This window comes from Neopelma chrysocephalum, unplaced genomic scaffold (assembly GCF_003984885.1).
Source record: "Neopelma chrysocephalum unplaced genomic scaffold, ASM398488v2 Primary Assembly neopelma1_139, whole genome shotgun sequence".
In the NCBI taxonomy this organism is placed as follows: domain Eukaryota; kingdom Metazoa; phylum Chordata; class Aves; order Passeriformes; family Pipridae; genus Neopelma; species Neopelma chrysocephalum.
The window spans coordinates 3,076,872-3,140,646 of NW_020897801.1; the positions used below are offsets into that span (position 1 = coordinate 3,076,872).

Here is a 63,775-nt window from a genome sequence, read left to right on the forward strand (position 1 = left end):
TTCTTCTAGTCCATTCCCCCTTGAAGTCTTTTGTTTCCTGGCACTGAGCAATTAAGAAGATCAAGGTTTTGGGCTTTTTCATCTCCACAAAGCTTTGTCACGTGCCCCATCAAACTTACAGCAACTTGCAAAGAAAAATACCCCCTGGGAGCCATTTAGATACTCTTTATGATTTCCATCTAGGGCACCCGGTGTGCCCCGAGTCCTGGAATTCATAGGAGGGGATAGAGGAAGAAAAAAGTGAGGAGGTGGGGGAGGAGGATGGGGGGTAGGCAAACAGCGAATGCTCAGGCAAAACAAGAGACAAAACAAGTTCCCCCACCCTTATGCTTTTTCCTTTCTCTACCTCCAGTATAAGATGTACATCCCCAGACAGGGTAAATTCTAAGAGGTGGTTTTCCCCTGCAATTTTGCCCCCTTCTAAGCTGGGAACAGTGCCCATGCATGCATGTATGTGTATGCATAAGCTATACAAGAAGCTTACCTATGAAAACTAGTAGGCACCACCTCTGGGGATCCCTGCTGCCAGGTAAGATTTGGCTTTTCTTCTTCTCTTTGCTGATTCACCTTTCAGAGAGAATGTCCTTTAGCTGGGTTCATGGGTGAACAGTCTCTGTACCAGCCTTCTGTGTCCACCCATTGTAGCCAGTGCAGCTCCTGTGCCTGCGGGCTGAAACGCAGTAAAGGCATGTCTAAGGAGGCTTACTGCAAATGGGGGAGTTTCCAAAGGGGGGGAAGGACATTTTTCCATTGCCTGGAGTTTGAATGAGTGAAGGGAGACTCTTCAGGAACCACCTAGAGGTGTCTCAGCCCGCTGCATGCATGTTCAGGGATGAGTCCGTCCTTGGACCCGACCATGAGGCACAGCTCCGCATGCCAGCTCCCGGGAGGGTGAGCGCCGCTGCCGCCGGAGCTGTGTCACAGGTGAGTGACTGTGAGTGCTTTCCGTGGGATAGAAAGCACAGCCACCAGAGAGGGCTCCCACACCCCATCCAGCTGGAGCCAGGGATGCAAGGAGGGGTCAGAGCCCCAGCTGTGGGCCCAGGTGACAGCCAGGGATAAGGTGTGAGCATGTCCTTCAGGCAGAGTGTCACCCACCTGAACAGGTGCTGTAGATGTGATGAAGCACAACTGGAGCGCTGCAATGGATGGCTCTAAACTTTTCAGAAGGGGCAGGCAAGGAGGTAGAGGCAATGGGGTAGTCCTGTATGTTACAGTGTGTTTTGATTACTAGATCTTAATGATGGTGGTGATAAGGCTGAGTGTTCATGGGTAAGAGTCAGTGGGAAGGGCAACCAGGTAGATGTCACAGTGGAAGTCTGCTAGAAATACAACACAGCAGAGAGGAAGGGAGTTCTAGGAGGTCCAGACAAACTAGGAGGTTTCTGGAGTGTGTGGAAGATAACTTCCTGACACATCTGATGAGGGAGCCAATGAGGGGAGGTGTTCCATTGAACCTGTTGTTTATGAACAGAGAAGGACTTGTGGATGATGTGGTGGTTGGAGGCAGTCTTGGGCACAGTGATCATGAAATGAGAGAACTTTTGATTCTTGGAGTAATACAGAGGTGGGTCAGCAGAATTGCCACTTTGGGTTTCTGGAGGGCAGAGTTTGGCCTGTTTAGGAGACTGGTCGACAGAGTTCCTTGGGAGGTAGTTGCAAGGGGCAAAAGGGTCAAGGAAGGCTGGATTCTCTTCAAGAAAGAAATCTTAAAGGTGCAGGAGCAGGCCAATGGCATCATGGCCTGTATTGGAAATAGAGTGGCCAGCAGGACTAGGCAAGTGATCACCCCCCTGAACTCTGCACTGGTGAGGCTGTACCTCGAGTCCTGTGTTCAGTTTTGGACCCCTCACTGTGAGAAGGACACTGAGGTGTTGGACTGTGTCCAGAGAAGGGCAGGGAAGTTGGTGAAGGGTCTGGGGTACAAGTCAGATGAGGAGCTGCTGCGGGAGCTGGGGCTATGTACTTTGGAGAAAAGGAGGCTCAGGGGACACCTTATCACCCTCTAAAACTACCTGAAAGGAGGTAGTAACCAGGGGGGAGTGGGTCTCTTCTCCTGAGTAACAAGGTATAGGACAAGAGAAAACAGGTTCAAGTTGCATCAGGGGAGGTTTAGATTGGATATTAGGAAAAATTTCTTTCCTGAAAGAATTGTCAAGTCCTGGAACGGGCTGCCAGTGAAGTGGTTGAGTCACCACCCCAGAGGTATTTAAAAGACATGTGGATGTGGCACTTAGAGACATAGTTTAGTGGTGGACTTGCCAGGTCAACAGTTGGACTTGATGATCTTAGAGGTCTTTTCCAACCCAAATGCTTCTATGATTACATTCTTCTGGCACATCGGCCATGTTTGGAAAGGAAATGCTGATATGGGCTCTGTCCTCATGTTTCATGTCACTGGAGAAATATGGTATCCAAGGGACGGCAAAAACTTAAGGCTGTCACTATACCCAGAACAGTAAGAGACCATCCTTACCAGCCAGGTGTCTTCTTGTTTAAAACCAGAGCTGTCTTTGACCTCTCACTGCAGTTGGCAGTGTATTATGAATACTCCCACCAAAAAGTATTTGAGCGGCATAGGGCAAATTCGTGATTACAGTGTAACACTCCTATGTATTCTGGTTGCAGAAAAGAGGAAGGATCCAAGCCACTAGTGTGGCCAGCTGTAGTACCACTGGGCACAGTTCTGTGCTCTCTGTCTTGTGTTAAGGGCTTCCATCAGAGGCATTGTCAGGGCAACCAAACTGATGCTCTGGGATGTTGTTGCAGGTGGCTCTGGGCCTGAAAACTACCCACCTCCTTGAAGCCGTACCACAAGAGCAACTGGGGATACATTAAAGCCGTAAAACCTGTATGGCTACCAGTCTTTCCTTGCACTCTTCCATTTGGAAGATAATAAATGCCAATGATATTTATGCTGTAATGTTTTTATGCTGCTGGACATAAGTTTTGTTTAACCTCTGCTGTCCATTTGAGATTTGTACCAACTCAGCAGGGCACAAACTTGCATGCAGCTGTCAAACATCAGTGTGTCATATTCCACCCCCACACCTCCATGGCATTTTTTTTTTTGTTCTGACCAATCCTGCATACAAGGTGCAGTGCAGGAGACTGTGCAGGCCCTCTGCACCTCTGCTGAACTTCGTCTAGCTGGATATTGCTCTGCTCAGAGACAAGGACAATTCACATAGCTGTGGTACATATGTTTTCCTTTTCCAGGTTTTGTGCTTTTTTTTATTCTGAAATTGCTGTAGATGGACAGAGCATTTCAAACCTTAACCTAAAGGCTATTTGATGTGTGTATGTAGCAGCACACCTTATGTGATTGTCATGCCCATGCTCAAAAGTTTAAGGAATTTATCCTCACACGAGTGCTATGAGGTACATTTGAGGTAAATGCTCTCATTGGCCATTGGACAAGTTCAGAAGTGAGGTAGAGAGAGACAATGTGTGACTTTTCCCAAGATCACAAGAAAGTCAGAAGCAGAGCAGCAATAGGTGCAATAGGTGTGCAGCAAGCACAAACCATTTTGATTTTGTTATTGTTGTTAAAAAAAAAAATCTATATACTCATTAGTGTTGACAGGGAAATTTATTAGTGTCCCTGTCAGGGCAGTATCAAATGAAAATGTGTCTCTTATGTGTAGTCAGGAACTCTTATTCCATGTGATGAAGAGATTTCAGCAAAAATGTTGGTGCCACAGTCATATATGAACAGAGCCCAGGAAAGTATTTGCATGAGTAAATCCTAGCATCTAGATATACTTATGGTTTTTTACATTTCTGGTAACACAAGTAGCTATTGCACAGACCCTTGGAAAGCCATGAAAACACATGTATCCAGAGTATTTATACATATACATGAAACCATATATATATTTAACTTATGTAAGATCTATGTCTTTAGACAAACATAGAAGAATAAGAACTTCTCTTATTCATACTTTCAGGCAGCAGTTCTGTAAAATATAGTACTTCTTAAAAGTGAACACAGAAGCTGATTTCATAAATATTTTCAGATCTGATTTAGAGATTGAAATTAAGAACAAAGTACTGCTGTATGTAACCAGAGATTTAAGAATTACTGATATCTTTTGTTCTCAAAGTTCAGCATTTAGGTTTTCTTTACTTCTTTGTATTTACCTGCAAAGAAGTAAATTCACATTTTTCCTGAAACAATTGACCACTGAGCCCTAAGACTCTATGTAAAATGGTAAAGGGAACTAAACCTCTTTATTCTTGTGTAACTCATTAGCTAACGTCACACGATTAGAGCTAATGTTTCCATCTAAAACAATTCAAGTCCCTCATTAACGGGGATAGATTTCCTTTGATCTAATTACTTAATGTCCCAGATATATGGGAAATTCAGAGATCAGCTCTGAGAAATCTCTGCAGACATGGTCACATCTAGAAACATGAACTTACATGTAGACTCCCGAAATGTTGTTTAAAACGTTAACAAGCCTTGCTTAGTCTGCTGTTAATGCTTGGTTAAATGTCAAATGAAATCATGTTGATGATAGCTAGAGAGTGAAGATAATGGCTGTTTGCTGAGAATGATTTAATCTCCATTGTTATAGGCAAGTGGATTGCAAATTTCCATAATTAAACATCCAGTGCACTGGTCAGATTCTGTTGTAAAGTTTGATAATTGCTGTTGTAGGGAAAACAGTACAGCGGGGTGTTGCTGTCACATGACAAGCTTTTGAGGCTGAGCTAATAGGATGCCCTTTTAAAATGTTCTCCATATTTTGTGCTTTAGAGACAGAGGATACCATCATGGAGATTTCATCAAAAGAAAATGCTCGCTTTTTCTCAAACAACACCATCCTGCCCGTGGACCGATCTTCGTTCAAATCTGAATCTTCTGCATCCAGGGAAAAACACTCGTGTTGTGGAGGTATAAAGGTAGAGTAAGAGTTTTTGAATATTCCAGTAGGAATGTAGAAAATCTCTTTTTTTTTTTCTTTTTGGTGAAAAATCGCTTTTTCATTTCTGATTATGTCTTGCTGAGTCAGTATGAAACTACTGAAGATATTTTCAAGTCACAAAGAAAGTCTTCAGATCTGTGTTTGCCTAACATTTGGCAATATTCAGGTATAACTTGTTGATTGAGGCTTGCCTGTTAGGAGATCTTCAAGGGTCATCTTGAAAAGTCACTCAATACTCCTTATTGCACCACCTGAAGTAAAGAGCAGAGCTTTGGAAGACAGGTACCACAGGCAACTGTTAGTACAAATTTCTCTTTTAAGATTGTAGCCTCAGTTGTTCTCTGGGCTTTCAAAAATAATATTTGTATTACGGTCCATGTGTTTTCAGTGCGATATTATTAAAGTATTATTGTAATATTCCTTGTTCAAGAGAACTCTGCATGAGATGACTCTGAAATGAAACTGCAGAAGTATCACCACTGTATCTGCATTTATCTCACCCCAGAGCAGTTCTTCCTCGAGGTGATGGAAGCTCCCTGCTCTAAGCCTTGTAACACAGCTGTACCTACCTGACAGCAGGACCGCTGTGCCTCGGAGGAGCATTCCTCCCTGCATGGGACACTGGGGTACAGGAGGCAGCATGGTGCTTTGCCTACTGTCCCTGCCTGCTTTCCAAAGCCAGGCTGTAAAATGCTGAAACTCTCTTGGGTAAGGTCTCAAAAATCACCATACAACGATGAGATGAAATTATTTGAGTTATACAGAAAATGAGTCTTCGGCCTTGCCCTGTTCTTTTCATCTTGCACAGTCTTCATTTCTGTTGTTTTTTTCTCTCTCTCTCTCACACACATCTACTTTCAGATATTAATCCAACTCCCAATACAGCCAATAACATCACTGATAATCGCCCTGAAGTCTATAAAATTGGGATCTTCTGGTTTTGAAATAGAAGATGAGTTGTATTAATTGAATCTTGTAGCATAATAGTAATTCTATCATTGTTCCTCCATTTGCTGCAATGATAATCCAATCCCCTCAATGAATAAACTTTCAGTCACAGCTTAGCCAGTCAGGAATCAGCTAATTAGCTCCAAAAATAGAAAAGCAATAATATTTCAGCTCAGTTTCTTTCCATCCGAAGAATTTGTGTCTTCTGGGAACCCAAACAAACACAACCAACCCATTCCAGTAAGGACTTAGAAAACCTCTCTTTTTTTTTTTTTTTTTGTGAACTAAGTCTTTTTCAGTTCTGATCATGCATTTCTAGTCAGAATGAAATTATTAAATAAATTTCTAAGTTATGAAAAAGTCTGCTTCAGGTCTGTATCAGCCTAATATGTTAGCAAAACAATATGCAGATTCAACAAGTTGTTCTTACCAATTATCAGCCTTCCTGTGTGTTAAAACTGCCTTTATAAACCAGAAAGATGTGGTAAAATATCTTCTTACAGGCACTGACAAACCACAGCAGAATTTGAAATCATGTGCACCTTTCTGTCCCAGCTCTAAATCAGGAGCACATCTGGGACAGTCACAACCCCAGTAAAAAAACTTGTGTCAAAGAGAGACAGAGACATTTCAAGTTCTAATTTACCTATATGACTTTCCTGTAAAAAAAAAAATATGTGCTTTCACATTACTATTTAAAATCCAAGGGCATAAACACGCCGAAAATGTAAAATACTATGGCAATATTTTTACAAGACAGTTCCTTGAGAGCCGTTACTGTAGGAAACAGGAACCAGACAGTGATTGTATATGTTTATTTGCCCACAACTGTTTCTGAAGGAGAAATAACCAGCACTGGATAAAGTGTGCTGAGGGAGACACAGAGATACATTTGAATCTTAACACAAGAATTTGTGTTCAGCAGTGGCACCAGTGTTATTACCACTGTGCCTTGTCAAATCAGTTGTTGTGAGGAGTTGGAGGTGAGTACATCACTTCAGAGCACCTGGTCACTGGAAGCATGATTGCTCAGAGAGGATTAAGGACCAGGCCAAGGCTCTAGACCTCTATTCTTATGAAACATTACTGTGTTTTAATTTCTTGGTTAGGGTTTGGGTTTCTTTTTTTAATGCCTTTTACAAAGAACGTCCATATTTGTATTCAGTCAGCAAAACCCGTATCTGAAGGTAGAAAGCAATGTTGTGATTTCTATGACCAATTGCATGATGTGTGAGTATCCATGGAGCTCATAAACTCAGTAGGGCTGCATTCAGTGAAGGCAAATTAAGGCAATAGCTCTGCAGGAGCAAAACAATTGGTGCTGAGGACCCTGCACTCCCACTATAGGCATTTCAGAGTGGGGAGATACTTCAGACCAGCCCTCATCTTGTCCCAGAGACTGAAGAGCCACTGACTGTTGAAGTGAATGTAATGCCTGTCTGGAACACATCTTTCAGTTTAATTTTGTGTGAAAGGGTTTCAGCCTGCACATTTGCAGTGCGTACCAAAGGGCAGTGAAGGGTGTGGGAGTTTAATTCCCAAAGCTTGCTACTGATTCAGAGCAATGGGTTAAAACTGATACATTGATAACTAAGCGAAAATAACTGTTTCTGAAAAACTAAAGGATGGGAGAAGGTTGTTCCCAGCAAAATGTTTTCTTTTTCAAAAGAAAACATATGTGTTGGAGCTTGCAAGAGATTTGGTGAGCAAAGGATGAGCCTAGAAGGTAGTTGCATGGCAGGTCACTGTTCATCTCATAGAGCCATGTAACAGAAAGCAAAGATTTCTCCCTCCTAGTCACTCTGGGCTTGAATGAGAACAGCTTAGATACTCTCAATTCCACACTATTGCAAAAGCCTGTGTTTAAAAATGCCCAGATAACTCACCTCCCCACCAAGCCACACTTAACATTTGCCTTCATGGTTTCCTGTGTAAGATACCTCCTTAGAACACCACGAGGGACATCTGTGTCTCTGTCTGTTGCAGCAGCACCTTTGACACCTCCCTGAAATTAGCAGTGATTGATAGCGAGCTCAGTTTGTACCAATATTGCTCATAAGAAATGAACAAACCAGCAATATAGGATTTAATAAAAAATTAGGAGAAATATTGACGTGGTTATTTGGGAAAAGGAGAGGTGGGAATGTAAAAATTGCTTAAAAATAATTCACAAAGTAAAGTCTTCTGTACTGCCTATTCTAATCACTGTCAATTTTTTTCACAGATATTTCTCGGTGCATTGTCTTTTGTTTATTTTGCTAAAGCACTGTCAGGAAGTTATCTAAAAAGTACTATCACACAAATAGAAAGAAGATTTGATATCCCTTCCTCTTTGGTTGGCGTTATTGATGGAAGTTTTGAAATTGGTATGTACTGTAGAAACCTATTTTTATTTTCAGTAAAAAAGAATGATGCAATTTGTTGTGAAGAATGATTGTACAAGTCTCCTTGAGCCATTAAAACTGAGCAAGATTACCCTAGTAAAAATCAGTGGCACTGTCAGTATGATTACATTGGATAGCATCAGGTTGTTTGCTAATACAAGAAATTAGGCATAGTCCTAACTATTTTGTGATTTGATAAGTTTAGTGTCTGGCTAATTAATACTAATAGAAATTTTGACTGTTAAATGAGAATTTGCCTGCACAGATTTATACTTTCTCTCTGCTTTTGTCAGTAATCCATCTCCCCTGCAACTGTTTGCCTGTTATAATTTATTAAGCAGCAGGAGTACAAACCTCTAACTGTAATCTACATTTATTTTCCAGTCCATCTCCTCCCCTGTGTACTAAAGTTTCCAGCAAGACATTGTCTCTTACGATTTCAGACTAGTGAATTTATCTCATTGGAGTATGGTACTCACGGGAATGAAATCTTAGCCTAAGTATATAAAACTCTGTTTGATTCCCCCTTTTTCTGCTTTTTTGGTGATTTGCTCTCTTCAGCTGACACAGTCCTTCTCCTCTTTTCCAGCTGTTTATCCAAAAGTTTATGGTTTTCTTATCACAGAAAGCATTGGGTTCCTGCAGAATGCCTGGAAAGAGGGAGAAACGGGAACCCCAGACCATCAGCCCTTTCTCCCTGAGAACACTGCCTATACCACATACTGGGAGTGGTTATTTTAGGGGATCTCTTATCAACAAGCAGTAAAACTCAGTTTTCCTTTTGTATTCTCGAAGGGAACCTCCTAATCATAATTCTTGTAAGCTACTTTGGAGCAAAGCTTCACAGGCCAAGAATAATTGGAGCAGGCTGCTTAATTATGTCAGCTGGAACATTCCTAATTGCGATGCCCCAGTTCTTCATGGGACGGTAAGTGCAAAGTGATCAGCATTCTACAACTGGGCTGTGCACTCTGAATGTCAGCTCACTAAAATGTTCAGGCGTTGATTATGAAGATCTCCGTGGAAATAGGCATATGTGGATGTGGTTACTTAATCAGATATCTTTTATGAACAGACTTATTCCTGTGGAGCAAATAATTTAACATATATACTATCTGAGTTGTAATCAGCTTGTTGTTTTATTAGTCTGTCATCTTGATTGGCCACATTTTGACACAGTTTAGGAATGTTGAAGCATCAGTGAAGAAGTGATGACTAAATTCAGGGTGAAATTTGCATTTAAGTGCCATAGGCCTACCTGGTAGTAACAGATCCAATTGCTTTTTCTTATCAGTTCTTATAAGTAAATACAACTTTGTTTTCTAAACAGATATCGCCACGAAAGATTCCCTTCCGCCATCAACTCGACTGTTAACATCTCTCCATGTCTGCAGGATAAAAGCCAAACTGCACTCACATCCTTGGAAAAATCTCAAGCAAAAATAAATGCAGGTGAGAGAGATCTCTGTTAAGTATTGTGATAAGCACCCTAAAATATACCACAAGTCTCTAAAAGGCTCATGCACTACTTAATTAGAATGCAAAAAAAAAAAAGAAAGAAAAGGAAATTAGATGAATCTTTTCCACAGAAAAGACAGATCTACTGGCTGAGGCAAGTTGATTAAAAATAAATGTATAACTGCACAAGAGTTTTTTTTCAGGCTGCAGCCTTTCCTCCAGCTTTACTCTCTGCTTCAGCAACTTTCTGCAGCTCTATGTTTTGCAGAAACACCAGTCTCCCATAGGGTCCTTGGAAAGTCATGTTTTTCCCTCTGCTGGGAAATCATAGAATCATAGAATCAACTAGGTTGGAAAAGACCTCTGAGATCATCAAGTCCAACCCTTGATCCAACCCCGCCATGGTTACTAGACCATGGCACTGATGCCACATCCAGTCTCATCTTAAAAACCTCTGGGGACGGTGAATCCACCACTTCCCTGGGCAGCCCATTCCAGTGCCTGATTACCCTCTCTGTAAAAAATTTCTTCCTACTATTCAGCTTAAACCTTCCCTGGCACAGCTTAAACCTGTGCCCTCTTGTCCTACTGCTGGTTGTGTGGGAGAAGAGACCAACCCTCACCTGGCTACAACCTCCTTTCAGGGAGTTGAAGAGAGTGATGAGGTCTCCCCTGAGCCTCCTGTTCTCTGGGCTGAACAGCCCCAGCTCCCTCAGCCTCTCCTCATAGGACTTGTGTTCAAATCCCTTCACCAGCTTTGTTGCTCTTCTCTGGACCTGCTCCAGCACCTCAATATCCTTCCTGAACTGAGGGGCCCAGAGCTGGACACAGTAGTGGAAATGTGCCTGCTGGAAAGAGCCACTTGGGTCTCCCAGCCTGCAGGCCCTGCTTCTTGTTTCTCTCCCTGCCCGTTGACCCTGTTTTGCACAGCACAAAGCTGTGTCCTTGTTGGATGCATTGAGTTCCTCGTGGGGAAGGAACTTTCCTCCCCTGTGCCTGGCCACAAATAAGCTCTGGATGAGCAAATCAGCCCCTCTATATGTCCCAAAATGCATGTATGTTTGCATCCCCACACCTGTGGATTAAATGTGGCTGGTAGTGCGCACTATCATCAATGTTTCCCAAATCTTTCCATCAGGAGATCCCAGTTTTGGTTAGAAGAAAGTGAAAAACTTTTCTAAAATGGGATATAGTGACACATTTATAAAATCAGTGAACTCCTAGTATCTTTGAGGCAGTTCATGCTAAAAATATATCCACCTTAAGCTGATTGGGTTAAAATTGCCATCCCTGCATCTCCCAGTTTTCGTTCTGTTTTTCCCACTTTAGAAGTATTTTAGAAAACCTGTGCATTCAGTGTCAAACTGTTATGAAAAGCATATCGTTGTTGTCTCTCTTGTTATGTATTCAGGATGTGAAAAGGAAGCAGGCTCTTCCATGTGGATCTACGTTTTACTTGGAAATCTTTTGCGTGGAATAGGAGAAACCCCTATCCAGCCTCTGGGAATTACATACATTGACGATTATGCCATAGAAGAGAATGCTGCCTTATATATTGGTAAAATAAATATTACTTATTTTCCTAATGGATTTTTCCCCAGAGGAAACTGAGTCATTCTGAATAATGGAATGAATGTTATTGAATTAACTTGTCCTGATTGTTTTGTTTGCATAATTTCCAATATTAAAATTTATTTAAGTCATGTACACTCAATGGACCAAGTTCCCCTTTAATTATACCAGCAGTTCCATTATCTTAATTTGATGAAAGAATTTGACCTTAGGTTCCTGCTGTTCCCCTAATCTTCCTAATTCTTCTGGATGTGGACTGCTGAGCCTCTGTGCACATTCAGTTCTCTGGAAAGTGATAAAAACATGCTCTTTCAAGCACTTAAAATAGAATTTTAGCAGGCACTCAAAACATTGCCTCCAGATTCCAGTAGAATTATAAACAATGGTCCTGAGGCTTTAGAAAGTCGGTATCACTGCTTTCTTTTTTTCATTGCCTGACCTCTGCACATTCACCTGAAATATTACCAAAAAATTCCTTCCCCATCAGCATCTTGTCTTGACAAGTTTCCAGCCTGGTAACTGGCAAAAACTCAGCTTCTCTCTGTAAAAACATTCAGTCTTCCCAGATGAATTTTGAAAATTCACAATATTCAGAAAGTTTGGCCGAGGGTGTAGGGAAACGTTATTATTGGATACCAAAATAATGGCATTTTTCAACCTACTCAGGGTCCCACCTCAGCTTAAAGTGATCAGTTAAATAATTGCCATTTGCTTTCCGGTTACTTTAATGTAGTCAGCTAAAGAGTTTTTAGCACTTACAGATGTCATACTCTGCTTTTAGGTGCGGAAGAACCGGTGCTCTTTTTGACTCAGAAGTGTAACAGTCCCCTGTTTTTTATTCCAGGCTGTGTACAGACAGTGGCAATTATAGGGCCAATATTTGGCTTTCTTCTGGGATCCCTGTGTGCCAAACTTTACGTTGACATAGGCTTCGTAGATGTGGGTAAGTCAGAAAACTTGGTTTTCAAAAATTCAGTCAGGCTCCAAAATTCCTATTTTGGGCCAAGAACTACCTGGTTACGCATTAGGGGCTAACAGGAGTAGAACAGGTACATGGTGTGACTCTTGGGGATAGTCCTGTGCAGGGCTCAATGATCCTCATGGGTCCCTTCCAACTCAGCATATTCTGTGATTATGAAATAAAAAGGATGACAGCAATAGAGTGATCCATGCAGAAAAGGCTGGCAGAAAGGATGGTTGTGGAGGAAGTAGAAGACCTGACTCTTCCTCAGTTCCAGTAGGTCTGCAGCGGGTGCCTCCAAGAGATGCCCTGGGGAGGAGGCGCAGGGGAGACAGCAGGTGCCAGGAGGAGGCAGGACTGAGGCTCAGGATTCATGTGTGTGCATTTTTTGGTATCCTGTTGTTACCTGGAAACATAGTTTGGCAGTGGCCACCAGGTCTCCTGATTGCCTTCTGCCTGAGAAAACGCTTTCCACCCTGTTTTTCCCTGGGGCTTTGGACAAAACAACCTGACTGGGAGCGAGTGGCCACCTGGACTGCCCCATCTCCCGGGCCTTGCAGCATCTCTAGGGATGTGCAAGTGGCACAGCAGTGTCAGGGCCAGGCTGCTGCTGTGTCACAGCAATCAGCAAGTCCTTGTTGCATCCCCACAGCTGCTCTCTTAACACCCTCAGAGACACACAGCTAAACCTGGTGAGGCGGGAACAGACTCCTGCAGAGAAAGTCCCTGAAAAACCACCTTGCTTGTTAGCAGCACTCTCAAAAAGCATTTGTTTGTCTCTTCTTTCTTTTGGCCTTCTCCAGACAGCATCACAATAACTCCCAAGGACGTGCAGTGGGTGGGAGCCTGGTGGCTGGGTTACTTGATAGCCGGTGTGATCAGCGTTCTGGCCGGCATCCCCTTCTGGTTCCTGCCGAAGCACCTCCCGAAACCGGAGAGCAGGAAGGACTCCAGCACCTCTTCCGAGCAGTCCAAGTTCATCATTGAGGATAACAAGGACCAACACAAACCTTATCAGCAACAAACAAAGATTGCTGAGATGGCAAAAGGCAAATCACTGGAGTTTCTTTCCTGTTTGTTGTTTTTCCTTCAAAGGCTTTTGCACTTTAAAATTTTATGCTTTCTGAGGCTCTATTTTAGTGGGCTGAGAATTAGGATTTTTCCCCCAAGTGTCACTCTCCACCTAAATAACAGACATATAATGGGTCTTTTCATTGTTTCCTTGACCTGCTCTTGCATGCAGGATTTCTTCATCTGGGATTTGTAAAATTATGTTAGTGGGCCAGCAAATAACAATGAAACCCTGCAAAAATTTTTCATTCACAGATAGGAACTGTTGCAGAAGCAGTGGTCAAAAAAAGACTTTTGGTTTTTGCTAAACCTTTTTCTGTAAGTTCATTCATTAGCAAAACACGTACAATGTCTGATCAGAATAAGGATGGGCACAGACTCACTACAGTATTGTTAGAGGCTGTCTGGATTTAGGAAGGAGCTGGTTTGTACAATTGCATTTCCTTGACCTTACTTTGCCAAAAGCATTTTCCCTCAGTACTTGAATCTGTAACTCAGTATGTCTGTGCTTACTGTCAGCTGTGCTGAGTACTCTCTGCCCCAAATTAAGCTGAAAGGTACTGCGGGTGTTGAGGACACATAGAAACCAAATCAGTCCTGGTTTATGATAGAAAGAAGGAATAGAAAACAAGATACCTCTTCTCGGATATTGATGCTTAGTGTTTTCCTCCACTGTTCCCCCATCCAGAAACAAGAGAGCTCTTAGGAGCATTGTGGAACTTCATGGATTCCTTCTGAAATGTTCTGCAATGTTTTTTTTGGAAGGTGCAAACATATCATAAAGCATTATTCGCAGCAGTTATTCTCTCTCTGGTCTGCTTGTCATATCTGCTGTTTTGTCTTGCAGACTTCTTTCCATCACTGAAGTGCCTCTTCGGGAATCCAGTTTACATTCTGTATTTGTGTGCAAGTATCATTCAGTTCAATTCTTTAATTGGCATGGTGACATATAAGCCAAAGTATATTGAACAACAGTACGGGCAAACATCTTCAAAAACTAACTTTGTTATAGGTAATGCTATACCTGCTTCTTGATATCTTTAAAATGGACATTTTAGGAGTGGCATGTACATTCATATAGGGAAAATTGTATTTTTTTAGGATATGTTTACTTCTTCTCCTTCCTTGTCTGACTCTAAGTAGTAGCTTATAGCAGGTAAGTTCTTTCATTTCTTCCTTAGCACTAGTTAGCTCTGAGTTTATCTGTGCAAGAGTTATTGTGAAAGGTCACATTATTTGATACATTAATTCTCATTTAACTGGAAATTTGAAAAATAGTATATATGTACAGCGCAAGAAAGTAATTGAGAAGAGAATTTTAAAATACTTTATGTAAATTGGTCATCAAACAGATAAAAATCACGTCAGTGAGTATTAAAGGGCTGACCGTAATGTCGTATTGCCAGTGATTTCTTACTTTCTGAAAAGGTTGGGGTAAAATAAAAGGAAGGCAAGTTATATCCCAAAATCTTCTCTACAGCACAAGAGAGATGCTGCTTCTGCCTTTGTGTACCATGGTGGCCATTTTTGTAGATGAGTTCAGGATCATGAACTCAAATGCCCAGTTGCTGAACCTGCACGCAGGCTTGAGTTCCCTTCCTAAAGTCCAGGGATTCAACAGCATTAAACAGCAAAGAGGTTTACATCTACCCAATACAGAGGGAATTGCCTTGTTTCAGGGCAGCATTAGTTGCACAGCAACAGAGGTATATATATGCAGAAAAGCTGTATTGATCCATTGTGCTATGTTAATTCCTTAAAGATAGAAGCTGGAATTTCCTGGCATGAAGCTCCTCAAAGCAAGGAGAAATCTTGAAGTGTAGTTGATGGCCAGAGAAAGTCCAGAAAACAATCCCTACATTCAGTAGAGCACTTCCAATTGTATTTAAAGATTTTTTTTGGAGCTAAGCTTTCAGGTATGTGCAAACTGAGTGGGGATTAAGAACAGTTTGATTTCACTGAACATAGGGAATACATGCAACAGAAAGCATGCAATGACTTGGCTAGGGAAGGATCCTGACTGAGTGGCTATCCCTGCAATAAGAAAGTTTTTCTTCCTTCTTTTCCTTTCTCTTCAAATCCCTCCTTGCTGAGGGCTGACTAGAATTTACAGTGTTTATTTCACTTTCCCTCTCTCTTTTACTATTTTTTTGACAAATTCTATCACAATCTCTCTGACAGATTTCAAAATTGCCAGAGCAATTTGAAGCATAAAAAAAAGAAAAAAATGAGAGAGAGAGAGAGAAAAAAACAGGTCTTGCTCCAGATTTCATAACACTGTAGGTAAAATTAAATTAGTCCTCTAGGAATGAGCAGATCCCTCCACTGACCAACTAACAGTGGAGAAAACCACCTAGATTGAGAAATTAAGAAATTGGAGGATTGTTAGCTAAACTTTATCCAGCTCTTTATCTCTGTCAGAGATCTAGCAAGGAAGCATGTCCCTGGGAGAAATTTTTAAAAGCAGCTCCAGCACCTTGGTAACAGTCCAATGATCAATTCAAGTCTGGACAAAATAAAATGCCCTGACTGAAGATCTTTTATGTTTTGTTCCTTCATCTTATTGCTGCAGCTGTTTTTTTGGCTGGGAAGGTTAGTTAGTCCATTGAGCTGGGGTTTTCATTAATACAGTTTTTTCTGTTTGATTTCAGGTCTTATCAACATTCCTGCTGTGGCCTTTGGCATATTCTCTGGAGGACTCGTCATGAAAAAATTCAGAATCGGTGTTTTAGGGGCTGCAAAACTTTCCCTGGGATCATCTTTCTTTGGTTACCTTTTGCTCCTCTCACTGTTTGCGATGGGCTGTGAGAACTCGGAAGTGGCCGGACTGACCGTGTCGTACCATGGGTATGCTGGGAAGGGCATCCTACGGCACAAAGTGCCATTGCAAACCAAACCCCTCCCTCATTTTATTCCACAAAGCATATATTTTTGAAAAGAGAGGGATGGACCCAAGTATGCTTCCCAGAAATTTGATTCCAAGTGGTGGAAACCACTCCATCTATTCCAGAGGACACTGTGTCAGAACACTTTCATTATTGTGGCATAAGCCAGAGGCATTCATGTCACAAGTGCAGATTATTTTTCTGATTACTTTGTAATTATTATTTCCATGGGACCCATCCCTTGATCCTAGTGATTTTTGGAAATGTGAGGAGCTCAGTAGTGGGGATTCCATTAATTGTTCCTTGCATTTGTTGTGCTGAACAACAAATGTTGTTTAGTAGTCTTTGAACCCAAAACTTCAGAATTCCTGGATTAACCATGAGTAAGCCATGATGTTAACCATCAGGTACACCTAAGGGTCCCTTTTGGGTCACTTTTGCCCATTCTATTACTCTGCAAAGCTCACTTTTTGGTAGGAGTTTCCAGCACTGACTCCACAGCTGCTCCAGGACCTGCTCCACTAATGTCTTTAGCAGCAGGTGGCTGAAGTTGGCAGATTGCTGTCATGCAAGGTAATGGACCCTCAGTCTGGATGAATCCCAATCTGATAAGCTCCTCACTAACTTCTACAGAGACCATTTTCCACGAGGAACTCAATCCCCTCTTTGCCATTTGTCCAGTTTTGTTAAAACTGCATCAAGCCTCAAATAACTAAAATCTTAGAAAATATAAGCAAATTCATGAGTAGAAATTGTTAGCTGTCACCCTTAATAAAGTAGCTACAATCTCACAGTAGATGGTGTGATATTGCTAAAACATTTGGATAACAGAGAAATAAGAATTTACAGTGCTGCATGAATGTGAAGAGACAACCTTTAATGGACTAAGGAGGGGAGGTCTGGCCAGGAGCACCTGTCAGAGAGCACAGCCCATGATTTGATAATGATTTCTTCCACATCTGCTAGAAAGAAAATTTACAATTTCTCTTTTTCCTCAGAACTAAACAGATGACTGATTACGAGCAAGCCGTGTTTTCGGAGTGCAATTCCGGCTGCTCGTGTTCCAAGAACGACTGGGACCCCATCTGTGGAGAAAATGGAGTTACCTACATTTCTGCCTGTCTCGCCGGCTGCCAGGCATCCAACGGCAGTGGGAAAAACACCGTAAGGCAGTCTTTCATTTCCATGTGTGAATGTGATATTTTTTCCAAATACAACCAGGTCTGTCAGAGTAAGTGGATTAAAATTTACTAAGGCACGTCCTCTTCAACCCTAAACTCCTCGGGGTTTTTCAGCAATCTGCCACCCACATTTCAAACTTTCTCGATTTTTCTTTCCGGCAGAAATCACAAGCAGAGAATGTTTTGGAGGGGGTTTTATTTAGCTGTTGGTACCAAGACTCTTGGAAAAAAAATGTAATAAATACATTCATCCCCAGTAGATACTTTATAATTTTCCCCTTCAATAAATAAATCTTTTCCTTTTGCAAAACATTTCCACTTTGGATTTAAACCTTCAGCTACCCAGAAAAGCATGATGTGCAATTCCTGAACATCTACTTCTCCACCGTTTAGGTTATCATACATTTTCACCCGCTCTCTTCTAGGTATTTTTTAACTGCAGCTGTGTGGGAACCTTTGAATCTTCACAAAGCTCCTCAGCAGTGGTGGGACCGTGTCAAAAAGGAAATGAGTGTCCAAAAATGTTTCTGTATTTTCTAGTAATATCGGTTATCACTTCATACACTTTGTCAGTAGGTGGCACACCCGGATACATCCTGCTTCTAAGGTAAGAAATAACTCCTGCCAGCATTGCCAAATGTTCTCAAGGGGTTTTGACATATGTGACTGGGTCTCCCTCCCCTCCTAGTATTCCTGGTATTGTGAAATGTTTTCAGCTACGCAAGGTGGCTTTTAAAATATTTTTTTTTTTTTACTATGGAAAGGCATCCTCAAAATTTTGCAAGGAGATTTTTACCATCGATACAACAATGTGTTTTTGATAATCTTTACCAGCAATATCTTTCTGATTTCAAACATGACATAAGAGGCCTAGTTATAGTTTATACCAAAATCCCCTTCCCTTAATACCTTTTACATTATCAGAATGATGTTGTATGACCTCCCTGCAAATGGAAATTAGCTCTGTACGTGCCAGTGTGTGCACATATATTTATATGAGCAGCCAGTTTTCCTGAATTCCTATGGATACTGATGCACAACTACATGGAGGTATTCTAACCCAAACCCTCTATATACCCTCAACTCTTCTCCTCTAGCCTATTTTATTATCCCATACGACTGTTCCATTCCAGATTTTTTCTCTTCCAAACAAAGATTGATTTAGAAAGAGATTTTTTTTTCTGTTCTGATAATTGCAGATTTATTAAATGCTTTTCCTAAGGGATTGTTCCAATACATATTTAACTGCTGGGACTATTTGTCCATCACTGAGTGTAAGCTTTGAAACTAATTTTAGAAAGTGCAAAAGGCATGTAATACTACCAGGACTTAATCTGGATTTTTGTCAACTTTTTGCAATTTTTGGATTCCAAGTGCTGCTCCACTCTGTTTTGGAAAGCTTTCTTACTCAGTTCCTTTTTCCAAATTATTTCCAGATGGGCATATTCTACTTCTCAAACAAAACAACAGTAAATCCAGGCTAACTAATCTTTAGTATTATAATTGTGCTTTCTTACCCCAAAAATCTCTTTGTTTTTGAATGAAATTTTCTGGAACAGGCTCTGTCTCACTGTTGGTGCCTTTACATCACACAGACAAAGCCAGTGCTAGAACTGGCTCAATATAGGCTATATGGAAAAAAACTGGATAAAGAATGTGACTTGAGCTATGGTTCCATCGCAGTCCTTGAACCAGAATCAATATTCACACAGAGACTTCCAGAAATGGTTGGGGTGAGGATCCTTCTCCACTGCCCTGGACAAACACTACCAGTGAGGTGTGTGCCTTAGACCACAGCAGCTGCACAGCTTTCCTCACGGACCTTGCAGGGTTACCACTGAGCACTGCAAAAACACACTGCATGTCTCTCTCTCTCCCTGAGGTCTCACTCCAAGAGCAATCATATTATAATCCATTTTGGACAATTTTTACTGAAGCTTATGCATCACTGAACTGTCCATGCGCCAAGATGAGGACGATTCATGAGCTGAGAGCTTGCAGAAAAGCCTTCAGGATTTATGCCAGGTTTCTCTCTGTGGTTGCTTCTGACACACTGAATAAATATGGGCATAGGGCTGTGCAGAGACGCAGTTTCCTTTCCCTTTCCCTCCACATGATGTCTCCTTCCTTTCCATAAGACACAGAGTAGAAGTTGTACAGATATTGTACCACACAGGGCCTCAAAACCGTTGTAGCCACGCTCAACCTCCTGCTTCTCCTCTTGTCTCCACTACGTAAAAATTGTTTGGGAGGAGATATTCATAAGTGAACACCTACAAGCTCAAGTCACAGAGTTGCCAGCACTTCTCAGCCCTAAGAACTTTCTCTTGGGAATCTTATTGCTTAATGGATTTATTTAGAAAAGCTTAGAAAGGTTTTCAATTATAATACTGAAACACTTTATATATGAAATCAGCAAAACAGTTTTATTGGTTCAGCTCCAAATCTTTTATTGGTGTTGAAAATAATTTCGTTTTGAGAGACATTTAACTGAAATTGAGAAGTTATGTGTTTTCCTGCTGGACTGAGGGCATCCACCTCTGATGTGCAGCTAAATAAAACGTGTTTCAGTAAGTTCAATCCTTTTTTTTTCCTTTTGGCTTTGTTTTTTTTTTTTTTTCTGCTCTGCAAATGACCTGTGGGCACAATTCCACTTTAAGCTCATGCTTACTCTTCTTTTTTCTGTAATCCATCACTGACTGACGTTCCCTGAAAATCTGGCTGAATTGAAAGTGTGCTTCTGTTACCAGAAGGAAAATAAATTTTCTTTGAAAACAAATAGTCCCAAGGTCAAGTTGCAGACTTCATTAAGTACTTTTTCCAATGATCTGTTTTTAAAATTATTCAATATTCAGTCAGCTCTGTTAAGACTCCAGCACTTAAGCAATCTGATGTTTTCTGATGAGCAGATGTCATTGCACCTGCCATGGAGCACCAACACAGCTAAATCCCTTTAGCCTTTTGATTTAGTGACATTTTCTTTAAGGGTTTACATGACTGGAGCCATTGAAATATGCTTACAGCCAGTAACCGAGTCATTTGCTGCAATGTCTTTTTAGTGGTATTAACCTAATGGCAATCACCAAGGAACTTGGGAAAGCCCTAAAGTTTTGTAGAAAAACACGTGTAGTTCAGGAAGCTGTTGTTCAAGCACCAACTATTAATAGCAGGTGATCAGGCAGTGAAAAGGAAGTCTCAGATCTCCCTGAGAGCTCTGGCTATCACTCAGGATCACAAAGAACTCCTGTTTCCGGGCAAACACAATACAAATGCTCAAACAATTTTTTTTTTTCATCTGAAAGTGAAGATTTTTTCTACAGGATATAAATCCTATGGAATACATAATAAATATCCAGTTATTGGTTTTATTTTCCAATTTTCCTTTCTATGCCCTCAGATTTGTTTAGAAGGACTCCAGACTGAGGCTTACTTGTCTAAGGTGTGTCTGATAGGAGAGCAAGTCACTGTTCTTACAGCTTAAAATCATATTAAGTCATTAAAGTCATGCCTACACAGATGGCAGTGCTTGTATAAGCCACAATGCAACAGACTGTGTGATGATAATTCACGACAAGGGCATTAGAGAATAAAGTGTTGACCTTATAAAATGAGCTGCACATGACTTTTTTTTTTTTTTTTACTTTGGTGTTCTTTTCACAGAGTCACTGAATGACTGGGGCTGGTAAGGATCTCTGGAGATCATCTAGTCCAACCCTCCTGCCAAGGCAGAGTCACATATAGCAGGTTGCACGGGCTGGTGTCCAGGCAGATTTTGAATCTCCCCAGAGGACACTCCACAGTCTGTCTGGGCAGCCTGTTCCAGTGCTCTGTCACCCTCACAGTAGTTTTTCCTCATACTCAGATGGAACTCCCTGTGTTTCAGTTTGTACCCCTTGTCCTTTGTCCTGTCACTGGGCACCACTGAAAAGATTCTGACCACATCCTCTTGAAACCTGCCCTTCAGATGTGTGTATGCATCACATCTCCTCTCAGTCACCTCTTCTCCAGGCTACCTTCTTCCTTAAATGTCCTTCACATCCTTTCTATTTTCAGTAAATTAGAGGAAGATGATCCAAATATAATTTGCAGTATGGGTTCTTAATGCTGTTCTGGCAGCTACACTGGGAAGTTTAAAAAAATCACTGATGGGGAACAAAAGAGCTAGTTCTGTGATGTCTTTATTATTTTTTTTAAATTTACTCCAAATTACATTAATTTCTGCAGAAGCAGAGCCCATCCTAGTTCAGAGCACACAGACTGGACCTCCAGGGTGCTACGTTCATCCGTAGTGACAACTGAATTTCCGCCCAATTTTTTTTCTGTTTTCTAATGAAGATAATGAATGTGACAACAGAGAATGTTATCAGTTACTATATTGACATACATATGTTACCCCACACATCAAACGCTTCCCCGTTTAATTATGTGACTGGGACTACTTGTTAAAAGCCAGATTCATGCTGGATGTAATTGGCAGTCTGGTACCTGCTGGGGGAAGGAGCACACTTGGCAGCTGGTGAGGGAGCAGCAGGTGAGTCCTACGAATTCGAGTGGGTCCATACACACACTGCTCGTAGCATGGTTGTAAAAGGCAGCTGTTCTCCTGCCTTCCACAATGGGCTAGGGCGATAATTGAAGGCTGGAGCAGGGCTGATCTGGAGCCAGAAGGACTGATGTGTGTGTTAGACTCCCCTGAAAGCTCAGCAAAGTCAGAGAACAGCTTGGAGGATTTACATTTGCAGGAGATGTGATCCTGATCCTAGATACAGTGCAATGAAAAATGAGTGCCTAAATACCTTGTACTAGCCTGGATCATGATCCTGAAATTCAGAGAGTATCTAGCTAAATAAGGCATCCAATGGATCCATGATTTCACAATCAATTTTCTTGTCCTGTGTGGGTAAGTCCTAAGTGCTGATATCATCTGAAAAGCCACAACCATCTTAAAATGTGATATTGAATATAGATGCTCAGAATTCCTAGATTCTGTTCTGATTTTGTCACATTTTTTAGATATTTCTCAATTTGGTTAGTCAGTGGCATTATGGAGGAAAAAGTCACATTTCTTTCATTTCTCTTGCTTTCTATTTGTGTTCAAATTATTCACGCTTGCTTCTTTATTTGCATGTAACATCTTTTTTATTATTATTTTTTTTAGATGCATTAAACCCCACTTGAAATCATTTGCACTTGGTATCTATACCCTGGCAATAAGAGTACTTGGTAAGTCCATTTGAACTCTTGAGTCTGTTTTAATACCCTCCTCATTAATCATTTATCTTAGAATTAAACTCTGATTGTTGGAAAGAACAATGTCTCACTGAAAAGTAAGTATCATATGAATTAAATAAAAGTAAAAAAGGGTTGAAAAAACGAAATAGCTTCCTAAATTGTATAACTGTCTCTTAGGTGTAATTAAAATATACATGGCCAATATCCATAGAGATGACAAGTGTTCCTTCAGACTATGAAACTGATATAAAAATTACATCTTATCTCTCCTTACTCAGCAATGAGCATAATAAAACCGCTATGGCTGTTAATGTGTGATTGTTTTTCAGGCATATTTTCATTAGTTTCTAAGGGAATTACTCTGAGTGCAGGTGTGCCTGGGGGCAGGTTTCACTGCAGCCTTGTGGTAGAGTCACCTCTAAGTTGTCACTGAAATCAAAGGTACCATGAGATGCCAATGCACTGGAGATACTAAAATCCTCTTGCCTTCACAGAAAAAAAATAATAGCAAGTCACCTACTTAAATAGAGCAGATCAACACTGTTGGCTGCTTTCTCATGCCTTTGCAGGCCAAGATTTTTCCCTCCTGGCTTACTTTCTTCTCCAGCAACCATGGGTGGCTCCCCAGGTGGCGCAGAGTGCAGGATATCCCATTAGCACATGAAGAAAGGCCTTTCCTTTCCATCACCCACAAACACTTTGTGGCAGGTTTGTCCCTGCCACAGCAGTGTCTCAGGATACTTGTAGGATACTTGTAACCCCACTACAGGCTCCCAGCCTCGGTGTCTCTCTCCCTTCTCACCCCCTCCAACCAACACACAGGACAACCCCTACACCCAAGCTCCATTGCTCTTAAGAAAGGAGAAGTATCTCCTTTTTTTATTTTCTCCAGAGATGTCCCGCAGGGTGAGGAAACCAAACCATGGCCAGCCCTCCTTCCGCTGGCTTCCACAGGCTTTTTGATGTTCTGTTACGCTTCCCTGGCTTCCCACAGGGAGGAAAGGGCGGTGTGTGCCTGGGCAGCACGAGGCACGTCTCCTCAAACCAGCAAACAGCGTGGAAGTGTCACTGCTGTTCTAATGTGTGATTTAATGTTCTACCCGAACATGTCTCTAGATCAGAACTGATCACCCCGGAAAGTAACTTTCTTGCCTCTATTTATTTGTTAAATACACCCAGCGGGAATTCCAGCCCCAGTGTATTTTGGAGTAGCCATAGATACCACTTGCCTGAAATGGGGCAGCAAAAGATGTGGGGGAAGAGGAGCGTGCAGACTCTATGACTCCAGCGCACTCAGGTAACAGCTCTTCTCCATTCGTTCTTTAACTTGTGCCCTTTAAGCACATCTGTGCCTGGCACTGGTAGAAGAATTTCTGTTAGAAAATTTGAGTGAAAGATTTGAAACTGAATGAAAGACTCTGACTAACAATATTAACAATAACATTCAGGTTTCAGCATTCTCTTTTGATTTAATCTTTTTTTGAGGGGAGGGGGGATCATCTTGTTTCAGTATCAGCTGGAAATATTTGTCACTTAATTGTTCACCTAAAAATACTGAGGTTCTATTGAAACCTTGATTTTATGCTAAAGCGTCCCCCATTTTTCAATGACTCTGCTGTGGTAATGTGTAAATAAGTAGAAGGGTTATTAAAGCTCATTGTTTGTCCATGTTGGAGCTGAACCACAAAACGGAAGGGAAAGGTACTACAAAGCATATTTGTCTTATCTAGGGCCATAAGTGCAGTGTTGTCTTTATCAATTTATTGCTAGAGGACAATAATTATCTGAACTGCATTCATGAAAGGTGTCACTAGAAAGGAAGAATGGAATAACAAGGGTAAGAGAAAAATGGGAGAACACATTGTGCTTTCCTCCCACCCCCAGGAAAAAATGTTTTGAAAACGTGAAGGAAAGAACAAAAGCTCAGTTGGGACTCTTTTTGCTGATAAAACATAATGATGTTATTGTTGCTGCTGTTGTTGTTGCTGTCATTATGCCTGTAAAGAAAAAATGCCATCAAATGGTTTTGATATCACTGGTACTTTTTATGAGGCAAGCACAAAATAGAGGAATTGCCCTAAAAATTTTAGTGCTATTCTTACTGGGGTTGAGGAGGTCAGACAATGCCTGAGATGCTTTCTTGGCCACAGACCACACCCACCTGACCTGGATGAGCTGACAAACTCCCCCTCCAGGGTCATTCCCCTTGATGGAAGAGTGTTCTTACTCAGCCTTACCACATGAGAATGTGAATGTGTTCTTGATGCCTTCTAGTCAAATGTTGCCTTCGAAATAGGCTCTGATCAATCATTTCTCTCTCAGGTATGTGTACCTGGGGCTGACTTTGGTGTTGGGCACGGTGTCCATTTTCTTCAGTGTTGCTGTCCTTTGGGTTCTCCGGAAAAGGTCTTCTCCACCAGATGAGAACCTCTCAGCCAATGGGGAGAGAGGCACCTGTGGGACAAAGAGCAGAAAAGATAATTTTGTCAATAGTGACTGTTTAATTCAGTCAACTTACTGGCCAGAAAAGGAGACTAGACTTTAGGAAGACTGAGATCTCCACCGTGATTTTACCCCCAGTGAGTGGTGTTCCAGGCAAAAAATTCATCATCAGTGAAGCGGTATCTTAGTATCCACCCTGAAAATGTTCAACTTCGTGTAATTTTCACTGTAAATGCCAAAAGAAAAGACAACCATTTTTAGTACATGTACAGCTCTGAATACACTGCTCACCAGTTTTTCTGCCGAGTGAGGGGAGTACTTATGGCTGGGGAGGGGCAGCTTCCTCCCTCACCAAGAAACCGCTTTTACGGCTGCTCCTCATCTCTCTCCCTCCTCATCAAGCTGCAACAGCTGCTGCTGCCCTTCTGTGTGTGAGGGGTAGTGGAGAGGCTGCCATGCAGCTCTCTCTGCCGTGGAGCCAGCCCAAGAGGAGCTGGTGCACAAAAACCTGACTTGGCAGCCTGGAAGGTGGAGGGATCTTCGTCACGTAGCCCGCCCTTGCAAACAGTGCGGCACGGGGCAGGAGGAAAGGGGTTTGCTGGAAGGTGAAATCAGCTACAGGCTCTGGGCATCTCATGAATTCAACCCATAACACTTAGGACATCAAATGTTGTGGTTAGGGATCCTTTTTCAAGTAACTCTAATACAACAATAACAGCAATAAAAGCTGTCGTTGCAGGCAAAGAGACCACAAGAGTATTGACCAAAGGAAACTGGAATAAAATAGAGCTTTTTTTAGGTTTCCAGCAGTTTCTTGCTACTTGCTAGTACTCGGTGTACTAAATAATTCCATGCACTTTATTCAATGTAATAACACCATGATAAAAGATACGTATGATTTATTTTTCAAAAATCTATAAGAGGAGAACTTGGGAAAAATAAAATTAATTAAAAGACCAAGTGACTTGGGGTTTTTCCTTTTAATTTGTTGTATTTTCTAGGTGAAACTGAGATATGTATTATAGTATCCCTTTATATATAATCTTTGCAGTCTGTCAATATTTGATTTTAAATATATTTGGGTTCTGGAGAGCTGTTGAATGCCAAACAAAATCTCAAGAAAGCATGCACTGAAAAAGATAGTTGTGGCACTACTGTGATATCCTTTCAGGATTTTAGAGAACAGGCTTCACCCTTCACCATGATATTGGCAAAACAAGTCCATATCACATCACTTGTGTCTCAGCAGTGACTGTGGGTCCCTGCTGCTGAGCAGGGTGTGCAGATCAGAGGCAGATGTGGAGCCTCTCCTGTGGGATGCATGGGGAGGGACATGTATAAGAATGGGATTCACTGGCCTTTATAGATGCTAGTTTTTTACACTGTGCCCTTAAGAACTACCTGATCTGTTCAATAGGAATACCAAGAAGAATGGTGCTTAAGCACCAAATATCTGCAGAAGGTAAGCCTTTAAACCCATCCCTTAAGAAAATGCAGTTGTCAGAGGAAGGACCAACGTGACCCATTATTTGCCACACAGGTGACTGTTTAGACAGTGGCCTGATATATGGGAGACCTGGTCTCCCGTCCCAGCAATTCATCCCCCCAGGGGAGTGACAGAGGCTACAGGCAATGGGGTGCTGGAGAGCTGTGGCTGTTCACTTTGCCTTGTATAACTGGATATTGAACTAAACAAACATAATTAAAATAATTTTAAGGTTTATGAGTATCAGACTAAATGGAGAATTGTGGCTAGGGTGAATCACAGAAAATGGCATTCCAGTCTCAGGTCTCATTCATACTACATCATCATAAAAACAGAAAAAATATCAAACTACATCAGCATCCAGGAGCAAGAGTGATGCTTGGAGCTTTCCATTACCTCCTTGGGAGGGCACTGCTCATAGCAATGAGCTGCCAGATCCTGTGAGAGAAAGGAGGAACCCAACTTAAGTACAAACCAGGATAAAAAAGGAGGGATATCTGCATTTCACTCAGTTCTTGATGTTGTATATGTGTCAGATAAATGGGGATGATTCCTGATTTGTGAATCGGTCCTGGCAGGTTTTCAGGCAGGGACACTGCTGCTCAGTGATGCTGAAGCTTTCATAGAGGCAGTTCTGCATGTGCCAGGAAAATCCACTGGTTTCACCTGGGATAGATAAAATTCTCTTCTTAGTAGCTGGTACAGTGCTGTGTTTTGGATTTAGTATGAGAATGATGTTGATAACACGGTAATGTTTTAGTCGTTGCTAAGTTGTACTTACCATAAGTCAAGGACTTTCCAGTTTCCCATGCTCTGCCAGTGAGAAGCTGCACAAGAATCTGGGAGGAAGCATGGCCAGGACAGCTGACCTAGACTAGCCAAAGGGATATTCCCCAACCTAGAATGTCATTTCCAGTATATAAACTTGGGGGGAACTGGCCAGGAGGAGCTGACCACTGCTAGGGACTGGACTGGGCTTCGGTCAGCAACGATATTGTGCATTAGTTCTCTTTCTTGGGTTTTATTTCTCTCTCTCTCTTTTGTTCATCTTCCTTTTCATTGCAATTATTATTATTCTATTATGATTATATTTTATTTCAATTATTAAACTGTTCTTAATCCATGAGTTTTCCTTTTTTTTTCCATTCTTGTCTCCATGCTACTGTAGGGGACAGGGTGAATGAGTAGCTGTGTGGTACTTAGTTGTTGGCTGGGGCTAAACCACAACAGACAAATAAAGAATTCTAAAGAAATAAACATATCCTACCCTACTCCAGGAAAAAAAAAAAACAGGGAAAAAAATCAACTTTTTGGGTTATCACCCATGCTTATATATGCCTGGACTTAGTAAATAATTCTTTTAAAGCACGGGCTTTCCTTCTATATCCCATTTTTTTACACATAGTAATACTATACAAGAATTTGTTTCAGTAAGTCTTATTTTCATTATGGTTTGAAAATGACCACTTTTTTCCTGCCACTATTCAGCAATAACAGATATATGTCATTCCCATTGCAGAATATTTTCCACTCTGCTACTTTATTTTAGTACCTCAAGTAGTAAAGTGGATGCATGGAGGAGTGTCTGACTAGAGATACATATTCTGGATTTGTTATAATACATGAAGGAATAGTCTCAACATTAAAGGATTTGGATCTGTCAGGATCTTCCTACCAGAATTTTTCATCATAAACTACATCTGCAACAGGTGCTGTCTCAAAAAAGATCAACAAATTTGGATCTTTTCTTTCTAGAGTCAGAGATATAAAACCACAATTGTAAGACTAAAGAAGCAAACACCTTTCATTTTCAAAGGTGAAATTGTTAAAAGAACTGGCTGAGGTGATTACCCAATCTTTGATGTTGGCCTTTGAGGCCAGAGTGGGACTCACAACCTTGTTGAGAAGTACCCCTGGGCTGTATACCATGTAAAAAATGGTATATTATAGCAAGGAACCTGATGGGCTCGTGGAACAGGAGAAGGCAAGGGTATCAGGCCATGTCACATGATGGGATGTGCAACCAGGCCTGGGGCTCATGAGCCAATGCACATTTCCTCCTCTACCTCCTGGCAAAAAATGCAACTCTCCAATGACATGGTATATCTTACTTATAGGCACATCATTTCTAATCATATCAGGAGGGAATCATCAAGAACTTCTAAGAAATAAAGGAGGCAAAAGGATGATTTGTCTATAGCTTGTGCCTTCCCAGTGTATGAGGGGAAAGAAGCATCAGTATAGGATGAAGTATCTTCAGGTCACAGAGAGTGGAGCAGCGACCCCATCCTTGTGCCACTATGACATTGCTACATATGATCCTCTAATCTGAGGGAATTAGCAAAAAAACAGGGAGCAAAGGGTGTGAATGTATGAAAAAGAATGCACAGGCTGAATAATGATAGATTGCCTCTTTGAAGTGCTCAAAATAACGAGTAAGACTGATGAAGATATGAGAAAACTATTGTAATTTTTTAAATAACAGCAATTGGTATAATCTGAGAGAAAATATTGACAGTATTGCTTTGGCTTGTTTGACCGTTGAAGCAGCTTAATTCTGCATAACATTGAAAGAAGAAAAAGTTACTAGAACTTACTTACAAAAGTTGTGAAGGGTACAGTACGTAGACTTGCAAGTAGCTAAGTCACAGGGTTTTTTAAAAATATTTGCAAATAGATAAACATTAATAATAATTATTAGTAATGTAGCCCTAAGGCTGTTGCATAGGTCTGACCCGGCCTGGTTGTCTCTTTTTGACCCTGGAGCATCACTAAGCAAGTGCTAAGGTATTTCTTCATCCAGTGCTAATCAATCTCTAGAAGAAAGAAAGTTCATAGTTGTTGTAAAAATTATGAAAGCAATTTAAATGTGGGGCTCTTTAATGGTAATTTAAAGTGCTCATTTAAAAGGACCTTACTTAAGCAACATGTGGTTAGTTAACCAACAGCTCATCCCAAATTAATACAGTTCATTGAATTTTGAAGAGAGTAAATAAGGAAAGGATTTAGTGGAGAGCAAGTGGAGCACATTCTCACAGCTGGATAGTGACCAGGTCAGGAAGCTCTCGGGGCTGTCGGACATGGTAATTTTGAAAGGTTGTTGTTGTACACAGTGGTATGAGAACCCTCTTGTTGATCCTTCTAAAACAAGGTGCTGAAAAATGGGGACTGGTCTAGAAAAAAAACCTGTGATAGTGTTATGTAGTCAGCTTATTTAACTCTGTACACAAAGGTAGACTATATTCCAGTGCCGGGAAATCCAACAGGATAAAACTCTGTTAGAAATATAATACATTTTTTTTCATTAGAACAACAGGTCTTCAATATGTTTCTGACATCTCATAGATTTTCTTGTCATGTGTAGTCTTAAAATCAAGACTTGACCATTCTTATAAAAGATCTGCTCTGGTTTAACAAGGCAGATGAACAGCTCAGTGGAGTGGTGTTGTATATGATGCCAGGTATTTAATTATGTGAATCATAACAATTTTTTCAGTTCTGTTATCTCAGGTAATATTCCAGACCATGTGAAGGTGATGGGGGCTTTGCCCTGGGATTTCACCTGAGGGGTGAATGTTTTTTGCTTCTGTTATGCTATGATCCTGCACACATTTGGATTAGCCCTACAGAAGTCTAAAGTACTCACACTGACAATGACTTACGCTTCAATTCTGCATCTATAATAACAACTCCAATCCCAACTGCTGATTAAGACTGAATGCAAAGAGAAACTGTGCAATCAGCATTAATACCTACCCTTTGTATTTTAAGTAGAAAAATAAGAAATATCATTAAAACAGCTCATCCTGGTCTACTTTTCCCCAGATAGGTGCATGATGCAAATTAATGACAAAATTATTGAGTTCTTATGAAAGACAAAAGCTCCACTTAGCAGTGGAAGGATCAAGTCCCAGACAGTAGCTACAATGGAGACAACAAATCAGCCTCTCAGCATGCTTTTCTTTCCTGTTAGTTCTGCAGCATCAAACTGAAACCAGACACACTGAGACAGGAGCACCAAGAAGCCTTTTCCAAGTATTGTAAAGGTTTTTCACCTTCTCAGGGTTCCTATAGTATCTTAACATTTACTTAGCCACACACCATCCCTTTTACAGAGTTTGTTAACGAAGAGTTAAATTTCAAAACACATTGATTTTCTGTGTTTAGAGATTAGTGTCCTGAGAATAAGAAGGGCTCTAATCAAAGCTGCCCACTGCAGTTGGCCTCTGCCTGGCCGGCTGCTCCCTGCTACTCCTGGCTCACCCCTGCAAACTGGGGCCTTGGCAGCCACTTCTGCTGGTGGGAGTCTGCTGCCACCCTCTGCCTGGAGGAGTCTGCAACCAGATCCTGTGGTAAAGGTGATTTACTGAGGCTTTTGTAAGGATTGTCTTTAATCTCAGGAGTAATCAGAAATTAGTGATATGTCAATGGTCTTATTAGGGAGATTTTTACTATCATAATCCACTTTTTGCCTGCCAGTGTAAGTCATATGGAGGGGGGCCTTGAATGAAAAAAGAGATATGTCTTTTTTTTTCAGTTATGAGACTACAGACTACAGTCTTTGATTTGACTTCACCGGTTTCCCATTTCCCATTCTGTTAATTTTGGTCCACAGTTTTTGGTTCAAGAAGTCAGCTTTGAATGTGAATGCTTCCACAGACAGCTTGGACAGCAGCAGTCTGATGACAGAAAAATTCTTCTCAGCTGTGCTGAAAGCAAAGTATAAAAGATATTTTAATTCCTGGAAAATTGCAAATTAATGGTATATACAGGATTAGGAAAAATACAGAGAAAATTATGTGTATTCATTTGTCAGAATGAAGAAACTAAAGGAATACTGTTTCCCCTTTTACTACATGAAAAAGAAAGTGGCATCTTTTTCTACAGGTTCTACTACTCTCAAATTACAGAGTAGATTTATCTCCATCCCTTTTCAGATGTTCAGGATTAAGAGGGAATAAAAGCATTGGGTAGGTCTGCTAACACTTCGGAAGATAACCTGAAAATGAAACCTTGGGAATGCAAAGCTCCATCAAAAAACTTTGTGAAACAACAGGGAATACTTATCTTGACATAGTCAATGCACAATAGTGGAGCTTGTGGCACATCTCTGGAGAGGGATGAGTACACAGGCGTTGGTGTGTGAGTGTCCTTGGTGGAACATCCGGGACCAACAGATAAGCAGAAGTATGGTATGTTACTCTGGAACAAAGAGCACTAAACAAGGGCCAACATGTCTGTCTTGTGACTAGAAAATGTCAATCATGGACATGCTGGAAGGGGATGGTTGATGCTTCATGCCACAACAGGACGTGAAGAGTCACCAGCTCTGAGAAGAAGAGGCTCACATCTGTTATGGGACCACGAATTTTGATCTCTTGTTGCAGTTAATGCTAAGTACGATTCTTGATTGTACTCTTTTAGAAAAATTGCAGGGGTAGCAATGTTGGTTGTTCCCAAACAACCTTACTTAATTCAGATTTAAATCTGATGGATACAATCATAATGTAACACCACGGATTTTCTCTGCAATGATAAAATTTCCTCCTATGGAAATTTCCATCCAAAAATTCAACTTGATGAGACCTGAGCAACACCAACAAACTGGGAAGTTAATCCTGCTTTAAGTGAAGAGGATTGGGCCAAATGAGCTCCAATTTCCTTCCAATCTAAATTATGCTGTGATTCTAAGGCTTTCTCTAAGATCTTCTCTAGGATTACTTCCTTCTAAAAGGCATCCAAACTCTGATGAAGCCAAGAGTTAAGACACATCTATTTTAGGTTTCTTGGCTAGACACCAGTCTGTCTCTTTAGCTTTCAGCACTGTTACTAGAATTCTAAATATATTATGCTCAATATTGCAGCTCCACTTTTTGAAATAACAGCAAAGGCACAAAGCTGGATGGAATGGTTAAATAGAAGAGAGGCTTATAGATGGAAAAAAGAATTAACCTGAGAATGGAAAACTAGGAGTGGAACACGATGTTAAATAGAAAGTTGCACAGCTGATGGCCAGTAACAGGAATTTCTGTATCTTAGATGAAAATTTTTGAGAAGACCACGAGAGTATCTATTAATTGGAGATAACTAGGAAACACCCAGATGCTGTTCTGAAAAGTTTATATATAATCTTAGAACATATCAGACCAGGCTAGAGATAAGGAACAGTTAATATTTCAAGGTGTGGCACTGAGATTACAGTTGGACTACTGTATACCTCTTTAGCCATGTACATTGATAAAATATGGATCCACTGTGGCCAAAGGCTCCAAGGGTGTGCTGTAGAATCAAGAAAGATTATTTTTCAAGAAATTATTAAGCATGATTAACTTGTTGACCTAGAAAAACATGTGGAAAAAAATGTTCTGTCTTCATTTATGGTCAAGGATGAGTCCTAAGTATCAGATGGAGAGCAAAAATTTTAAAACTGAAGGACCCTGTCATTTCAAAACCATAATATAATTTGGTCATGACTGGGAATTAAAAGAAGGTTCCTGTGCATCAGAAGATGAATCTTTTGCAGTAGCCTTAGAAATGGATGGAGTGGGAGGGAAGGCAATTCTTTACTGTTCTCAAGACAGAGCCTGGTCATTTTGAGTTTGCAGGCTGGATCTGTGATCTGGATTTGTGGTCTGGATTCCTCCCACATTCTTATTTTATAATTTCACTAACACTTGCAGCTGAACTGTCCTGACATGCAGTTTTGAAGTAACTACCATTTTCTTGGTGATGGTGTCTCTTGCCCTAGGAAGTTGAAGGGAGCTGTCTGGTTGAGAGTCAGAAACGCCATGAGCAGTGCAAGGTGTAACTGATAACAGTACTGAGTGCAGCAAGATTATCCAAAGGTCAGCGTAATTAAGTAGGCTGTAATTGTTCACAGCAAGTAAAAGAATAGGTGTGGTGAAAGTGGTGGCAGGGAAGGGGGCATGAACTACCAGGAATGGCACATTTTGGTGTAACATCCAGGCAAACAGTAGAAGTAGTTCACATGCTTTAAGAATGACTTATCTTTTAAGTACAATTAAGTACAATCAGACAGAATGCACAAGAGGGGTACAATCAAATAAAATATTTCTCATTAACCAGTTCCTTGAACTAGGGCTGTAAGTATGTAAAGGGTTGCTCCAAAGTACACATAGCCCCAATATACTTTGATATTTGGTGTGGGTGTGCTGTTAACAGCACTAAACTATAAACCTAAACAGTCTTCTAAGCGTGAGCGTTTCTTGAACATCCAGTTTGTTCTATATATCCAAGGCATAGTATTTTCTCCTCCTGCAAGTCCTTGGCTGGCTCAAGCAGGTCTGAACTCAGTGGACTTCAGCCGTAGACTATGAAAATAAGACTTCATTCCAAAATGCATTGGAACCAGAAACGTTTCTGAAGTTGGGACACCCTACTTTTAAATGCCAGGAAAGTATGAACCATTATAATCTAGACAAGCTCAGGAATAAAAAAGATGTTTTACAAGAATGTACAAAAAGAACACACTTGCAGGTTTTCTTCTTAATTAAATTTTGACCACAGATAAACATGGATAAACATGTATTTTGGGACCTTAAACAGAGGGCAGAATGGGAGGAGACGAGATTAAAATGTTTAATTTAGTTTGTGTTGGAAGTTAATGATTCTTCTACCAACTACCAGCACAGCTTTGCTTAAGGAGAGAATACTCTGACTTTTGAGCATTCATGTGGTAGTATAACTGCTGTTGTTGTGGACACAGAACCTAGGTAGGAACCTCTTTAATATTCTTTTTGTTTATCTTAACCATAAAATGTTGTCATTGTTTACAGCTAATGAACATTACCTGTGTCCTACTAATTGCATTTCCTGTAACCAGTAACACCAGTAGTGTTCCTGTTGAAACTGTCAATGCTTTAATGATGGCATCACACATTTTCACGTGTGTCCCTGAACAGTAATTATGTCTTGAACAACGTGAGCAGCGTTGGGATCTGCACAGGGCTGTGATAATAATTTTTCATATTAGGTTAACTTAAAAGGTCTTACTATAATTCTGTTTAAAAATCAATAAGATTGTTGTCAATAAGACAATTGTATTAGCACTACAGTTAGTGTAAATCATTACATTTCCATAAATTACTGGAGGGAATGTGGATCTTGATTTGTGACTTTTTTATTCTGCTGGGTGGTGGCATGGTCCCTGCGAGTGCAACCTGAGGGTGGAGACAAGCAGCCCAAGGGCTTTGCTGGATTCTTAATATTCCTCAAACATCACTATATTTTTCTTTTGTAAGAATCTACAAGACTTGTAGCGAACTGTTGTCTTGACCTTTGTGAATTAAATACCTGTTATTCATGCTAAGGCTTTCTAATTGCTGCTCTTGTTCACTATAATTTTCATATAATTTGGGAGTATAAAATGAAGTTTTAATTTTTTTTAATATATTCAGAGGGAGTAGATTTACCTAACAAGCTCAGAGTTAGGCCGGCCATGGCCCCTATAAGGTCATATACCTTGAAGCACTGAAGATGTCTGCAGCTGTCCTTTGCAAGGCTGGCTGCATTCACTCTGAAATTGCATTGTAAGGTGCTGCATGATTTCCCATGATTTTGGGAAAGTTGTCAGCTCCCACCAACACAAATGATCCACAATGGTTATTAGTTGAGACCCTTGATCTTCCCCACTCAAAGCATTTCTCAGAAGAGACTGTACTGAGCATAAAATCAAACCAATTTTTCAAATGTTCCCTGGATATGTTGCAAAAATGAACAGGAAGTGTGTCAAATTTTATTCTCAAAGTATGGCTTAGGGGATTTTGGTGGATTTTTTTTCTTTATGCTTGTCTTTGGGGAGAGGATTGTTTTCTTTTCCCAGGAAGAAAGTCAGGCTAATTTTTGTTCAGGTTGACTGACTACCCAAAGAATAGGTTATTTGACTAAACCTGTCTTTCTGCAAATGCAAATCTCTCAGGTCACTACTACAGCAGAGTGGCTTGTGCAGGCAAAGAATGGTACTTTTAGAGAATCCTATTAATGAAAGGGCATATCTGTTGCAGAAAGCTTCATATTTTTGCTTTGCAACCAGATTCTCAGTTTATTAAACATGAAAAAACAATAGTGAAATAAATCTGAAATAACAACTTTATCAATACCTGAAATTGTCAGGCTCAGCAGCTGTATGTGGACATCAGTTGTGAATCAATCTTTTATCTTTTTTTCTAACTTTCCTATGACCTGGAATTTCCCCAGCCCTGAACTCTTCCATCTCCAGCAGATGGCTGCATTGGTCAGGGTCAACTGAGGATGGGAGGAGATGCTGCCAGCGGCTCCAACTGTTGATCATTGCTCGTAGCTTGCTCTAATATTTCTCCAGCACAGTTGCATCATCTTTTTGCTTCATTCCCCTCTGTCCTAGCCGTCACAAGCAAAAGTAACACCACATCCCACAGCATCTTTGCAAAGCACTCATAAGATGTGTCATTCACTACTGACACGAGCTGGTCACCCATTTCTTGTCTGAGGCCTTCCCCTGGATTGCTGGAGGAGCTGAGCACTGACAGTGCTGAGACAACTAATTTCCACTTCCTAGCTGGCTTCACACTTCCCTGTGTGCATCAAGAAGCTTTTACCCCATGAAGATGCATTTTATTTTACTTTCTTCTCTTTGTTTTATTTCTTATCTTGCCCAGTACCCTGACCTCTCTCTCTGGATGCCTTTTTCACTATTTGCATCTAACTACTCAACCTGTTCTTTAATATTTAGGCTCACACTTTTCAGTCTTACTGTCCTCCCTTCTTGTTCCTTCACAGCCTTTCTCAGAAACACTTTTTATGGGATAGGCGCCTCATATCTGACTGATAACTGACTGCCTTTCTCTTCTATCTGCTTTTCCTCTAATTTCTATCCTCACTCCTTCTCTCCTTATGCTGAGATGCTAAGTCGGGTTATACCTTCAAACTCTCAAAAAAGCCACTTTAATCCTGTGACCTGCAATGATATGCTCCTCCAGCATCTTATGGTGGTTGTCAGTGTATCATAGTAACACAGAGAAGATAATGTCTTCAGATGACACAGGGACAGATGAATTTCAGAGGACCAGATGCTCAAAAGTATTTGTGTACTAACATTTCCTGAGCGCTAAGAATCTCATTTCATAACATTTCTCTTGGTAGCTGTGCAGACTTGGGGAAATCCTTTTTCTACTTCTTTTTCCTATCTGTCTGAATAGCCAAGGGGAGGGAAAAGATTTTTTTTTTTGTCCTGATACATGTGCTGACCCAGACTTAGAGCATAGCCACAGAAGAGTTTGGGAAGTAGATATTAGCAGTGAGAAAGCAGATGGACCTTTTCCAGCATTGGAAAACTTCATCCAACTTTTTTCAACTCCATTCAAGCATAGAAAACCTCAGTTTGTGTGATTTGTTTCCACTCTCTGCCTTCTCCACCTTTATCTCAAATGAGAGGAGTATTGTGAAAGGTGAAACAGATCACGTGAGTTATGATTTCTGAGTTCTGATTTGGGGATATTAGTTTCAATACTCTAATAGAAAATGCAATATTCCCACCTGCAGATCTGAAGATGACTTCTTTCAAGTGAGCTGTTATTTTCTGAGGGGCTCTGCAGTGGCATCTGGATTGTCCTTTGGAAATCTATTCTGTTTGTAGTTGGAGTTGCACAAACGGGCAAGTGTTTTCATTCTTTAAATAAACTTTGCAAACAGATATATAGACTTCCCTTGCAGCTTTTCCCTGAAGTGTTCTTTTTAATTGGGTTTTTAAAAGATAAAAAGACACAAAAAAATAAAAAAGTGAAGTGTTGAACCATTCACTGCAATAAAACAAAATTCAACTTAATAACAAAACAAGGCTTTCAACAATAAAAAAATGTTATTTCAAGGGATATATTGTTGTCTATGGCTACAGGATGTGCTGTTCCTGGGGGAAGTGGAGCAGTTCTGCTGAACTGCTGAGTTGCAGATGACTACATTCATCAGGGCATACAGACAGCACTCTGCAAACAGAAGGGCATTAGGGATACCCTGTATATTATTGCAAGAAGAAAAAACTGACCTACTCATAGGAGGACAATTAGCTAAATTAACGAATTCTTTTGTCATTAAGGATTGTTTCCAACAGATTAGTGTAGAGAAATCAGTCGTGTGTTGCTACAGAGATTTTACCAAATTGATGGAGTCCTAAGCCACTACAAGTTTAGAGCTTCCCTAGGACTCCTGCTTCAACACTGATGCTTTGGTGACCCTTGTAGTTTATTTTTGGACAGAGACTTTGTCCCTTACTCTTTTGTGGAAATTGCCTTTTTGGCATTAAAAGACTGGAAGGGGTGGGGTGGTGGTTTCCATTTCTCTTGAAAAAAGGTCAAAACAAGATATTTCAGAATTTAAAGAAATATACACTTTGAAACACCCAAGTCAGAGAGCCAAATTGTTTTCAATGGAAAGGTTCAGTTTCAACATCTCAGCATTTTCCTATAGCTGCTGCTTCATCAGAAAAGTCCTTAAGCAACTCTATTTTGGCATATGTGCTTTTGTATTTATTTTCATTTTCTCCCAGGTTCAGATCACTCCGTAAAGAAATCAACCATGACGGTGGAAACCAAATCCAGTGATGTCAATGGCTCAAATCAGGAAGCAGAACCCAACCAGCCTTTAGACGATGAAGAAAACAAAACTCCACCAGTCAAAAAGAAGACTTCCTCTTGCAGTGGATTGAAGGTGTGATGCCTTATCGATATCACCATGATATCTCTGTTGCTATATGTTAAGAAATGTTCTTCAAGGTGTGGCATGCCAAATCCCTCCATTCCTCTTCCCCCTATCTTTTCTGGAGCTGGATATATACTGGAGGTACAGGGGATAGTCGGATCTTACCTTTGTCCTAAAGAAAATAAAAATTCCTGATCCGCCATATTTACTTACAAGTTACTCGTAGGTGGTTCCTCTTCTAGGTCGTTAGAGAGAGGCAGCAAACTCCAGTGGGAGACTTGAGCTAACCTGAAATAGGTGTCTACAAAACACTTGCCCTGAGGTTTCTGTCACCACTCATTCTTGTAGGGCCAAAATAGTGTGAGGTGAATTGTATTCCAGGACTTTTATCTAACCCAGGGCTGTAGGTCAAACAATCCGGTGATTCCTACAAGCACACAGGCTTCCAGGAATGCACAAGAAGAACGGACTGATCAAAGCAAGTAAACTAATGAGAAATTCTTTACCACGTTAAGGCCTTAGTATTTATTGCTTCTGGCTGAGCTGCAAATACTGCAAGGGCAAGATTTCTTCCAACACTGATGTGTTTGGGCTTATGTTTTGACTAAATCTTGAGCCAGCTTCATCTCCAGTTAAATTTCATAGACTCGGTGAAGTTGCAATTAGGGTCACATTTCTCTCGATAAAAAGGTCTGTAAAATGAAAGATTAATGGGAAAAAAATATGTAATTGCAAGTTTCTCAAACATCCAAAATAGTTTGGTTTAAGTATCAGGCAAAGGTTGTTGTTCTTCTTATTTTATCTGACTTACGTTTGCCACCAATATACCCCTGCAGAAATAGAATTTGACCTCTCTAGGAGACTCACAGGACTAACTTTACATCATATATGTGGGCAATAAGCAAGACTGCAGATCCGTGTCTAACTCTATGGCAGTTAGAGCTTAATACACACTATAATGTGGAAGGAATAAAAGACAAGCTGCTATTATCCCTCATCATCTTATCAAATGTTTTATGGCTGACCTGGGGGTTGCATTTTCAAACACAAAATATTCAGGTCATTTTTGTTTGTGTTTTTGTGCTTATCGGTAGTTTGTGATTCCAGTCAAAGCCCCCTGAGAGTGCTGCTGGCATAAGGCACAAAAGGTGGTTCTCAGAATTTTGCCAGTCAAGCTCAGGAAATATAGAACATGTCAGGGCAAAGCTCACATTCGGGAGATTTTTCTCTTCACTTCTGATGAAAAGAGAGTAAATATGTCTGTTTTCAAACTTTTGTTTCCTGGATTGCCCTAGTTTTTTACGGTAGATAATATTGCAAAGTCTAAATCTATATTTACTTTGTTTACTTACCCAAGTTTCTGTTGTATTGGAACTTCTGCCCAGTGAGCAATAAGTCAGTTTGTTTTTTAGCCTATGTGGAAATAGTTGGATAATATTTAAACAAACTTAGTTTAACTTTTTAGCAAATAAATCTTTATTTGCCAAAGCCACAATGTGTGTTAGTCGAAGCAACTATAAAATTACAAAGAGTATTAAGCTTTTCCTTGTGAGTTGTATAGTATACAGGCAACATTTCAAAATATGTAATCTGAGACAGAGATGAACTCAGTCCATCTGTATTGCCTTCCACATATGGGAATATCATAAAAACTTGCATAAAGCCTCTATTTTGATGCCATGGCTATCTATACAATTGAGTTAGAAGCAGTTATGAACTGACCTAAAATAAACGACATGCAACCCAAATAACTTTGATTTGGACTAGTGTCAGGAAATCTATCCTGATTAGCTATTTTACCTCTGGCAAATTTTACGTTTCTGCAACAGCTTTGGCACCATTTTGGCTGCCCAGCTTTGGTGCTCAGCTTTGTGATAAATTTAATCACAGATGCCAGTAAGGTGAGTGGTGACCAGTGAGTTCTTTGTCAAATTTAAGGTCCTCAGTTCCACTTTAGAAACCTCTGGACAGCAAAGCTGGGAAGATCAGGTTTTCTGGCAATTAAGGTGGCTATTGCAAACCTGAATCCTCAAGCAAGCAGCTGCTCTCAGTGCAGCACTTACCACCCCTTCTGCATCAGGGAAAACCAGAGCAGGGAGCAAAATGTTCTGAGATGCCACCCTGGCACCCTGCAGTCTTAGGGTATTTGAAAATTCACCCACAACATCGCCATTCCAATTTGAGTAACAAAGGTATATCGTGGTGGTGATTGTCCCACATAGTTTTAAGCACATTTGTTCCCTCTGTGACTGGTTTCTGTGCCTCTACCTCCCATTTTCTGTCTTAATCTTTCCTCAGGCATTTCTGGCTGCTCTATCATTCAGTTACTTCAGTAAAACATTTTCTGGTGTGATTATGAAAAGCTCCATCACCCAGATTGAGCGAAGGTTTGACCTGACATCATCCACTGCAGGTTTCGTCGATGGAAGCTTTGAGATGGGTAATTGATTTCCATAACATGCAGAAAACTGCTCAGAGGAGTGTGAGACACAGCATCTGGCACTAATTTTGGTTCATTTTCTCCCAGGTAACCTGCTGGTGATTGCATTTGTGAGCTACTTCGGAGCCAAACTTCATAGACCCAAAGTAATAGCTGTGGGATGCTTTACTATGGCTTTGGGATGCTTTTTGTCAGCAATGCCTCATTTCTTCATGGGATAGTAAGTACTAATCAAGGTTAATTTGGGTAACCTATGATTGGAATTGCATCCTGCTTTCTGGTTTTTAAATGAAACTTGGTGTATATTAATTCTTAGATATCCAAAGGCCTACAGAACCTCACCTCAGTGTGCAATGAACCACGCTTGCCACACACATCCCTACTGTGATGATGAATGTTCGTTACATCTGGTTGTAAAAATATGGTTTCTCTGAAGTGAAACTTCAACTTCTCAAAAAATGGGAAAATCACAATGCTTTAGTTGTCACTCATATGTGTTCAGAAATGAGGTAAAGAAGGAAATGATGCTAGAAAATTTTTTCTCAGGGGGAAACGACTATAAAAATCTTATGAAAATTCAAGTTTCAAACAAAATACATTATTCTTTGAAAATCTTCAAGTTGGCTACTATGCTGGTGTTAATGCTTTAATGAATTTTGGCAAACAGTAAGAACACCTTATTGGGAAAATGAGAAAGCCCAAGAATGTGGCATCACTGGTTGCTAATAGAGATGTCAGGATCATGTAGCCAGGAAAACCAAACCATTATGAACCACAGTAAATGTATGAGAAATACAGAATGCACCTATGTGATTTCCAGATAAATCTGTGCTGTTTGGAATAGGTTCTCCAAGCTCTGAGCAGGTAACTTCATACTGAGGGACATCTCAACCTGCAGTAGGAATTTATTTACAGTAACAGGCAACTCAGGTAAAGTCAGGGATTCAGAGCTTACTCAGTGAAAAAAACAACACACAAAGATCCTCATTGAAAGAAATCCTCCTCCCCGAAAGAAGAAACCAGAGCCTTATTGTGAAAGATGGTGCATTTTGCTCTCCTGTGGCAAACAGCTGCTCCTCACACAGAGCAGCCTCAGCTTCACACAAAACCTGCAGAGGGACCAGTGCTGGTAGAACAAGTACCAGGTTTTTTCCTGTTCCAAATGCACATGGCTGGTTAAACTGATTTTCCATATCTGGTTAAGCTAATTTTTATTCATCTTTTCCATGCTCCAGGCATGTTGCTTATATGTGATAGTGCTTCCAGCCATGGCTTGGGCATAGTGATAGCATATAGAGTAAGGCATATTTCTGTTGGTCCCTAAAAGTATTAGAATAATTTTAGGCATACTACTGTAAAGAGAAAACTGATTAATGCTTTTTTTCATGTTAGTGGATCTTGCACTAGTGTCAGACTTCTCATAAGTTTTACATTAGTTTGTCTTAAGACAAACAATGTATCACATTCATGAACACTGGGCAATTCACAAACCTGGGCCCCAACACTTGTAAGGAAACTGTTCTGCACTGTCTCTTCTGATGACTGCTCTTTGTTTCAACCTGAAAAATAAGCCTGCCTGGTCTAACAGAGTCGGCCCAGTTCCTAGAAGCAAAATGTGTGCTTTACCATGTTGTTCTCCTAAAGCTAATTGTACTTTGCACCTCAGCAGTGCTCGTATCTGGGAAAGGGATCATGTTAAGGCAGCTGAACAGATCAAAATACATATCAAAGATGCAAAGGGACCTTCACTCACACTCTAAAGATTCCTCTCTTTCTGCTTATTGTTGGATCAGCATAGGGAGCTCACTTGGACCTGACCATAAATTTTGACACCAAAAATTAAATACTGAGTTACTTTCACAAGCCCTTTCAAATTTTCCAGCTTAAAATATTATTTCTTTCAGACAGAGAATTCTAAGTTTTATTTGTTTTTTTCATTTTAGCGGTTCAGTTTTCCAAACTGTGCTTAAATAATCTTTTTATTTGCTCCTTCAGAAGCACTGTTAATTGATATTTAATCAAAGGTACCTCTCTATTTAGGAAAACAGCAGTCAGAGCTTCCTGCCCTACTGCACTGGTATTTCCCTGCTGAGCTCTGCTTCTAAACCTACTGTTATGTGTTTTCAGTTATAAGTATGAGACAGCATCACACAGAGCTTCTTCAGCCAACTCAACTTCCAGCATAAATCCCTGTTCCCTACATCAAGATGTGAATGACACCATATTGGGAGTCTCACGTTCAGGTAAGGAACTGTAAGTATAAGTACAAATACAAGAGCTAGTTTTGTCCTTTGTTGCAAGTGGAATAAGTTGTTTCCCCATGCAAGATGCTCAGATTTCTTCTCTGTTAAGAAGAACTTCTCTCTACCTGTCTCTACCTGTGTGGGACCATCGCCAACACCTGAACGCACTTGGTGCATCTCATTTGGAGAAGAAGCATCCAGCAAACACAAATGATAAGGATATAGATCCCCAGTTTTCTATGTTCACGCTTCCAAATTACAATAAATCATCTAACACTAAAGGGGAAGCTGAGACTGTGTTTGAATGGGTTCAGTTATCCAGGACCTGGAGCTGAAGAGGTGGAAGAGATAGTGTGATAGGACATGAAACTACACAGAGTTTACTGGAAATAAATGCAGATTCTTGTTATCTTCCCTACAATATGGAATTTAGCTGTTTTATGTGTTGCTTTGCATGGGACACAGGTAGAGAAAGAACCAAGCTGTGACTCAGAAATGATCTCAAACTTCTCACGTTAAAGATATATTTTATATACCAGGGAATACATTTATGACAGTATAAACATGCCATTTTTTAAAATTAGTGTTTTTTTCTGATGGGTAATGCTTATTTTTAGAAACCAAATACAATGGATGTGGAGGAAAGTGTTGTTAAAACTTTATTAAAAGTTCTGATGAGATTGACGGCCTTTCATTAATCTTCCATGAGGAAAATGCTGTTAATACCTTAAATAATAATTCATGTGCTGAATTTCCTGTGATTTGTCACTGTTTCCCATTCAACTATTTTATTACAAAGGTACAAACTCTCATCTGCAGGCTGTGAGAAGGAACCATCATCATATATGTGGATATATATCTTACTGGGAAACATGTTACGTGGAATTGGTGAGACACCAATAACACCATTGGGCATCTCTTATCTTGATGATTTTGCTAAAGAAGAGAATGTTCCTGTGTATGTAGGTAATCTCAAATTGAAGTAAACTGAGAGATTCACAGTGTAAGATCACCCTATGCAGAGGAAAAAGTTCAGCCACTAAATGAAGCATCTGCTTCTTTGTATTTTCAGCCTGTTTGCACACAATAGCCATGTTTGGCCCAATGTTTGGTTTCCTGTTGGGATCTTTGTGTGCAAAACTGTATGTGGATGTTGGATTTGTGGATCCAGGTAAGCAAAACAAAGGAAAAGTGAAAGTAAGCTAATGCTTGTTCATAACATGTTCCTCTAAGCAGTTGCCTAAGTTTATATTATATTAATTATATTTCTATAATTTATATTTACTTTATATTTATTTCATGAATTTTATTATATATTTTATTACAATTATATTAAATTAATGAAAGCCTTAAGGATAAAGGCAGAATTAGACAGGTAGTATATTTTATAATTGTGTTTTAGGGTTAAAGGATTACAATACATGTTTAAGAATTAGTACCAAGAACTCTCACAGACCCAAGATGTTTTACTAAACCAGGATCTTAACAAAAGGATTGTGCTAGCAAAGCAGTTTTACAGTTTTGAGGAATTACCCACTCTTTCAACTGAGCATTTTACATTATTTATGTTCCATGTAATGTTTGCAGTACATTGTACACGTTTTGCCAGCCCTTGCTTATTCAGATGAAATGAAAACATCTGCAAAATGCCAGAGGGGGCAGAGCAATGCCTGTAAGTGGTGGCTGTGGTCCTTCATCCTGTTGCCTTTCACTGATCTTGTTTTTCTAGTAGGACTAGTATTGAGAAGGTATTTTCAGATTTTCAGGATCCTGTAGTTAGATAGATGAACTATTTTGTCTGTGCCCTTTATTAAGCCAATGTTTGATTTAACTTGCATAAGGACAGTGAGCAAATTCTGGTAATGCAGTGCAAAGTCTTATAGTCTTAGTCCCACACAAAACATTCCAGAATGTAACAATCATATGAATACAACCTGCTACTCTCACCTTCCTTGCAATACAACGTTTAAAGCCATGGCTAATCTGACTGATACCACAGAGAATTCCCCTATGTTTAAGAGCAACTTACACAATTCAGGTGAGCACAGGATGGTCTCAGGTGAAATGTATCAGCCCTGAAAGCACCATGTGCTTGAGACTTGTCTGCCATCCCTTTTGGTTTCCTGTGTGTTGGGCAAGGGCCTTGGTGTTGCCATGTCTGCCACAAAACAACAGTCAATGTAAGGTGAAGAAAGGCACATGAAACAACACCATAGTGACAGGACAAGGGGGAGTGGATTCAAACTGAAAGGATGTAGGTTTAGGTCAGACGTTAGGAAGAAATTCTTTACCATGAGGGTGGTGAGGCACTGGAAGAGGTGGCCCGGAGAAATTGTGGATGCCTCTTCCCTGGAAGTGTTCAAGGCCAGGTTGGATGGAGCTCTGAGCAACCTGATCTAATGAAAGGTGTCCCTTCCACCTGGGGGGTTGGAACTAGGTGATCTTTAAGGTCCTTCCCAACTCAAACCATTCTATGGTTTTATGATTCTATAACATCATTCAGGGTATGATTCCTGATGCCTTCACTGCATGGATGGTCCCTCATTAGATGATTATCATTACCACTGGAAGTCAGACACTGTAAAATGTAGCTGTTGTAGCAGACAAAGGGTGGGAAGGTTCAGCTTCTTCATTTGGGTAACTTGTGCCTGTTTCCCTCAATTCTAGGAAGCATCACTATCACCCCCCAGGACTCCCGCTGGGTGGGTGCGTGGTGGCTTGGCTTTGTAATAGGTGGAGCAACCAATCTCCTATCTGCTATTCCATTTTGCTTCCTGCCAAAGAGTCTGAAAAAGCCAGAGGAAGCCAATAATGACAAAACTTCATGTGGTCTCTTGGAAAACATGGATGCCAAAAGGAAGAAAATTACTCCTGAAAACCCCAAGCCAAGGAAGTGGTCAGTCATGCTGAAAGGCAAGTGTTACCCATGCTGTATAAATGTGAAAAGCATTAGTTACAACATACAGGGGAAATGTAATAGTTCTGCAAAGTATTTTACCTCCCCTGTGCTTCTGTCTAAACCAGTCAGGTATTCCCAGCAAAGGAAGGGTCCTCTAAAAATTACTGGAAGTGAAAGATCTTACTCAAGACTCTGAGGTTCTGCATGTATCACCTGCAATAATTCATCACCTGAGTGGCATCTACCTCTAAAATTTTGTGCTAGAAGAAATTTGAGGTGTTTCTGCACCAGAACCTAAAGAAAGTACTAGAAGGCTCCTTTTGCAACATGGAAAGGCAAATTATTCATCTGATACAGCTCCTGGAGACTCTGAAGCACATAGTTGTTACCTGATGAAAATACATCAGGTTTGAATAACAGCCATGGTTGTGCAGTCCTTAGGTCAAGAAAGGGGTGGAAAGGTGATGGAAAGAGGTGGCTTTGCTTCATTAGTCAAATTCTCCTGCTGTTTAGATCCCAGTAGGAGACACTGGGCATCTCCACAAAGACAGATCTCACTTACACTTTAACCTGTGATAATATTCCTTGTGAATATTGTGAGCTGAATGAAGTCTTTGCTGTGTGGAGCCCTTTAGTCTTCACGTGCAGAATTCAATAGAGTATCCAGGCCTTAACCCACACTTCTGTCTTCCTCTAGGATTCTCTTCCAGTATCTCATCCTCTGGTGTTCTTCAAGAACCTGATTTTGCTTTCAGATACTTTCATGCAGATGAAAATCAGTACAACCTGCACGTGGACAGCTGAGAGCAGGATTTTGCCCTAAGATTTGCAGGTTACTCACCAGTAATTATGCCATGCATCTTTCAAAGCCAACTCATATGTCCCTTTCTTTCAGATTTCTGTGCCTCCCTGAAAAAAGTATTGAGTAATCGAATGTACTTTACATTTTTGTGTTGCTCACTGTTACAGTTCAGTAGTTTTATTGGTTTCATAACTTACAAACCAAAGTACATGGAACAGCAGTATGGACAATCTACATCCAAATCTAACTTCCTAATAGGTGAGTTACACCATGTAAGGACTGCTTTGTGATACAAACAGTGCTTTATCTAGGACTGAATTCCTTGCAAAACAGGTTGATGTCAATGGTTTTGTGCCTATGGGACTATAAGAAATTTTTATTTTATATTATATCATATCATATTATATTTGTATTATAGAAGGGGCACTCCAAATATGCAATGAGTGTGATGTGAGAGTTTTAATTGCTGAAGCATCTGACAAATGCCTTGCAATGGAAGTGGGTTTTGAGGGCTAGGCACTTCAAAAACAGCATATGCAACCCGGGGATTGGACTGAACACAAAACCACCTACGGTCATTATAATAGACCATAAAGTTTCCAGGGACATCAACCTGGGGACAGGCTTTGGCTCTTAAACCCATTGTGATTCCTTAATTTTAACATTCCCCTTCTATTATCTCTTTCAGGAATTACATCCTTACCTCCTGTAGGTATTGGAATTTTCCTAGGGGGGTTTATAATGAAAAAGTACAAAATGGGCATCGTTGCAGCAACCAAGTTTTCATTTACCATGTCATTTTTGGCCTATGCCATCAGTTTTTTGCACTTTTTTGTTGGCTGTGAGAACTATGCGGTGGCAGGAATGACAGTGTCCTATGAAGGGTGAGTACAAAATGAAGAAGAGTGGCTTTTTCTGCATGGCAGCAATAGTTCAAAAAAAAAAAGTACCATAACATCAAGCCTAAAAAAGCAACATGCCTTTGCAATGCTTAAGAGAAAGGTAACACTACCATATGTCATTGGGATAGATTTGTTGGTCAGCAGAGTGTCACCCTGTCAAAGCCCAACACTGGTCAAAGACTAACTAGGAATTACATCATTCCCAATGTGGGCTGTTTGGCTGTGTGGGGGGCAATATTGCTGTTTCACACAGTGCTATCTCTGTACCAGAAGCAGTTTTCTACCAAAGTCTATTCAGTAAAAAGATGAAGCATATGTAATAGAGGGCATGGATAGCATATCCTGCAGAGAAGAAGGAAAAACTACAACATGCTAGACTTTCAGCCTGTAAAACTAAATAAAGCTTTTATGCCTACTGAAGATCCTCTCTTCTCTCAGGAGAATGTGGATTTAAAAGTTACAGACTTCTACTTTTTCTTGGAGTAAAGATACCAGAATAGGGAATGTGTGCTAGGATCTGCCTGTCCAGGGGACCCAGAAACACATTAGGATATGGGTTGTACAGCTCATGGCCGGAGTACCTCGTGGCTACTGTTATCCTGTCTGCATCTCACGGAAGACTTACCCGCAGTTCAGTAGTTTGTCACTGCAGTTCATTTATCAAGCCATGCTGGTTCAGAGTTGAAAATGTGGAACTGGACAGGCAGGATGTTTATATTTGTGGGAACCAGAGGCCTACTCATTGCTTGACATGTACTCTGCAATGTTTTCACTAAGAATGTAACTGGTGGACCAGGGAATATGCTCAGTAAGCACTGAGATGAAAGAGAAGGCACACACATAAGCCTAATTAACCCTGAAAGGAGAAGACGAGGAAAGACATGCCTCTTTTTCACAGACCTCAGTCCCCAAAAGATGTCTGAAATTAAAAGGAAGTACAACATTCTCAGTATTCTCTAGGAAGAGTTAGGCTAGACTTTAAGGGAGGAGCATTTTATAACTATGCAGATCAAGAAATCTGGTTTCTATCACTAGTGATTTTTTACCAACAGCTAAAGATATACTTGATAAGACTGTGATAACTGTTCTTAGATCCTATTTCCATTGGGGGGAGTCTAGCTGACCTCTCACTCCTTTTTCTTTCCTGCCTACACCTGCCAGTAAAACCAGTAGCAATGTTTTATTTGTTTTAAAATTCTTTATAATTTAGTAATCACCTTAATATCAGTGCAAGTAGGATGGAATCTCAAGTAGATCAATACTGTAGAGACTCAGCTGTGAAAACTTATGTCCTGGGCATATGAGCTGAGTTTCAGGACAGCAATATTTCCATATGGAAGGGATTACACTGACCTCAGCACTGAAATAAAAATTTCTTACACTTGTCTGAACTTAACTTCCAAGCGAACCCATTCCATTCGACGAAAATGCCATATTTTCTGACTGCAACTCTCACTGCAAATGTGCCTCCAATGTGTGGGATCCTGTGTGTGGAGACAATGGAATCACGTACGTTTCGGCGTGTCTGGCTGGGTGCGAGAGCTCGGTGGGACATGGAAAGAACACGGTAAGACCCTGCTTCAGTTTCTGAGGTTTTCTAACAGGTATATAATAGTATTTAAGGATTTAAGGAAAACAAATGTTGCTGGGGACCAGTCAGTAAAGTATTTTTGATTTCTGGCTACAAACTGCACAGGAGTGAGAGATTTTTCTGCACATTAAGCAGAAAGTCCCAGCTCTTTGTTGTAGATATTTATTTTCACCTTTTGCAGGTGGACCACAAGAGGGGGAAACAGACAAATCAAATTGGTTCCATGTTGCCTGAAGCTTGTCCATGGTTTACCTTTCACAAATCTCATTTTGGCTGCCCTGAGGTTTTAACCAACAGTTGAAGTACACTAAGATAGGGTGGTGTCTTCCCTGATACTGATCAATAATGTTTAAGTATGAAAAATGATTTAAGGGAAGGTAGCTTGTTTCCTTCATGTGAGGTTCTGGCATGTCAGGATACTGCTTATTTTTCTGGGTGACTGATTTCTTCTTGGCACAGAGTGCTGGGGATAATGCCCAGAGTCCCAGAGCAGCTCCAGTTCATGGATGTAAACCTTCACTGGATTATCCCACTCCCATGTTTTCTTATGCCAGGTGATCGCTCCAGAAGACACATGGTCTGGAGCTGTCTCTTGTACTCAGTTTTCTCTCCAACAGAATCACCATTGCATGAGTAGTGTCCTACCAAACCTGCTTTGTGTCTTCCAGGTCTTCCAGAACTGCAGATGTCTTGAAATCAGCAGCTCATGGACAGGAAACAACACTGCCACCTTGGGGCAGTGCCCAAAAAGTGAAGCTTGTTCAATGAATTTTATTTATTATACAGTAATACAAGTCATAGGTGGCTTTTGTTACTCATTGGGAGGCACTCCAGCATACATGATTATGTTTAGGTAAGTACAACTAACTGTGTACTAAAGGTGCAGGCTTTCCAATGAGGCTTTCAAAATCATGTTTATGTTCCTTTCCTTTAGGAAAGAAAAGGGTTTCTTGCAGTATAACAAGCTTAATTTAATGAGTTTTGTCATTTCCCATTTGTTGGCAGCTGTTGGCATCAAATCTTACTTTGCTGCTGCCTGCAAGTCAGTTCCAGTGTGTTGCCAGTGTATTCAGAACGGTTTCTGTTTTGGTCATCAGGAATTGTAGTGGCAGGAGAAGGAGTAATGGATTCAAACTGAAAAAAGGGAGGTTTAGGTTAGATTTACAGAAGAAATTCATTACAGTGAGGATGGTGATGCATTGGAACAGGTTGCCCAGAGAAGCTGTGGATGCCCCATTTCTCAAAGTGTTCAAGGCCAGATTGGATGGGGCTCTGAGCAACCTGGTCTAGTGGAAGATGTCCTTTCCCATGGCAGGGGGTGTTGGAACAAAATGATGTTTAGGGTCCCTTCCAACCCAAACCATTCTACAATTCCAGGCTCAGGTTTTCCAGAACGTGTCCTTTTTCTCTGCTTGGATTTTCTTACTCTATGGATTTTGAAAATGCCATGCATTTGTCAGGATTTCTGGATGTGTAAGGACATGGCAAAGTCTGGATATATAATGGATTCAAAATCAGTGCCCATATCTGATGCTTGTAGTGTGGTTCCCCGTGGAACAGAGGGGCATTTTGCCAAGTGGCTTTGTGCAGTCCAAGATATGTCACTGTACAGAGGGATACGATTCAAGCACACAAAGATGCTCCATTAATCCTACTACTTGCAACTCTTTTGTCTTAGAGCAATAAGACATTTCCCATCAAGTGAGCTAAATGTATACCTGGGAGTATACAGTTGGAAAGCCTATTTCAATAAGACCAAGATAGACTGTGATTATTTAAAATTTCTCTTCTTTAATTATGCCTAATGAATGGATTTCCCAGGAGGTATGGAATAAAAATCGGTAGGTTTTTCATAACACTTAACATATTTTCAGAAGACGTAGGAAGCACCCTTCTTCCAAATCCCGGCTCTCTGTCAATAAGAGTGTTAAATTCAGGGTAATTAACAGCAGTTTAATAGACATGTCTAAGCACTAAAAAGGCCAACACTTCATACTTATCCCTCTTTCTTTCAGATGTGTTCAGCCAGAGTTCAAAGCTCTTGCAGTTGGCCTATACACGCTCGTCATGAGAATGTTAGGTAAGAGAAATCATTCTGACTGAGATGTTGGTTCACATGGTTTTAAATGACACGGATGTAACCACCATTTGCAAACCAGATGTGTCCCTGAAACAGCTCTTAGATCCTGGGCTGTTCCTGAATATCCTGTTTCTTCCTAAAGGTCCAATATTCAGTCCAGAGTTCGTTGGTAAACCAGCTAACACAATTAGTGTTAGCTAAATGCAGTTTGGAAGCCTGGTGTTCCCAAATGGGAAGAGTTTTTAAGCAAAATTGAAGTATTAGGTTGCATTTCTAAATAGCACTGTAAGGCTTCAAAGTTCTGCCTCAGCCAACGGCTCACTGAGACACAATGCTGCAGGTAAAATCAAAAAGAGCGCTCCAGTAGGACTTAATTCAACACTAATACAACTCTGCTCATATCACAGTGTTTCCTCCATGTTGAATTTTCCCTTTCCTGGTAGATGAGAGCTTAGATTTCAATTCACTTTAAAGCTTCCTGCAAAGCACTTTTTTCCCCTTTTTTATTTGAGGCTAATGAGATGGTTGATTAAGATGCCTAGGCATACAATAAAACACATTTTTATTTCCTTTAGTTCTCTTTATCAATGGAATATGAATGCCTACATTTCAGAAATGTAGAGAAACTTGTGTGAAGAGACAAGCCACAAGAGTTTGCTATGAAATTCAAAAAATCAACAGCCACTTACAAATGTCTACAGTCAGAGCTGGTTATGGCTGTGGTGTCTAGTTAGGATTGTGATGGGAAATAGGAAGATGTTTCTGTACTTTGTCCTCTTCTGCTTTTATCATCACAATTCGGAGGTGCAGAATTTTTTCCCCAGCTCCCAGGATAAGCAACACCAATGGAATTCTCAGAGCAATTTCGGACATAGGAAAATTAAAAGAAGCATCATGTAAGAAGAACTACCCCCTTTCTACAGGCTTCTGCTTCAGCATATTGAGCCAGCCTGCTCCTTTCACTGCAGGCAGGGGGAGAGCCACTGTCACTGATTCAAAAAAGCTGGCATTTCACTTCAGTGGCTCAGAGATCAAATATGATGTGCTCCCATCTTCTTTCTAAGGAACCTCCAAAATGAGCATTTTTTCCATTGTACCCTGACTACAGCACAGAGGATTGTAATACCCAGGCCTTCAAGACAGATTACTGAGCTCAGACAAGAGCCCTGAGAGAACAGGTTGAGACCGCACCTGCTTTTACACAATAAATTATTTCCCATATAAGAATGCTCCTGTAGGAACAAAACAAATGTAACATATGGTCCTTTACACGTGGAAACCTGGATATCTCTGAGGTTAATACTCACCTTTACCTCAGTAAGGCTGGGATTTTGTCCCCTGTCTGTCATGTTTTGCAGTAAAGCAAAAGCTAATATCTGACCACACAAGAATTTCAGTCACTTTTCCCTAATTTAAGCAGAAGGAACTATCAGCCAGTGTGTATAATTTAGGATCTGCATAGAAGAGGGAGCTGTGTATCAGTTCAGTGCTCCAAAGGCACAACAGCTCTTCCATTGCAGGATCTTAGGCTGCACGGGAAGCCAGTGTTGGGTCTCAGAGCCATGCATGAGAAACCAACGTGCATGACTGCAAGCCTGGCCAAAAATCATCAGTCCACATTGCATGGGGACTGATTTTCCTCAAGGTATGGAGACATTGTCCCAGTTTACAGTTATTCTGATAAAGGAAAGGAAAAGCTCCACACAATCCAACCCACCTATTGCAGCATGTAAGCCACCACTAATAAAATATAGAGCTGATTTCTAGAAGGATGTCCTTTCCTGTGAAATCCTGTGACTCTTTTGCTTGTCTCCTCACAGCTGGGATTCCAGCACCAGTTTACTTCGGCGCAGTGATCGACAAGACGTGCTTGAAATGGGGAAGCACAAGCTGTGGGCAGAGAGGGGCTTGCAGGCTCTATGACTCCGTTGCTAACAGGTAAGGCAAATCAGGGCACAAAAACCCTCAAGCATTTCTTCCCTACAGAGAAACATGTTTTATTCTTTTACGCTCTGGTGAGTGAGACCATGGATCAAAAATTATGGTCAAATACTGACTCTGGACTCAAATTTAAGTCTGTTCAGAAGTCCCAAAGTTGAAAAATCTCAAGAACGAATGTTAAGCTCTCAGTTTTTAGTCAGTGCTTATGTTCTGCAAAAGAAATTTAATAGCCATGACGGAGGTGTCTGAATTAATTTTGTATTTTGAATACCCTTTGAACCAATTAAAAAGACCTACGACTTTAGGATTTACCGTCAAGAGGAAAATTACCCAATTTTACTTTATTTCCAGATAGTTTGCTCATACTGGCAAGAACTTTAATTTTGTGCATTGGCCACATTTGAGAAAAAAATTGATGAAAGGATATTGTACTGAGTAGTTGTAGGTGTTGGTTAAACCTAAACATTATCAGACTTCAGGAGGAATATTCCACAGATTTTTTTTCAATTTCACTCAAGCCTTGGCCATTTCTAAAGTGTTTTTTATTTTTATATACTATAGCTCACTCTGGTGACCTCAATATATTTCTACCCTAAAAGGCCTAAAGCCTTAAAGTGACTCAAAAGTCTTCCAAAACAAAGGGAAGATGAGGAAAGTTCAGCTTTGCAACTATCTTCATAAACAAAAAGAATAATATCAATTCTTTAAGAGAAGTTTTTGCAAGAAAAAATGTCCAGTTTGTGGTACCACTCACTAATAATGAGTTTCAACATTTTTCCCTAAGATGTTTTGATATTGATGTTTTGATGTGATCCTTAAAAGCCATGAAATTGATTTATTTTAGTGTCTTTGAAAAGTTCAATGCCTTGTACTGTCTTCTGTGCTCTGTCCCACAGGTATGTCTTCCTTGGTTTATCAGCAGTGTTAAGAGGTCCTTCCTACTTCATAGCAATCATATTTTATATATTGATAAAGAAACACTTTCAAAATAAGGACTCCAAACCTATAGAGAATGGACAAGAAGATGCTCCTATGAATAAAGAAGAAAATTGCAAGATCAAACAACGTTTGCCAGGTTCTCCTGATGGGGAGAATGAATCTTCTATTTAGAAAGAAATTTAGACCAGTGACGCATAATCAGGTCAGCTTCTTTTAGAAACAACCTTTGCAACATTATGAGTAACTAAACAATAAATAATAACACTGTTCAGAAAGTATATGTAATAGCAAACCTGTGATCAACAACAATAAAAACTAACAAACAAGTATGGAAGTGCCTTACATGTACCTGGCTACCAGTGACTGACAGAACGAGTTACACGAACTGAACCAAATTCTCAACAGATAAAGAAAAACCGACCTTGGCATTTCTGATAGAGCCAGTCAGGTATTTTTAGTGGGATCAAAGAGGACTGCTGCCAAAACATCCATATGCCAAGGCCCACAAGAGGTGATGCTGATCCTGCATGCAAATCCACGCAGTAGACTGACACAGGAATGACAAGCTCAAGACTAAGAGCAGCTTTCTGATTTCATTGAATTCAATCAGAATTCACAGTAAAACCAAAGCATTTAAGCAAAACATTTCCAGCTCATCTAAAGAAGTCATTGCAATCCTTTCCCATCGCCAGATGGGCAAAAGCACTATTTTTCCAAGAAGCATTTTATCTTAGCTCAGCTGAAAATGTTATGCCTACTTAAAACTGAAAATAGGTTGTCATAAAGGAAATAATTGTTTTTGAAAATCTCAGATTCGTAGAATTCTATTAAGAACTTTTTCTTTTTTGTTAGCTAAGTTTCATGAAACATAAAAAATACTCTGAATTTTGCAGAGCTGTTTTTTTCCAAGGAAAGCACGCCCATGTACGCGTGGTTGCGTTGCTATGCCAGGCAGTGTCCGGCAGAGGGCACTCAAACGACAGCATCGCCCCTGTGATTATTGCGACTATCGATACGTCTGTTCAGTCTCGGGTATTCTGCGAGAAATTAATCATCAGGCAGGCAAAACACCCATATGTGGTTCCACACACCTTGAAATTTTCCTCAGCACGAGCCTTTACCTCGTATATTCAAAGCTGATTTTGTGTATTTGTTGGCTTGCATTCATCATGTCACTTGGAGCTTGACAACTTGTTATTACTTTAAATAAAAAGATGTGTATATGTGTACCATTTCAAAACAGGGATTGAATTGGATGGTTGATATTTTAAAATGGATGCTCAGGGCTCAGTGGGATGTGGTTAACAGACATGCTAGATAAGAAAAAGTACATTGAGGAAAACACTGAATTGTTCTGAAATAAGTGTTGTCTGTCATGACAGTCACTTAGCAGTGATTGCAGCAGCTGAAGGGAGAAGAATGGGACTATTTTCCAAGGCAGAGATTCTCCATGTAGCAAAACTAGGGAAGTTCTTTATTCTTCTTTAGCCTGGAGAAAAGGAGGCTCAGGGGAGACTATTAATAATTTTCTTCAACTACCTAAAAGGAGGTTGTAGCAAGGTGGGGGTCGGCCTCTTCTCCCAGGCAACAAGTGACAGAACAAGAGGAAATAGCCTCAAGCTGTGCCAGGAGAGCTTCAGATTGGACATCAGGAAGAATTTCTTCATGGAAAGGGTGGTCAGGCACTGAAATGGGATCCCAAGGGAGGTGGTAGAATCACCATCCCTGAATGTATAAAGAAACAACTGTACATGGCAATTAGTGCTCTGGTTTAGTTGACAAGGTGGTGATTGGTCAAAGGTTGGACTTGATGATCTTGGAGGTCTTTTCCAACCTAAATGATTCTGTGATTATATAATTCTAAAACTGATCTGGTCTTATCTCACAATTGTGTTTGCTTTGACATATTCAGATACAGCCATAGGAAAGACCTAAAGACATAAAGAAATTAACAACTTCATCTAACTACTGAACTTGGGAGTGAGTTTGGCAGGGAAAGTAACTGCAAATCTGTAGTTCTGGTTCTATTCCAGGTGGTTTGTTCAGATTACATTTTATTAACACATCTTGCTGCATATATAATTTCCTATGGGGAAGGAAAGACAGGGGTTTGGATGAGATATTTGTAATCCAAAATCTGTAACCTTCAAAAACATATTTTATATGACAAAATATACCAGTTTTAACTGAAAACAAGAGCTAATTCCAGATAACAGACTATGAGAATTATGCATAAGGACTCAACAATTTCAGAAAAAAGGTGTTATGTCCTGCAGCAGATTTAGCAAGTTGTTACTCCAGGTTAATGAGATTAATATACTGGCCTCTTTGGCTTATCAAGGAGATTTTCCCCTTTCTTGTGGAAAAACAGCAAGAAATAATAATGACTGGTGCTACACATGTTCAGGAAAGATTTAAATTAAACTAGAGAGAGAATTTTGAATGTCTTCACAGTCCTGGGAGGAAAGCTTAGATACTTTTTTCATTATTGTTTTTGAGAAGAGAACAATTGCTCAGTGGAAAGATATGCATGAACATGTTTCTGCAACAATCTGTCACTGCAGCCACAACTTTTACACATTGAGTAAATAAAGTTAAAAATCTACATCTGAGTTTTATCCACCCGCTCGAAATATATCCCTTTGCTAACCCTTTGGAAAAGCAGGCCATGTTTATTCAGGTCCCTTCCTTAAGGCATTGGAGTTTTTAATATCAGGAGCAATGCCTCTAAGCCCTGAGAGGCAGAGTTTCCAACTCACAAAGCTGGAAGTTGTTGTAGCAATTCTGTGTGTGTATGTGTGTGTGCTGGTTTTCTTTATGTGCTTTTTGTGTTTGGGTTTGGGTTTTTTTCATGAATAGGTGAGGGTTCTTGGCAAATAGTGTCAGAACAAAAGGTTTAATTTTTCATGGTTAAAATACCTCAACCTGACTCCTTTTCATTGCTGGTTTTGGCCCAGGCCAGGCCAGGTGAGAGCCCTGCAGAGAGGCCTCAGCAGCAGCACAGGAAACTGTGGAACAGACACCCAGAATGGGAGTATACCTTTATCAGAAGTTTCTTGCAAACCTTAAGCTCTGAGTTTCATATAATAGCATGAAAAGGGTGGGAAACTGGGTGGGTCTGAAATGCTCTTTCAGACTAGAATGGATGCAAACAAACTAAAAGAAAAGCTGGAATCGTCTACATGATGAGCTCTGGGAGAGCAGGAATGAATCACAACTTTGACAAAGAATTTAAGAAATTATCTTCCCCCCTAAAAGAAACACAGGGAAGGTGACGTGCTATGAACTGCAAAATAAATGTACTATGGTCAGGGCTTGCACCATGGGAGAGAGAAAAAGCACGCAAAGAGAAGACAAGACTTTCCTCTTTTGCTACTTTCTCTGTCTAAAGCGGGCCAGGGAATTATTTTTTCTCTTCTATTAGTGCACAGGAAAATAACTGTATTGAATCTTTCCCACTTAGTAAAAAGTACCTGATATCCAAAATCAATACAGGAATACTTCTGGAGCTAAGTATACTTTGTTTAAGGTGGTTTTTTTTCTTTTTTTTTTTTTAATCTCAACTTCAAGACGAAGCTGAAAAACATTAAAAATGTGTTTTTTCAAGTCTATGGAGTGCCATGCGCTTTATGTCTGAGTCAATGCAAAGCACAAGAAGGGCTCATTCAGTTTTTATGCAGTGTATGCTATCCCATGAATGTTACTGAAGTTTTATTCTGGAGCAGGACTACAGGCAATAAAATATGTCACAGACATATGACACAGAGACAAAAAAAATCTCAGACAGGTCATCCACTGGTGCAAATCCATCAACTATGAATAACTTGACTTACCTGTTCAAGCTCATTAGTGTTCATCTGAATCAATGTTAAAGATTATCTCTTCTTTCTTAACTTCAGAATTTTGAAAATTAACTTCTTGGCAAAGGGGCCATCTGTCACACATTATATTCAGTGAAGCATAGCAACAGAGCTGACTTCACTTTTAAACATACACATTTTCCTTTCTAATAAAATTCTTACAATTTAAAAAATACCATTAATTTAGTGTATCAGTGTGAAATATGAAACACCTGTGCAAGCCCACCCTGAGTGCCCTGTCAGATTAGGGTTGCAAATCTGAACAGGGGTGGACCACTATGTTCAACTTACTTCAAGGATAAATGTCTTATATGCAGTCAGATCTCTCCAGTCTTTCAAATGTTAAATGACAAAATTTTTAGCTGCAGCCGTCTGAAATCTTCATTATCAATTATTTTTAAAAGATACCTGCAGTAATAGCACTAGTTAGTTGTTTTAGTGCTCCTTCTCATGCCTGCTTTCTGGAATTTCTTACTTACATGCACATTAAGTACCTGCAAGTATTTACTTGCAAAAGCTTCTTAGTTTCCAATTATTCATACTATTCTTCTTTTTTTTTCTTTCCTCTTGAAAACAAATTTTGAAGTAGAATTCAATAGCTGACTCATTTCTGAATCATCATTAATTTCAGCCCACTAGTCTTTTTTTAATCCTCATTTTAATACACGGGATTTAAAGTTGTTTGTTGTTTTCATTGACTTCAGGAATGCATTGGGTTGGTTAAAAAGAAGCATTATGGAGGGTAAGAAATGCTTTTGCCATCCAGGTCTCATAAATGCTCTTATTCCACTCCTGTTTGACAAATCCACCAGGGATATAAGAAATTCAACAGCTAGTCCTTAAGGTCATCCAAGCATTATTAGGTCTGGAAGACCTGCCGTTGGGTGAGTTGTCATTATCTCTATATCCATGATGCTACTGGAGAAAGGATGCACTTTGCAATTTGAACTTACAATAAACATCAATACTGGCATTCACTGGAAAGCAGCAGCAGACAATGTATTAAACAAGTATGCTCCTGCTGATCCTATAAAGATTTGAGAGGGCTGAAGGTTTCAATGAATGAAAAATTGTAGAACAAAATTACCTTAGCAGCAGGTACTTATGGAAGAATGGATGGGCAAACATTCAAAATCCCAATAAAAGGATGTCAAATCAATGTGCTACCTAAATGATTTTATCTCCTAAACCACCTGAATTGGTGCAAAGTTATCAGAATACAGAGCAGAGAGCACACATGGGAAGTCTTTGCAAGACTTGTTATTTTGAAAGTTGAATTAAGAGGGGAAAAAAAAGAAAAAAGACATGTAAATACAAGGAACAGGATTGATTGTAGTAACCAGACCAAATTGGTCCAACATCTAGTATTTACAACAAAAATCTGCAAATAATCCAGCCCAGTTGATCCAAAAAAGGGGACCTCTGGCTTGGGACCACATGCTGGGCTAGGATTGTTTGTGTTGGTGCTGGAGTGAGTCCCTGCACTGTACAACTTGAAATCAAAAGAGAAAATCCTGTTAAGGAATTACTCCCCTTCTTGCAATCACCTCTTTCCAAGTTGCTGTAACTTACCCTCTACAGTGAGAGCTCAAGGCCCAGCATTAAATATTTTTGTTCCTTTCTGGCTTCTCAGATTTTCTCTCAGATGAAGTCTTCTGGAATCCACAGAAACAAATGGAAATCATGGTATTTCCACCACACTTTCCATTAGTATCTGCAGGTGTTAGGTCAGTCTCCATCAACATTATAGAGTCAGAGGAAAACAGAGGAAAACTGAGCTGGAAGCAACATTATATTACACATGAACAATTGAATGATCTGACATGAGAAGAAGTGTTCCTTACCTTCCAAAATTTTGCTAGAGGATCTGTTATCCTCACACATGAACTCAAGGGAGTAATTTTTTGTCACACTGAAGTAGAACAGACTATCTTGGAGCTTAGGATTCACTTCACTGCTCTGTTACAGTCTTATTTCTTTGGTCAAGAAATACAAGATTGGGAATCCTAAGTAAAATAGCATTTTCACAAGCACTTACAAACCAAGTTTACAAGCCAAACTTCTAAGTCAAAATTTTGTCTCTCATTTTACTCTATAATTGCACATCAACAGGTGCAAGGTCCAAAAAATGTAAATCATGTTCAATAATGAAACAGGATCATGAAAGTGCTTTGAAAACTTCCATTTAAATGAGCTGGATGACAGTAAACACACAAGAAAGGAAGTGTTTCAGGAGATATTTTATGTTTTAGAGATACAGCTTCAAAAACAAGGATGTTATGTTCTTTACTAACAGTGAAGTTTTTCCCTCATTCTGGACAAGCTTTCCATGTTTGGAAAATGAAATAATTGTTTATGAGTACTTTGGAAACATTATTTTATCTGAAGTTACCATGCTTTCATTTCTTGATACAAGAGTAATCTTTGCCTGGAGATAACCATTCTGCCACTGCAAGTTTAGCTTTAATTCATTTAGCTTCAAATGACAGTAGTCATGAACACATCTTTGCCTTCTGGTTTTCAGCACAAGGCTTTGGCTTTTGGTCCACATATTTTCCCAGAATCTGTAGCAAGTTTGTACAGCCCGTGCTAAAGTGTCTTCTTCAGCACTGTAACAGGTGGCAGGTGGATTCAGTAGGATCACAGCTCACTCAGCTGGGATCATACCTTTGACTGCAGTGTAAACTTTCTCTTTTTTGTATATTGGTTTATAACTTTATAACCAAACCATTTGTTCAATCAAAATAAGGTCATGTATTTGCAGCCTAAAGCAAAAACGAGATTGGAACAGTCAGGGATCAGTAAACATTTATTATCTTCAGAGAGGTTGAACCTGTTTGTGTGTTGGGTCTGAAATGACACTTCAAAAAATCCTGGAAATTAAAAGTTAAAATGGTTTTTGAGTTGTCCTGATTTATTTTATTTTTTTTAAGAAATGTTTTATTCAGCGAGCCTTGTACTAGAGTTTTTGAGACTGATGAGTAGTAATGCTTTTAAACTCAACATTTTTACCCAAATCACCTAAAGTAAGATACCCAAAAATGAAACTCTTCCTCTAAACTCATTATCATCTTTTGAATAAGCAGATCTATATTTTTAAGCATTGATGGGAAACTTTTTCACTGTCTCCTAAAGCCGTATTTACCCAATTCTCCTCTTCATTTGCAACTTTATTCATGCACTGACGTGCTCCTCTCTGCAAACCAGGTATCCTGATGAGCCATTCTCCAACTGATATAATATTATATTTGAATCATATCTATGATTCATACCTTCTACTGGCTACGAAGAGTAAAATCCTGTATAGAAATCTATCTATCTGTTATGTTTAGGAGATGATTTTCTCATCCATGCACCTGCAGCTTTCAAAAAATTGTTGGAGCAATCAATACAGGAAACCTGGCAGGACCTCTTAGATATTTCAGACCACATTATCATTATCATTACTATGACCTGTTATTAATACTGGAGTAATACTTCAGGTTTCATTGACCTTGTCAGTTAAGCAAGGACTGGAGCACAAACTCTGTGATTATGTACATTGCTAACACATGTTGTCCCTTGCTCTAATCTAAGGAGAGATCAAGGGGGTTTGGCTTCTGGGGAAGGAAATGCCAGCAGGGATGGGACCAGCTCACCCTGAAGCTTTGCTCTGCAAGGCCATGCAGACACAACCAGCTCCAGCTGTGACTCACAGCTGTGACAGCCCATGGGATTCAAGGAAGAGAAGCAGCACGTTCGGACAGAGTTGTGGTGTCCCACTGTTCATCGTGAATCATTGGCCCTACACTCCACGTGGTCATTTATGGGTTTTGCAGATAACAGCACTCATTCATTTATGCAGTAATATCTCCTACTGAAAAACATGCAACTCCTCTGATGATTTCTTACCTGGTGATTTTAGACAAGAAAATGCTGCATTTTTTTAATAAATGCCTTATAGTGCAACATAGCAGAGGAGATGAATTATTTAGGTTTGACAGTCACTGACTCAGAATGTCTCTGGTTTAAGATGCAGATCTTATAATAATTTTAAAAATATTTCTCAGGTGTTTTCACCTGTATCATGTAATTCTTTTTCTGACCAGATCTCAAGGATTCCATGAGAATACTTTGTCTCCATCTGTATTTCTCTTGTAACAATTACTGTACTGCCACGCTTTTAAATTTGTTGCACTGATCTGCTGAAATCTGCTGACCTGTTGCCTCCTTGTAGTCTTAATCACTCAAGACTTATTACTTAGTTTTTCACTAAAAGGGGTAATCACATTATAGCATGTTTAGAAGACCTAACTAAAAAACGCTGGAAAATAATCCCAGGCTTTCTGCTGCCAGACCCACACCTAAAATATTAAGCTATTTGCCAAAGGTGCTCAAAAAGCTGTCTGTGTCCAACAGGTAGGCCAGGCAGGAGCTTTCCCAGCACAGGACAGGGATGGGTGGCTGTGTAGGAAGCTCTTGCTTAACCATCAGCTTCAACCTCTCAGGCATTCCAGTCTTTCTGGGTGTCTCCTCTGTTTCACCTACTCTGGTGGAGGACAACCCCCCGCCTCAAGGGGCTCATCCCACAGAGGAGGGACAAGCTCCAGGAATAGAGGTAGGACCATAAATGCAGTGATACCATGGTTGGTAAATTTACCACACGTCCAATGCACAACCTGTCTGAACTCTACTGTGGTGCATTTGTTTGGCTTTAAAAGGTCCTGATTGCACAAGGCAGAAACTGTGTCCCAACTTTCTTAACCTGAGACTGTAACACAGGACTTTCAGGCCTAAGCTAAGGGCTGCCATCTCCTGCAGGTGGTTGCTGGTGCATTAGGTGGGGCTCAGGCTCAAGGGTCCACCCTGTCCATAATGAAGACCTGGCCAAAGAGCTGGGTAAAGACCTCAGGACACGTAGAGCAGGCACGGATGTTCCTCGTAGCCACTCTTCCCTCTTAGTATCAATGGCTATGCACAAACGAATAATTTACCTTCTCTAAAAAACAGTCTCTGCCCTTACAGACCACTTTCATATTAGTGCAAAGGGGTCTCATGAGTCTGCTCAGAATTCAGGTGCAAGATTTTTTTTGTTTTTTAATTCTTGGCCAGTTGGAACTGTGATTTTGTTTTGTTTTAGTAGTTCAGAATAAAAAGATGGATTAATTAGAAAGTAAGAGATACAAGTAACACTGGAGAAAAAACAAACAAACAATCAAACAAACAAACCACCCCCATGATTTAGATCTGTATTAACAGTTTCACCTAGAAAGAACTTTCGGCATATTCCAAACTAAATGTAGGCAAAGCAACAGCACATTTCACAGTGAAAACTGGTAGACTAAATCTAGCGTTGCCTTTATCCTGTATTACAAAAACATTTGAAAGGCTTTAAATTTGACAGCCTGAAGTATTTTCTGTTTATTCTGCAACAGTTAGTGCTCTGTTCCCAACTTTTTTTTGTGCCGGGATAGACAGGGATTGTTGACAATGGGGACACAAAACCCATAGGAGGGCTCATTCTTTGTAGGGTACATGATCCTAATGCATACAGAAAACTGTGGGTTTAGGGATGCTGGGGTTTTTTTTCTCTCTTATAAACAACTAGAAAACATCATAAAAACAGGTAGTCATAGGTCATTATGTCTGCTTGATTATATATCTAAAAGCAAAGAAATGCCAAATAGCTGAGCTGTCTCCTATATTCCACAGTTATTCTGACAGAAGGACTTTGATAATGCCATTAAAGGGCTTTTTGATAGCCTCAAACAAGAGTTGGGTAAACACAAGGCTCATGCCCTTAAACCTCCGACAGTCTGATGAAAATTCACTGTTTTTCCTATTTGTTCAGTGA

General features: G+C 40.2%; 2 protein-coding genes and 1 long non-coding RNA gene across 4 annotated transcripts; 2 read left to right on the forward strand and 1 right to left on the reverse strand.

The window, feature by feature from the left end:
• Positions 1–440: 440 nt before the first annotated feature.
• On the forward strand, positions 441–25,975 carry LOC113975569 (solute carrier organic anion transporter family member 1C1-like). The gene is made up of 15 exons (XM_027699729.1): positions 441–529; positions 4,766–4,911; positions 8,107–8,248; positions 9,062–9,194; positions 9,597–9,718; positions 11,136–11,282; positions 12,141–12,239; positions 13,061–13,306; positions 14,176–14,340; positions 15,980–16,175; positions 17,212–17,377; positions 17,820–18,001; positions 22,553–22,617; positions 23,806–23,923; positions 24,949–25,975. The coding sequence occupies exons 1-15, from the start codon at positions 445–447 to the stop codon at positions 25,169–25,171; spliced, it is 2,235 nt and encodes a 744-aa protein (XP_027555530.1). The 5' UTR covers positions 441–444; the 3' UTR covers positions 25,172–25,975.
• On the reverse strand, positions 24,404–38,550 carry LOC113975570. The gene is made up of 3 exons (XR_003536854.1): positions 38,459–38,550; positions 24,959–25,080; positions 24,404–24,623 (listed from the first exon to the last, which is right to left on the reverse strand). It is a non-coding gene; the product is annotated as an uncharacterized LOC113975570 (long non-coding RNA).
• Positions 34,154–55,311, forward strand: LOC113975568 (solute carrier organic anion transporter family member 1C1-like). 2 transcript variants are annotated; one of them, XM_027699726.1, is made up of 16 exons: positions 34,154–34,287; positions 37,094–37,205; positions 38,094–38,254; positions 40,544–40,685; positions 40,773–40,905; positions 42,813–42,928; positions 43,748–43,894; positions 44,001–44,099; positions 45,596–45,841; positions 46,723–46,887; positions 47,318–47,513; positions 48,936–49,098; positions 49,791–49,975; positions 51,138–51,202; positions 53,023–53,140; positions 54,040–55,311. In XM_027699726.1, exons 3-16 carry the CDS (start codon positions 38,123–38,125, stop codon positions 54,251–54,253), a joined length of 2,121 nt encoding a protein of 706 aa, XP_027555527.1. In that variant the 5' UTR covers positions 34,154–34,287; positions 37,094–37,205; positions 38,094–38,122; the 3' UTR covers positions 54,254–55,311. The 2 variants fall into 2 exon arrangements, with proteins under 2 accessions (XP_027555527.1, XP_027555529.1); XM_027699728.1 differs by lacking the exon at positions 45,596–45,841 and having other exon boundaries at positions 54,040–54,409.
• The last annotated feature ends 8,464 nt before the right edge of the window (positions 55,312–63,775 follow it).

Coding starts and splice junctions, on each gene's coding strand:
- LOC113975569 (XM_027699729.1), top strand. CDS start 445: ATGCATGTATGTGTATGCATAAGCTATACAAGAAGCTTACCTATGAAA. Junction 11,283..12,140: donor GAATGCTGCCTTATATATTG/GTAAAATAAATA, acceptor TTTTTATTCCAG/GCTGTGTACAGACAGTGGCA. Junction 16,176..17,211: donor CTGACCGTGTCGTACCATGG/GTATGCTGGGAA, acceptor CTTTTTCCTCAG/AACTAAACAGATGACTGATT.
- LOC113975568 (XM_027699726.1), top strand. CDS start 38,123: ATGACGGTGGAAACCAAATCCAGTGATGTCAATGGCTCAAATCAGGAA. Junction 38,255..40,543: donor CCTCTTGCAGTGGATTGAAG/GTGTGATGCCTT, acceptor ATCTTTCCTCAG/GCATTTCTGGCTGCTCTATC. Junction 51,203..53,022: donor GCTCGTCATGAGAATGTTAG/GTAAGAGAAATC, acceptor GTCTCCTCACAG/CTGGGATTCCAGCACCAGTT.